General features: G+C 40.6%; 1 protein-coding gene across 4 annotated transcripts; it reads right to left on the reverse strand.

Annotated features, from left to right (window-relative positions):
• Positions 1 to 13,986: 13,986 nt before the first annotated feature.
• stx12 (syntaxin 12) lies at positions 13,987 to 43,731 on the reverse strand. 4 transcript variants are annotated; one of them, XM_038724856.1, is made up of 10 exons: positions 43,591 to 43,731; positions 40,896 to 41,030; positions 31,546 to 31,615; positions 25,060 to 25,159; positions 22,096 to 22,233; positions 21,906 to 21,949; positions 19,245 to 19,350; positions 19,042 to 19,114; positions 15,519 to 15,601; positions 13,987 to 15,432 (listed from the first exon to the last, which is right to left on the reverse strand). In XM_038724856.1, the coding sequence occupies exons 2-10, from the start codon at positions 40,993 to 40,995 to the stop codon at positions 15,340 to 15,342; spliced, it is 807 nt and encodes a 268-aa protein (XP_038580784.1). In that variant the 5' UTR covers positions 40,996 to 41,030; positions 43,591 to 43,731; the 3' UTR covers positions 13,987 to 15,339. The 4 variants fall into 4 exon arrangements, with proteins under 4 accessions (XP_038580784.1, XP_038580782.1, XP_038580783.1 ...); XM_038724854.1 differs by having other exon boundaries at positions 43,560 to 43,714; XM_038724855.1 differs by having other exon boundaries at positions 43,564 to 43,704.
• Positions 43,732 to 70,638: the final 26,907 nt, after the last annotated feature.

A 70,638-nucleotide genomic window follows, 5' to 3' on the forward strand; every position in this document is an offset into this window, starting at 1 on the left:
TTATATTTCCCTGCCTTGTTGTTTATGTGTACATACAGAGGAAGAATGTGAGAACAGCACACATTTCATCGTTACTGTGTGCTGTACCGCAGTTCATTGTCCATGCATGCAGCAAACTGAAAGCACTGTCTGTCGGAGCGTCTACGTGAAAAGAGAAGGAAGACATGGCTGGTAGTGTCTTCAGAGTTGTTAAACACCTCAGCGCACTGAAGGAAGCCATCTGACTGTGTGAGGGGCAAGATCGTTGATGTCTGCAGGCAGAGTAGGCCTAGAGCTCTCCTGTCTGACTGGTCCACCAATAGCAGAGAAGATGACCCCTTGAGACACAGCCCTCCTCATTTGCATAATGAGGCAGAAATGCATACAGAAATTTAAAAAGGACAGGCAAAAATAAATACCATGGGTGAAAATAAATAAGGTAGAAAAATACAAAGGAAAATAAAACAGACAAAAATATTAAACACACACATAAATAAATATTAAAAAAATTAGTAATAAATAAAGTTGAAGATTATAAGGGAGAATAAATAAATAAGGTAATTATAACAAAGGTGAATAAGTAAAGGCACTAATTAAAATATATACATTTATGTCTCCTTGTATAATTTAATTAATACCACATTTATTTATTAGGGCCCGAGCACGACCGTGCGAGGTCCCTATTGAATTGCTCGGATTATATATATATTTTTTTTTTTTTTTTTTTTTTTTTTTTTTTTTTTTTTTTTTTCTGCAAAGTAGGCCCAAATGACATGGCCTAAACATACTCGAAAACTCACCAAAATTTGCAAACATGTCAGAACCGGTGAAAAATTTCGTATTCTACAAGTTTCGCACATGGGCGTGGCAAAATGACTCGCTAGCGCCACCTTGAAAATTGGAAATGATTAGCCCCTCGTTCACGTTCAACCTACATGTACGAAATTTTCTGGGGACATGTATCGTATCAAGACGCACAAAAAAGCCTCAAGAACCCATAGCCTAAAGTCAACAGGAAGTCGGCCATTTTGAATTTTATGGCCATTTTTGGATGATTTACACACTTCGTACTTTAACGAACTCCTCCTAGGGATTTAGTCGGATCGACGTCAAATTTCTGCTGTGCCTTCTAAAGGCATTGACGATGAAAAGTTGTGCTATTTGCGAGTTTTCGTCAATGGGCGTGTCCGTGGCGTCGATGATTCGCAATGAAACAGGAAGTTGTTGTAACTTCAGTGTACATGCTCACATCTGGACCAAACTGTACATGTAGGATGAGAGTCCCGCCCTGAACACATGTACATGCCGACATTCACCCACAGTCATAGCGCCACCTGCTGGCAACAGAAAGTGACCTTTAACGAAGCAGCCCCCGCCGCACGTTTCACCTACGTGCACGAATTTTCTGTGGTACGTGTATCATGTCCAGACGCACAAAAAAGCCTCTTGGAGCCATAGCCTAAAATCAACAGGAAGTCGGCCATTTTGAATTTTACGTCAAATTTTGGATGATTTACACACTTCGTACTTTAACGAACTCCTCCTAGGGATTTAGTCCGACCGACCTCAAATTTGTGCTGTGCCTTCTAAAGGCATTGAAGATGAAAAGTTGTGCTATTTGCAAGTTTTCGTCAATGGGCGTGTCCGTGGCGTGGCGTCAAAGATCAGCTCTTCGCCATGACACGGAAGTTGTCGTAACTTCAGTGTACATGCTCACATCTGGACCAAACTGTACATGTAGGATGAGAGTCCCGCCCTGAACACATGTACATGCTGACATTCACAGACAGTCATAGCGCCACCTGCTGGCAACAGGAAGTGACTTTTAACGAAGCAGCCCCCGCCGCACGTTTTACCTACGTGCACGAATTTTCTGTGGTACGTGTATCTTGTCCAGACGCACAAAAAAGCCTCTTGGAGCGATGCCCTAAAATCAACAGGAAGTCGGCCATTTTGAATTTTACGTCAAATTTTGGATGATTTACACACTTCGTACTTTAACGAACTCCTCCTAGGGATTTAGTCCGACCGACCTCAAATTTGTGCTGTGCCTTCTAAAGGCATTGAAGATGAAAAGTTGTGCTATTTGCAAGTTTTCGTCAATGGGCGTGTCCGTGGCGTGGCGTCAAAGATCAGCTCTTCGCCATGACACGGAAGTTGTCGTAACTTCAGTGTACATGCTCACATCTGCACCAAACTGTACATGTAGGATGAGAGTCCCGCCCTGAACACATGTACATGCTGACATTCACCACAGTCATAGCGCCACCTGCTGGCAACAGGAAGTGACTTTTAACGAAGCAGCCCCCGCCGCACGTTTCACCTACGTGCACGAATTTTCTGTGGTACGTGTATCTTGTCCAGACGCACAAAAAAGCCTCTTGGAGCGATGCCCTAAAATCAACAGGAAGTCGGCCATTTTGAATTTTACGTCAAATTTTGGATGATTTACACACTTCGTACTTTAACGAACTCCTCCTAGGGATTTAGTCCGACCGACTTCAAATTTGTGCTGTGCCTTCTAAAGGCATTGAAGATGAAAAGTTGTGCTATTTGCGAGTTTTCGTCAATGGGTGTGTCCGTGGCGTGGCGTCAGAGATCAAGTCTTCGCCATGACACAGGAAGTTGTTGTAACTTCAGTGTACATGCTCACATCTGAACCAAACTTTACGTGCTTGATAACTCTCCCACCCCGTTATGGAGGACCGATCCTGACACAGTCAGAAATAAATACAGAAATAAATAAATGCTCAATAAATAAATAAGCATCCAATTAAATACACAAAAAAATAAAGTAAATAAATAAATGTAGGTAGTAATTAAATTATACAAGGAGACATAAAGTATATATTTTAATTAGTGCCTTTACTATTCACCTTTGTTATAATTACCTTATTTGTTTATTCAACTTTATTTATTACAAATTTTTTTAATGTATTTATTTATGTGTGTGTTTTAATATTTTTGTCTGTTTTATTCTTCCTTTGTATTTATTTACCTTATTTATTTTCACCCATGGTATTTATTTCTGCCTGTCTTTTTTAAATTTTTGTATGCATTTCTGCCTCATTATGCAAATGAGGAGGGGCTGTGTCTCAAGGGGTCATCTTCTCTGCTATTGGTGGACCAGTCAGACAGGAGAGCTCCTACTCTGCCTGCAGACATCAACGATCTTGCCCCTCACACAGTCAGATGGCTTCCTTCAGTGCGCTGAGGTGTTTAACAACTCTGAAGACAATACTACCAGCAATGTCTTCCTTCTCTTTTCACGTAGACGCTCCGACAGACGGTGCTTTCAGTTTGCTGCATGCATGGACACAGAACTGCGGTACAGCACACAGTAACGATGAAATGTGTGCTGTTCTCACATTCTTCCTCTGTATGTACACATAAACAACAAGACAGGGAAATATAAAAGGAATTTATTTTATTGTTTGGGTACATTATTGTTCAGTGTACATGCTCACATCTGAAACAAACTTTACGTGCTTGATAACTCTCCCACCCCGCAGACATCTACACGCCAACACCGATTTATATTCATAGCGGCAAGTGCTATGTAGCTCCACATAGGGGACACAGGAAGTGACATATAACACCTTCATGCGGCGTCATAACCGCGTAGCAAATTCACAGCCGCACCGGCAGAGCTCCAGAATATGCAACTCGGCCGGCTCACACGCGGACGCGCTTATAAGTGCGAGGGCCCGCCCAACGCTGCTTGCAGCTTTAATTTACTTTATTTTTGTGTGTATTTAATTGGATGCTTATTTATTTATTGAGCATTTATTTATTTCTGTATTTATTTCTGGCTGTGTCAGGATCGGTCCTCCATAACGGGGTGGGAGAGTTATCAAGCACGTAAAGTTTGGTTAAGATGTGAGCATGTACACTGAAGTTACAACAACTTCCTGTGTCATGGCGAAGACTTGATCTCTGACGCCACGCCACGGAAACACCCATTGACGAAAACTCGCAAATAGCACAACTTTTCATCTTCAATGCCTTTAGAAGGCACAGCACAAATTTGAAGTCGGTCGGACTAAATCCCTAGGAGGAGTTCGTTAAAGTACGAAGTGTGTAAATCATCCAAAATTTGACGTAAAATTCAAAATGGCCGACTTCCTGTTGATTTTTAGGGCATCGCTCCAAGAGGCTTTTTTGTGCGTCTGGACAAGATACACGTACCACAGAAAATTCGTGCACGTAGGTCAAACGTGCGGCGGGGGCTGCTTCGTTAAAAGTCACTTCCTGTTGCCAGCAGGTGGCGCTATGACTGTGGGTGAATGTCGGCATGTACATGTGTTCAGGGCGGGACTCTCATCCTACATGTACAGTTTGGTCCAGATGTGAGCATGTACACTGAAGTTACGACAACTTCCGTGTCATGGCGAAGAGCTGATCTTTGACGCCACGCCACGGACACGCCCATTGACGAAAACTTGCAAATAGCACAACTTTTCATCTTCAATGCCTTTAGAAGGCACAGCAAACATTTGAGGTCGATCGGACTAAATCCCTAGGAGGAGTTCGTTAAAGTACGAAGTGTGTAAATCATCCAAAATTTGACGTAAAATTCAAAATGGCCGACTTCCTGTTGGGTTTAGGCTATGGCTCCAAGAGACTTTTTTGTGCGTCTGGACAAGATACACGTACCACAGAAAATTCGTGCACGTAGGTGAAACGTGCGGCGGGGGCTGCTTCGTTAAAGGTCACTTTCTGTTGCCAGCAGGTGGCGCTATGACTGTGGGTGAATGTCGGCATGTACATGTGTTCAGGGCGGGACTCTCATCCTACATGTACAGTTTGGTCCAGATGTGAGCATGTACACTGAAGTTACAACAACTTCCTGTTTCATTGCGAATCATCGACGCCACGGACACGCCCATTGACGAAAACGCGCAAATAGCACAACTTTTCATCGTCAATGCCTTTAGAAGGCACAGCAGAAATTTGACGTCGATCCGACTAAATCCCTAGGAGGAGTTCGTTAAAGTACGAAGTGTGTAAAACATCCAAAAATGGCCGTAAAATTCAAAATGGCCGACTTCCTGTTGACTTTAGGCTATGGGTTCTTGAGGCTTTTTTGTGCGTCTTGATACGATACATGTCCCCAGAAAATTTCGTACATGTAGGTTGAACGTGAACGAGGGGCTAATCATTTCCAATTTTCTAGGTGGCGCTAGCGAGTCATTTTGCCACGCCCATGTGCGAAACTTGTAGAATACGAAATTTTTCACCGGTTCTGACATGTTTGCAAATTTTGGTGAGTTTTCGAGTATGTTTAGGCCATGTCATTTGGGCCTACTTTGCAGAAAAAAAAAAAAAAAAATAATAATAATAATCCGAGCAAATTCAATAGGGACCTCGCACGGTCGTGCTCGGGCCCTAATAATCCGAGCAAATTCAATAGGGACCTCACACGGTCGTGCTCGGGCCCTAAAAAAAAAAATCCGAGCAAATTCAATAGGGACCTCGCACGGTCGTGCTCGGGCCCTAAAAAGACTCCCAGACGCACCGCGATGCAAACGCGAAAGACCCCGACCCAACCAACATACTCCCAAAAATAAAAACATTTGCTTGCAGTTTAATGCATGCAGCCTGTGTTAGCTTATGAGCTTCTAGCTTTCCAACATATGTTGTGCTAATAAACTTGAGTGTAATCAGCAACGTAAAAAGAAAGCTAGATGCTGCCTGCTAATGAACTACCATAGGTTGTAAGGTAAGCAGTAAACTGCAAAGGAGAAAGTTTTACAGATGCTGCTAGTGCAACGGGAAGATTTATATCCACCATTAATGACATCAGATTGGAGTCTGTATATGTAATAATGTAAATGCACACAAATTAAACAAATGAAAATCAAACTTCATTGTCATTGCTGTCATCAATGCCTCTGTACCTGTGCTCCATAGGTACTTAGTGAGGATACAGCATCTCCTGGTGGCCCTGAAGACAGAGAGGCAACATGGATGCAGCCCGACTCAGGTGTTCCTGTTCTAGCTGGCCTGCAGGTCTGCTTACAGGGTTGTCTGCTGTGGGTATGATGTGCCTTTTCTGACCATCCACACGGTCATCCACAGGATGGCAGATGAGGTGGTGGCTGTCCTCTGATGGAAATTTGAACAGGTCCAGGTGGTCAGGGATGTTTTCATTCATCACTGTGCGTTTGCCAATGCAGCTGGGGCAATAGAGTGCTACCATATTAAAATAAAATGTCCTAGCTGCCCTGATGGTCATGACTACCAGAACAGAAAGCTATTCCTGTGAGTGGTGGTCCAGGCAGTTAATGACCGCCAGCGTCACTTCAGTGACAGTTGTGTCAGTTACCCAGGAAGCATGCATCATGCATGCATCTTGAAGAACAGCTGCATCTACACTAGGGGAACTTTCTCTCGACTATCGTTGTTACACTACAGGAACCCCCTTTTTCAGTAGAAGCACTTCAAGTACATCCACAGCTTATCCACAAGGTGATGAATCATTCAAGTTTTTTCTGTAGTGAATTAGTTTATTGAGATCCTAATATCTTAATCCAAGAAGTTAATGTCCAACAATTGCTATAGTCACATAAGATAACATAGTAGAACACTATTTGTTGTTTTGATTTGTCACATATAAACAAAGTTTTGTCTTGTTTTGCTGACTTCCAATTAGACCACTACTACTAACGGTGCATTATCACAAGTACAGGTTCCCCAATGGTGGTTCAATATAGTGTGTGGTATCTCTTTCTATTAAGTGAAATTATACACCAGGTTTAAGATACACCTAAGTAAACAGCTGGTAATTATCCTGAACAAAGTTGTTTAAACACACCAGCTCTAATTCTAGGCTACAAATGAAATGAATGAATATGAAAGTAATTATCACACACCATACCCATAGATGCAATTGTCTCAAATGGTCACTAGGTGTCAGGTGAAGACCATGATGGGGAAACTAAAAGTAAAATACAGCAGTAAAGCATTCTTAATTTCTTAGCTGATTACAATTTGTTTTAGTTAGTGATTATTATTCTCATCATTGCACACTACATTTAAAACCTGAAACAGTAACTTAGAACTCACTTAGGAAATATGGTGTAATGTTTGTATCAAACCATAAGATGTGTTTTTTTGAGTCAGCAAAAGTCTATGTGTAAAAATCTGATAATGTAGTACTGTTCAACATTCTCAAGTAGTAAATTTCAATACGTTAATTATCTCTACATTAATTATTATCAATGATCCAAGAAATATCTACTTGTGAGTGTTTTGCTCACATTCACAAGCATTTTGTGTCAAAGTTTTTCAGCTTTGTCTACATTGACTGGTGTTGTGCTGTGTGAAGTTTAAAAAGAAGTGAACTCATTAAGAAATATGTGTAGCCAAAAAACCCCAAATAAGCAGTTTTTAAAATGTATTGAGGAAATACATTCATCTACTGCCAATGCATAATTATTCCTCCAAGGTAGTGTCCCACACAAACAACCTCTGCAAATCAATGATAAAGATTACACAGTGGTTATTTAAAGTTTATGAAACGTCTGATCTTGATTCATGAAATCTCCATTGTCTCCCTTGATCTCTCATTCATTAAAAAACAGTTTGGACTTCCGGTCTGGCGGACTATGTGATGGCAGAAAATAGAACGACGAGCCACCGACCAAAATAATTAAAAGTTGCCTGATATAACTCAAGTTTCTATAAAAAGAGTATTTTAAGTAAGTGTAGATAATTTAAAATAATGGGAGTAGTACTGCCTGTAGTACTGGGAGATTTTATATAGAGCACTACAGAAATTTGGATTCCATCAAACTTTCATCACAAGTAAATAGCATTACAGGTATATACATTTTAGGACGACAACATAAAATTTCCCTGTTTGCGGATGACATTTTAATCTGTCACACCCTGAACCTGAACTCTTTTTTAGATGTACATACTAAACATTCAAAAGACTCAAACGCTTTGTTTTAATTATTGCCCTATCCAGAATATAAGCTCTAAAGATTCAACAAAGTTGTATGACTTAAACGTCAACCAACTGAATCAGAAAATATAGGAAGATATAAGGAGGTCAAATTTAATTCCAATTTTGAGTTTTGAGTCACGCATTGAATCTGTAAAAATGAACATATTATTTAGAATACTATACCTATTTCAGACTCTTTCCAGTTGAAACAAGAGATAAACATTTTAATGATTGGGACAAGCTACTATTGAGATTTATTTGGCAGGTGAGAAAACCAAGGATAAGGGAGAGCCTAGCACTTCCATGTTTAAAAGATTATTATATTTCGGCCCAATTGAGGATTTTGCTTTGTTGGTGCAACTCCAATTACCAGGCAAGATGGAAAGAATTTGAGGAAATTCCTATTCAGGCAAGGTTAGGAGATAAAAGATTGATTAGAAACTTCATGGAAACAAGCAATAAATGGATCAACTTAAGTCTGAAAATTTGGTTAGTATTTGTTGGTAAAAATGGCCTATTTGAAGAGATAAAGATCCTGAGATGGTGTTCGTACGACCTCGACTTTACTCCAAGTAAATCAGATATTAGTTATAAGAGATGGGCCAAACAAGGTCTCTCTTCATACTGCACATTTTTCAGTCAGAGGTCAGTGAACAGCTTTGAGGAATTGAAGAGACAACATGGTTTAACAATAGTGACATCTTTAGATTTCTTCAGGTAGGTCACCATTTTAGTAGTTCTATTCCTGAAAGCCAAAAAGTGTTTAAGAATGATTTGTTAAATGTATTTATTAGTGCCTATGGGGCTAACTCGGGGCTTAGAATAATCTAAAGACTTTACAAGGCACTACAAGGAATTAAGAAAACTAGTAGCACTTACATTAAACAAAAATGGGATAGGGAAACTAACAGCCGTATTACAGAGGAAATCTGGACAAAATATTGTAAATTTCAATGGGAGATATCAAACTCAACCTCTTGGAGAGTATTTGGCTGGAAGCTGGAAACAATATCTGCTGAGTCTCAGCAGATATTTTCTTTCACCTGTTCAGCAGTCTCATCACTCAGGTTCCTCCAGCTGCTGGAGAAAATGTGGCTCTCAGGAGGCAAATCTCCAATTGTAATGTTAAGAGCTACACAGAACTAGTGAAAATATTTGGGACTAAAGTTCCCTTTAATTGGGATGAACTACTCTTTGGGTTTCTACATTCAACATCTGCTAATAGTAAAACAAAATACCTGTTTGGTTTACTGAGTGTAGCTGGAAGCGCAGCTAGGAAAGCAAGAAATGGCTTGGATGACTGGTATGATATTATTCACAAGATCTTTGTGATGGAAAGAATCACTTTCTCTGTGAGGCTACAGAAAACTATTTGAGGAAATTTGGGGAAAGTGGAAAAGGTACATTGCCCCTAAACATAGTTCTTTTGTTCAATTCTTTGTCATCTTTTTTCTTAATATATATATTTTTTCTTCCTGTGTAAAGTGGAACACCCCTTCTTCTGTTCTGCTAATATATGTATATTCCATAAAAAAAGAAAAGTGAGATCACTGTATAACTTTTTAAGTAATGAAAACTGTGTATAGTATAGTTAGTATAGTACAATATGCAATTCTAAATCAAGACAAAATATAAAAAATAAATTAAAGCTGCAAGCAGCGTTGGGCGGGCCCTCGCACTTGTAAGCGCGTCCGCGTGTGAGCCGGCCGAGTTGCACATTCTGGAGCTCTGCCGGTGCGGCTGTGAATTTCCTACGCGGTTATGTCGCCGCATGAAGGTGCTATATGTCACTTCCTGTGTCCCCTATGTGGAGCTACATAGCACTTGCCGCTATGAATATAAATCGGTATTGACGTGTAGATGTCTGGGGGTCAGAGAGTTATCAAGCACGCAAAGTTTGGTTCAGATGTGAGCATGTACACTGAACAATAATGTACCCAAACAATAAAATAAATTCCTTTTATATTTCCCTGGCTTGTTGTTTATGTGTACATACAGAGGAAGAATGTGATAACAGCACACATTTCATCGTTACTGTGTGCTGTACCGCAGTTCTGTGTCCATGCATGCAGCAAACTGAAAGCACTGTCTGTCGGAGCGTCTACGTGAAAAGAGAAGGAAGACATGGCTGGTAGTGTCTTCAGAGTTGTTAAACACCTCAGCGCACTGAAGGAAGCCATCTGACTGTGTGAGGGGCAAGATCGTTGATGTCTGCAGGCAGAGTAGGCCTAGAGCTCTCCTGTCTGACTGGTCCACCAATAGCAGAGAAGATGACCCCTTGAGACACAGCCCCTCCTCATTTGCATAATGAGTCAGAAATGCATACAGAAATTTAAAAAGGACAGGCAGAAATAAATACCATGGGTGAAAATAAATAAGGTAGAAAAATACAAAGGAAGAATAAAACAGACAAAAATATTAAAACACACACATAAATAAATATATTAAAAAATTAGTAATAAATAAAGTTGAAGATTATAAGGGAGAATAAATAAATAAGGTAATTATAACAAAGGTGAATAAGTAAAGGCACTAATTAAAATATATACATTTATGTCTCCTTGTATAATTTAATTAATACCAACATTTATTTATTTACTTTATTTTTTTGTGTATTTAATTGGAAGCTTATTTATTTATTGAGCATTTATTTATTTCTGTATTTATTTCTGACTGTGTCAGGATCGGTCCTCCATAGCGGGGTGGGAGAGTTATCAAGCACGCAAAGTTTGGTTCAGATGTGAGCATGTACACTGAACAATAATGTACCCAAACAATAAAATAAATTCCTTTTATATTTCCCTGCCTTGTTGTTTATGTGTACATACAGAGGAAGAATGTGAGAACAGCACACATTTCATCGTTACTGTGTGTTAGAGCATGGGAGAACAGTGGATACTTTTAATACAGCCCACACCCCTAATACTGTGTAACTATAACAAGTAGAGAACAGAAGAAAAAGATGTTCTTTCTTTACAACTGTCTGCATAGCTTATTCATATTGTGTAATGAATGAAAATAAATAGGCCTACTAGGCTCCTCTCTACTTTGACATTTAAGATTAGCTTGTTTGATCCACCTTCATACACATGTGACATTACTGTACAACTTGAGAAAGGTGAGTTGTTTTCTGCTCCAGCCTGCCTAAAAGAAAAGCGTTTTGGGGATTAAATGGACTTTATTAGCTGCTGCAGTGCAGGATGAACTCAGAATAGACCCATTTCTCACCTTATTATTCTAAATCATGCAACGAAGAAGAAGAAATGCATAAGAAATCCTGGGACAAAATCTGTCCACAAATACTGTACAGCATGTAGTCTGATGAACAAGACTTGTGTTATAGCTGACTTGGGCAGTGAAATGTTTTTTTAATTCATGTGGTCATAGTTGTCCACAACTCAAATCAGAATATAAGAAGAAATGTTTTATACCACCTCAAGAAGGCTTCCTATCAGAAAGGTAGGAAGGTATTTCAAATGTACAACTGCAGTACTTAAATCTAAGTAAAGTAATTTCCCTGACATTTTTGTGTTACTTTACTTTTAATAGACCCATGTAAGAGGTTTTATACTTCCTGTGAGTATAATCCAATCAATCTTATTTTCATACTGTATATCCGTTGTGTAATTTGATAAATTGTTTTGTATGTCGTGCTCGCATCTCAGAGAAGACTCTGACTGCAACATGCGTCTTTGTAAAGAGAGAAACAGACAGAAAAAGTCTCTAACTCTGCCTGTCAGCTCGCTCTGCTCCGTTAAAACTGAATTTACCATACAGAATTGAATACGAGTGCACTCCAGATTTAGCTGCAGCCAGCTGACCGTGTGCTTCTCCCTATACCGCAGTTCTGTGTCCATGCATGCAGCAAACTGAAAGCACTGTCTGTCGGTGCTTCTACGTGAAAAGAGAAGGAAGACATTGCTGGTAGTATTGTCTTCAGAGTTGTTAAACACCTCAGCGCACTGAAGGAAGCCATCTGACTGTGTGAGGGGCAAGATCGTTGATGTCTGCAGGCAGAGTAGGAGCTCTCCTGTCTGACTGGTCCACCAATAGCAGAGAAGATGACCCCTTGAGACACAGCCCCTCCTCATTTGCATAATGAGGCAGAAATGCATACAAAATTTAAAAAAGACAGGCAGAAATAAATACCATGGGTGAAAATAAATAAGGTAAATAAATACAAAGGAAGAATAAAACAGACAAAAATATTAAAACACACACATAAATAAATACATTAAAAAAATTAGTAATAAATAAAGTTGAATAAACAAATAAGGTAATTATAACAAAGGTGAATAAGTAAAGGCACTAATTAAAATATATACATTTATGTCTCCTTGTATAATTTAATTACTACCTACATTTATTTATTTACTTAATTTTTTGTGTATTTAATTGGATGCTTATTTATTTATTGAGCATTTATTTATTTCTGTATTTATTTCTGACTGTGTCAGGATCGGTCCTCCATAGCGGGGTGGGAGAGTTATCAAGCACGTAAAGTTTGGTTCAGATGTGAGCATGTACACTGAAGTTACAACAACTTCCTGTGTCATGGCGAAGACTTGATCTCTGACGCCACGCCACGGACACACCCATTGACGAAAACTCGCAAATAGCACAACTTTTCATCTTCAATGCCTTTAGAAGGCACAGCACAAATTTGAAGTCGGTCGGACTAAATCCCTAGGAGGAGTTCGTTAAAGTACGAAGTGTGTAAATCATCCAAAATTTGACGTAAAATTCAAAATGGCTGACTTCCTGTTGATTTTAGGGCATCGCTCCAAGAGGCTTTTTTGTGCGTCTGGACAAGATACACGTACCACAGAAAATTCGTACACGTAGGTAAAACGTGCGGCGGGGGCTGCTTCGTTAAAAGTCACTTCCTGTTGCCAGCAGGTGGCGCTATGACTGTCTGTGAATGTCAGCATGTACATGTGTTCAGGGCGGGACTCTCATCCTACATGTACAGTTTGGTCCAGATGTGAGCATGTACACTGAAGTTACGACAACTTCCGTGTCATGGCGAAGAGTTGATCTTTGACGCCACGCCACGGACACGCCCATTGACGAAAACTTGCAAATAGCACAACTTTTCATCTTCAATGCCTTTAGAAGGCACAGCACAAATTTGAGGTCGGTCGGACTAAATCCCTAGGAGGAGTTCGTTAAAGTACGAAGTGTGTAAATCATCCAAAATTTGACGTAAAATTCAAAATGGCCGACTTCGTGTTGGGTTTAGGCTATGGCTCCAAGAGACTTTTTTGTGCGTCTGGACAAGATACACGTACCACAGAAAATTCGTGCACGTAGGTGAAACGTGCGGCGGGGGCTGCTTCGTTAAAGGTCACTTTCTATTGCCAGCAGGTGGCGCTATGACTGTGGGTGAATGTCGGCATGTACATGTGTTCAGGGCGGGACTCTCATCCTACATGTACAGTTTGGTCCAGATGTGAGCATGTACACTGAAGTTACAACAACTTCCTGTTTCATTGCGAATCATCGACGCCACGGACACGCCCATTGACGAAAACTCGCAAATAGCACAACTTTTCATCGTCAATGCCTTTAGAAGGCACAGCAGAAATTTGACGTCGATCCGACTAAATCCCTAGGAGGAGTTCGTTAAAGTACGAAGTGTGTAAATCATCCAAAAATGGCCATAAAATTCAAAATGGCCGACTTCCTGTTGACTTTAGGCTATGGGTTCTTGAGGCTTTTTTGTGCGTCTTGATACGATACATGTCCCCAGAAAATTTCGTACATGTAGGTTGAACGTGAACGAGGGGCTAATCATTTCCAATTTTCAAGGTGGCGCTAGCGAGTCATTTTGCCACGCCCATGTGCGAAACTTGTAGAATACGAAATTTTTCACCGGTTCTGACATGTTTGCAAATTTTGGTGAGTTTTCGAGTATGTTTAGGCCATGTCATTTGGGCCTACTTTGCAGAAAAAAAAAAAAAAATAATAATAATAATAATAATAATCCGAGCAGATTCAATAGGGACCTCGCACGGTCGTGCTCGGGCCCTAATAAAAAAACCCCACTGTTCTCCATATATCCTTTCCTTTAATTAGAAAGGTTTACATTTTTTAATCTGGAAATACACAATTTTTCATATCAAACATATTGTCTGAATATATAGTTCTTTCAAACTCACCAGAATTGTTATATTTCACAGCCTTGCCAACATACTGTAATATCAATCATGCGAACATTTGATTTCAGTTATGCTTTAATTATGTCACAAATTGGATCTTTACTTGTGTGACTAGTGTGTTGGCCCGTATACAGATTATTCTCAATATACATTTCCTAAATATGTATTTTCTTGTCTGTCTGTGTGTGTAAGAGCAATCTGCTTGTCACTCAGTCCTAACTCACCAAGGACAGCTCTCTGATGTTATTTGTGAACTGAAACCAAGTCTTAACAAAACATTTATGCAGTGTTTCTTGACCCATTTTTTATTGATGATGCATGTTTCCAGATCTTAGCATTTACTTTGGCGAGTTTAACATCATCATAACTGATGAAATTATGGGTAAAATCATAAAAAATAAAATGCAAATTGTAATAAACCTTAGTTTACCTTTAAGAACAAAATTTTACTCTGAGCACGCAGAAGTGTTTATTACATTTATTATGGATACTGGGAGTCATAGAAATTAATTTAAAAATGTTTTGGTTTGACACTGGATTCATTTCTGAGATTAATTATTCATCTTCCACAATGTTCTTAGCAGAATATAATGCAGCACAATATTTACAGACAAAATTTGATTCATATGGGTAATCTGTTCATTTTACAATATGTATTTTACAACCACGGCTGCCATCATCACCAAAAGTTAAATAGGTCCCATGTAATGTTACTGTGAAGGTCAGGAGCCACAGCGGGTCCTGTGGCACTACACACACATTACATCAGAACATGCCACAACAACAGGCAACAAAAAAATATTTACAGCCCCTAAAAACCACAAATTTGCACAATCTCCTCCCTCCCCCCACCATACCTGTTCTCAAATAATTGCCAATAACATTTTAACATTTGAAATACTGTAACATCTAGTGTTAGTGCAGTAAATAAGAGAAGAAATGAGTGTATAAAGCAAATTAAGGAATCTCATCTCTTAAATAACTCCCCTACTCTACCTCAGTCCTCCATCCTCTCCTTCATCTCAGTTTAAAAAAGGACTTTTTTCAGCTATTTTTCAAAAATAAGCTTGATCAGTTCAGATGAAATGTTTTCCACATTGACTATCCCTCTGCATAGATCTCCTCTGCTGACCTTGGTGAAGTGATCAGCCTCTTCTTGTTCTTCTCATGATTCCAAGCAGGTACTTGCAGATGGGAAGGGGCAGAGTAAAATATAGTAGTGACACATCGGTTGTGGGCGTCTACTCACTTAGCAGCTTGCCAAATAATGATGCCAAGTATGACAAGCACAATGGAACAAACCATAGCAAGGATACACATCTTCTTCCGGGACTTTTGCTGTGATAAAGAAAGTAGAGACAGGAGGGTTATTGGCAGGGACTTCACTGAATGACAGTACTTAAAAGTAACTGCTGAAGACTCACCTGGTAGTAGGCGGCTCTCTGGAGTTGCTCTGTTCCTCGTTCTACATGAACTTCAGCATTCTCCACATTTGCCTCAATGCTGTCTGCAGGGTAGAACATACAGCAAGGTAAGCTGGGAACTTATGAAGTCACATGATTCTTCCAGTATAAATGGTTCAGGTTTGTAGTATCCAAAATATCAACAGCATCTCTTAACTTCTGCTCTCTCTCTTTTTACTTTTCACTTTCAGTGAGCAGAAAAAAGGAAAAGAAAATAACATGACAAAGACATGTCTTATCCACTGCTCCATCACCACCCCTACCTATTATAGGAGACAACAGACGGCAGAGCCCCTCATCACATCCCAGCGTCCTACCAACAAGTTATTTGTTTTCCTAAACTTAACCAAACCTCGACCATAGCTGTAGCACATCAGCAAAATGTCATATAAATCACATTTTATTTCTGTTACTGACGGGAACCAGGAAAAGAGATCATATCTCTCCTGTTTTAGCTTCTCTGCACTGGCTCCCTGGAAAATCCAGATTAGAATTTAAAATCTTTCTGCTCACCTACAAAGCTCTTAATGGTCAGGCACCATCTTATCTTAAAGAGCTCACAGTAGCTTACTACCCCACCAGAGCACTCACAGAATGCAGGTTACATGTGGTTCCTACAGCCTCAAGGCAGAATGGGAGAGAGTCATAGCCCCAAAATGATTAACAAAAGGCCCTGATTGGCACAAACCAGCTGGGCAGGTATGGCTGAATATTGATTTGTGTGTATTAGCTGGCTCTGAAAACTGGGGGAGTGTTTGTTTACATCACAAGCACAGAAGCTTTGGACTGCTGGGAGGAAAGGATTTTCAGGACCAGGGTGGGGGACCCAGGGTGGGGGATCCAGTGAGGAACGCTTTCGGGGAGTAGCGCTGGAATGAGCATCAGAACTGGAGACGGGGCGAGTAGGCAACTCAGTAGCCTCCTAGTGAAAATGACTGGATCTGGAACCGGACACAGCCTCCAGACTGCACCTTTCATACAGTACCGAGGGGGCTTACAGCAGCTGCTAACAGGACTCTGACTCCGGGTTGGCCAAGATGGAGGTGGCCTTTCTGACCAGTTACAAGCAGAATTAGAAGGCACTCCAGGACGTGATATTTAGATAATAATGGATTTGAATGCAAAAGTAAGAACTGATAACTGTATGACGATAATGAGTATGACCATGGGAAGGGAGGACTGTGGCATCAACCACTCCGTTTCTAACATAACAAAAGTTAGGAAAGTCAGACGCAGAAATTACTTTTAACATGGGGGCGATGAAGAAACATTTAGAAAAAAATCAATGTTCAGTGACTGCTACTAACAGAAACACGCTCCTTTTCAGGGGACAAAACGTGAACAGGATTTGTTGTTTCTTGCTGCTGTCTAGCGTTCCGAGATGATTTTGCTTCATGTGTTTGTGCACAGCATTTTTAGTGCTGTGTTAAGCAGTAAATTTCCAATTTGCAGAGCTGAGAGCACCATGTTGTTGGGTCTCTATCCAAAATACTCCCAGATATTAGCTGGTCGGAGGCAAGGTTTTTCACAATTAAAATTTGCAATTAATCACATTGTTATGCGTGAAATTGAAAAACGAATTCTAAAGTAGTGTATTGCGCAATTTTTATTTAAATATACAAAAGTGTAATAGCATGTGGTTTGCAAACACTTTAAACAAATAAGGTGCTTTTTACCAGCAGTATTCCCTTTACACAGTAGCAATGAAATATTACTTGTAAATCTCAACTTAAACATTAATGTAATCAAATCAGATATCAAAACAAAGCTATTTTCCACTGTGTAGCGGGGCAGTGAGTGTGTTCACTCGCACAGACTTCACTCTGTTAAAAACTTGAAATGACGTTACAAGTCGCGGTGGATATTTTACAAGCACAGACCAGGTAGAGTTAAAGCAACATTGAACACAGGGTGCAGATGTTGGTTTCGGCAATAACGTGTTAACGTGCCCAGCCCTACAATTAATATTTAGATAGTTAGAAGCCTTTGCCTGGTTTCTGCAAACATCTTATAGCTTAACAAATGTTCCTGTGCAATTAATTAAAACAGAACAAACAGCATCTTTATAAATTTACTTAAACTACAAAAACTGTAACAAAAAATGCTTCAGCCAAAATGAGTCATTGATAAACTGAAGTAGCCGCTTTTTGTTCTGGAAAGCTCAGGCAGGTTCTATGGGCTTTAGGGGGTAGAGAGACATTGAGATTTCAAAATAATTAATTCCATTCTGTTAGTATATTGTTAATATTACTTATAGTTACTATATTCATTATAATGTCATTAATTTAGTAGGTTGTTTTCATTTATTAAATCCTTGTGCAAGAAGCACAGTCTACATTGGTCTCCGATTTATAAATGGTAACTAACATGTCAATTATCATAACCTTAATGCAGAACATTTTGGGGCTACTCTTAGTTCTAGCCTTTACTCACACATCGTCAATTTTTACAGTTCGCACGTCATCTATTTTTATTCATTTGTGAATGAAATATGCCGTTCTTTTTCTTCTGCTTTTATTGGCAGGTGCTGTTGACTTCCCGTCAATGTTACAGTTAATGTTTTACACACTGCCACCAGCTTTACCAGAGGAGAGAGTTGCAAACACTCTAATAATTAATGTGCCATATTCTCTGCTGCTATTTATTCACTAGTCCTTTTTGGTTCACCTTAATTTTTAATAATGTAAATATTGTACATACCCACACTCCTTTATATTTTTCTGATTTTTATATTTATACTCTTATATTTATATACTCTATCTACCTTTTATTACCATTTCTATTCCTCATGCCATGACAATTGTGACAAAGTATTTTTGATTCTGAAATACGGCCAGCAGGTTTCCCAAGGAAAACGGGAGGGTTGACATTGGAGGAGTAGAGAGAGGAGTGGGGTAATGTTACGATCTTCTCTGTCCACAGCAGCGTTTTAGATGCCTATCAGAGCTGATCTCCTCCTTTTGAGAGAGAGCGAGAGAGCGCATCAGGAAACTCGCACTGAAGGATCAGTCTCTCTCTGCCTTATGCGCTCTAGCGGGCATGTGTGTGAGATGACCACGACAGTTTCACATGATCGCTCCTGCTTGTTGCTACATGTCTGATTGCTGCACAACGCTGTAAATGATTAACTGGCGCATCAATCGTTTCCTGTCTGAAAAGGACTTTGGTGCTAGCTAGCTTTGAAAACTGCTCAGACCGCTGACTGACAATTTTAGCTGCGGGTTAAAAATTTGTCTGGCGAGTATTGCATCATCTGATTGATCTTTTTAGAGATCACCGATCAAACTAGTTAAAGCAATTATCGGCCCATTACGATCGGTGACTGATCGATCGGCACACTCTTATTTTTAACCATTTCTAAATTGGATTCGGTCTCGATGCTGCTGCTTTGTGGGTTTGAACGGAAAATAACAGGACTGGCTGTTTTAATGTGCAGGTTTCAGGTCCACAGAACCCTAATAACAACCACCCGAGTGCTACTCACCAATCATTTCTCCCTGATCGTGGATCATCACGGCCAGGTCCTTGAAGATCTGGTTTACATCCATGATGTCAGACTGAAACGGAAAAATCAGGCATCAGCTGTGGCAGGTGTGTGTGGTCCAAGGACAGCAGTCATGGTGGGAGGCTAATGGTGTTCCACTGTGTCCTGGTATGTATTATTAGAAATAGTAAGTAATAGCTGACCTCCAGCTGTCTGATGTTGGTTTCTCTCTCTTTGATGAGCTCCAGGTCCTCCTCTGTGATGGCCACCTCCTCTGTCTGGGTGGTCATCTGACCCCAGTCCTCTTGGCTTTACACAAACAGCAACAAATAAAAATGTAACACAGTCTTTTATGGTTAAAACAGAATACCGATCACAGCTCCAAAATACTGTGTCCACAAACTAAACTAAACTTCCTGCTGTTTACACTGTTTTCAGTCTTGTTTTCTCTTGCTTTTGCACTTTGTGCTGTATCATGATGTACTTTGAAAAACAATTTTTGTTTTTACTACATAATCGGCTTGGGCGGCATCAAGGTATTATGATATATTTTGATACTATCAAAACCACAGACACTCCCTTTCTATTAAAATGATATTTCAATGACGTATTGTAGGCTAGTGCACAGCACACGCCACCAGATATCAATCTACTGCTGGAACAAGCCATTGAGCTGAGAAAAGCTGAATTTACACTGCATGGTAAGGTTTAACTCTACTTGCCTTTTTCTCTACTTAATTTTTCACTGCGGAAAGTACTTTGTATAGTACACCCTCATCTTAGGCAGGCAGTGTGCATGAAACAGCCTTATATCATCTTTAACGTGACAAAGCAATAACCCCCTTCACTTTTATGCTCATTTTCAAGTTCAAAATCCTGTTTAGTTGTTGTACCATGTACAATACAACAATTAAACCATGTAACAGGTTTACAAAAAACACCATATTTTTGGTCATACTGCACATTGCTGCAGCTCCTCTTTTCACCCAGTGTTGAAGGCTTTCTTTAGCTATGGAGTGATGCATCTTGTCTCTAAATGATCTTTGTTGTGAGTTGCACATGCGCAGTTCCTAGTTAAGGACTACTAGCCAATCAGAAGCAGAGAAGGGTGGGTCAGCGAGAAGCAGGGCAACAGCTTTGATTCTGCTGTAGGCTATATGTTGCCGACCAGATTGGCAACATGGACTGGAGCAAGAGTTTCAGAGTGCTGGTTAATTTGTAACAAAAGTATCTTTCATCCATAAAGTTTTAACTGAGCTCTGTCTCTACATCACAGAAACAACTTTATGTCCATTGACTGCCTGGAGGGTAGCTAGTGAGAGGAGGTGTGTGCTACAGCTCAGTGTTTTTCCACTGATGTTTTTTATATCTGTGTCGTCACAGGGATGAAAGGGAAATGGCTGGACTACAAACAACCTGTTTTCAGGCAGTTCAGAGCAGTGCTTTCTGTGGGAGATGGGAACTCCCTTTGGGATGGACTTTCACTTTGTAAGCCTATTACATGTACAAAAAAGGTATATAACTCAATAAAGGAGAGGGAAATGGCCAAAAAGCATAATACCACCTCTTTATAAATGCCAGATTTGTCTCTAGAAGGATTATTCTTGTTTACACAAATACCGTATTACCTGGAGAAATCTGAAGATGGTAAAATAGATACCGCCAAAGCCTACTACATAAACACAAAGAGAATGTTTTGCAAAAGTCACTAATTATTGTTTTTACACTTTCACATGCAATATGCAACATTGCTGTGTTTTATCTGTTTAAGTGATGGCCTTTGAAAGATTTAAAATAGAAATAAAGTGGAATACAATCCACATTGTAAATGAAAAACTGTTAAAAGGACAATGATTTAGCTTTTAGTCTTAATAACTGAAAGACTTTTTCATTGACATTCATTTCCCATGCCACATTAGAGTCAAATCACAACACAGAAACAAAGTGAAGGTGTACTGCATTACAATGTAGAGCAGCAGAGAGCAGCATATGCCAATGCTAAATGGAAAGCTCTGTCATTAGTTTTCATGAAGAGGTGCAATGGAGCCTTTTCTATTGGAGATGGAAACACACTGTCCATGCAAAAAAAATAAAAAAATACAGCAACTACCCAAACTTTGATTTGTGTTTATTTTGTCACTTTAAATGCATTTTTGACTGTCAAACACAGGTAGGCCTATCTACTGGCGACAAGTTTCATGTTGACTGTATATATAAACTAAAGGACTGCTTCGCTGGCACTAACAGGATTTGTGAGGGCAATGTCTACTGTAATAGGAAATAGTATTCTTTGGGGTTATTTCATGTTCTCAAAAGACAATATGGTGTTTCTCCATTGCTGGTACCAGCTCAACTTGCTTCAACTCTACTCGACTCGCTGTTGGCCCACCGTCCCATGTTTTCCATTGCAGATACAGTACTTCCTCAACGTAGCTGGTCATCATAGCAACGCTGGATGAAACTGCCGCAACACACCTTTCAACGTGACACACCAGCTGTCTCTTGATTTCAGTAAAACATTTCAACATTACTCAATGTAAAGACAGAATAGCAGTCTGCTATGTTGGCTGCAGTGGTCCGTGTGACCAGACAACTTTTTCCCACTGGAAAACCAAAAAAGGCGAGTAGAGGCGAGACGAGGCGAGCTGGTACCATGAGGTAGAAATTAGATGCATTAGATGCTTTTTACAGATGTGCACTAGTGATGAAATTAAAAAGATTACAGCATTAAAGGCTATATCTTCTTGTCTGTATTTATTCATTATTAATCTATGGGTCACCATTATACACCTTGTGTATACCAAGTTCCATATTGCTTAAATTGCCAGACTAGAAGAAACCTTGAATGAATGACAGTCACTTACTTATCAAAAGACACAAGCTTTTCATCCCGAGAACTGTCTTCAGTCTGCAGGAGAAGGAAAAACCCACTATTGCCAAAGTCAAGTCAGCAAAGCACAGGTTGTCAAAACATGACTCGCATGAATCTGAAGTTTCATCACTATTCTGTTATTTGCCATTCTGTGGTGCGAAACAACCACTGACTCTACTTACTGATAGGCGAGATCCAGCTCTTGCTCTGGCTACAGACTCCTTCTCCTTCTCTGCTGCACGCCGCTGGATTCCTTGGAAGTTGTTGAGAGCTGCTGAGAAATCATTCATCAGTCTGTCCCTCTGGATCTTTTGCTGCCTCTGGAGACCACAGAGCAAAGGGAGACAGGTGGTAAGAGACCGGTTATGCTGGCCCCAAACAATAAGATAACTGGGAGGATTGTGGAGCCAATTTTCCCCTCCTGACAGTTGCTGGGGTGCTGCCAATCTGAGGCTGGCCTGAACAGATTATCTGCCCAAATGATGGTCAAATCATAAATATCAAACATGTTTAATATTTACATTTCGACACCGGGGAGACTTGGATCATTTCCGGTACTGTGAAAGGAACAGCGATGGAATATTGATCAGAAACCCGCAACAGCCAGAGAGACCAGGGTGACTATCTGCTCGCGCTATCAACTGTAAATCATGTTGATTTCCTCTTCTCAGCCTCGAGTTATACAGTTTGATTCTATTTTTTGAGCAACAAGTTGACGATGACAGACTGCCTCCGTGATTGGTAGTCTGTGGTATCCCACGTTTTAAAAATGAATTAAGATTTGAAAATCCTGTAGTGTGCACAAGACATTAGAAAAACAAGGAGGAAATTCATAAAGATAAAGAGTGTCACATTTAGAATTTTTACCATGCCAAAACACTTTTTCAATTTACCATAACAATTAAATCAGACTTTTGGAGAAGCTGTGATTTGGTGAATTGAAACAGACATATTTTTAGATTTGCCAGCTCTAAAAGCTTCTATTAGTTAGTTATAAACTTAATGAAATATTCCACATTAAACAAGCAGCTGTTTGTTGTAAGTTTTACAGCTGACCTGAGCCTTGCATTTCTGCTGAAATATGGCAGAATCCAGTCTTCTGGCAGAGGGCAAGTTAACCTAATTATTATTGTATTAGTTTCTCCTTTGTGGCATTTATTTTTCTGTGAGCTACGTTTTGAGTTTGCTGGCATGTTGTCTCAACCGTATCCTAAACTGGGCGCTTCCTCTTTTTTTTGGGAAGTTGTTTTTTGTTGTACCTTTTTGACTCCTTTGGTCACTCCAAATTGTAAATAAATGCCAAACTATACCGATAAATCCGTCTCCTTAATTCCTTCAACCTGGAATACTATTAATTATACTGCGTGCATAATTATAGGCAAATTGCATTATTTTTAGAGTCCGACCGATTTATCGACTGGCCAGTATTATCGGCCAATATGAGCTAATTGCATTTAACTCAGCATCAGCGTTTTTAAATGCCAATATTTGACTATTAAAAAAGAAACTGAGACAGATCCTTCACTCGTGTCATGAGCGTTGCATAGTTTCCCCAACAAAGGGCACTCTGCAGCTCCTCTGCTAACAACACTGCTGCACTACAAAAACCACAGAAAAAAAATATATATATCAGCTGACCAGAGTCTACTGGAGCATGTAGAAAAAATACAGAGTGTAGCTGTGTTACCAGTGAGTTGGTCATTTGTTACCTTAATTACATGACTTTAATAATAATGAAAGTAGGCCCAATAATTTCTCCTCTCCTGAAAACATTCACAACTTGCTAAACCTCCTATTTTTCCATTGCCCTCTCCTGGTTTCCTCCCGGCTCACAGTATTGTGTTTAATGTTACAGTAGTTTGGTGGTGGAGGCTACTCTGCTGACAGACATGATTATAGATTTTTTTCTGATACAGTGTGGCAGTTCTAGTGAACAGTCCTCATTTCTCCATTTGAAATTTTGAACTCCGAAATTCTGACTTCCCATGTCCAATGGAACAGGATGAACTTTTGAATGTTCTACCTTAGATTTGTTAAGTGATCCACTGTTTGGCGTCAAGTGTTCTTACCATAAATAAAAGTTCAAAACACAGTTAATGGTGCATTAACTGTGTTTTAAAAAAATAAAAATAAAATAAAAAATAAGGTCATGAATTTTGGTTCTTTTATGAGTCTATTATAGGTCTTCTGAAAATGTGACCAAATCTACTGGGTCAAAAATATACATACAGCATTGTTAATATTTGGTTAAATGTCCCTTTGTCATTTTACCTCAATTAGGCGCTTTTGGTAGCCATCCCCATGCTTCTGGCAAGCTTCTGGTTGAATTTTTGACCACTCTTCTTAATAGATTTGGTGCAGTTGAGCTAACTTTGACACAGACACAATTTAGTCTTCCCTCCTATTTTGTGTCTTTGTTTGGGGTAGTAACCTCTTTAAATGTGATTGTGGCACCTTTTCACCTCAATGATGAATTAATTTTAATTCACTTATAATATCTCCTGTGTTTCAACAGGTTTTCTGCTCATGTTCAAAACTTTCAGCACATTCAGAATCTCTCCCACATATTCGCTAAGCTTGGGTGCACCGGATTACTATCATGCTATTACCATGTATGCTGTTGTCGCATCAGCTGGTTGGAGTTGATTAACTCCGCAAGTCGACGTTATCAGTTATAGATTTGCTTTCCACATACAGTCTATGGTTTTTCACTGGGTAAGAAAATTTATGAGTGGTGTGACAGCATGTGGGAAATGTCAAGTTAGTCAATCTCATGAGACAGCTTTTAACCTGACGAGATGTTGCCATGTTTTAACCTCAGGAGATCTCGTAGCACGAGATAAACCATACACATTTAAAAACTGGAAGTTATCAATAAAAGGAATTTTACAAATGCACAGAATCAGAAGATAACAGTAAATGTTTTGAGCTCCACACAAACACAGTACATAAAGGTTTTATTACTGGACCTAGGCAGATATCAGGACTACATAATTGAGGTACGGTTGAGAAGTGCAGATGTATTAAAGTAAATATCTAACTGTAAATGGTTAACTGAATTCGCTGTGCTGACTGCCAGACAATTTCTCACCTTCCACACTCAGTGTATACTAGTGATGTATTAACGAATGCAGACTGACACTTACTTGCTCTGAGGGTGATGAAGGCAAAGGTATTGATCCCAACTCTTTCAGGTGCTTGTTGGTTTCTTTTGCCAGTTGGTTGGTATAGTGTTGTATCTGCTGCCTGTGGAAACAGAACCGATTAGAATAACAAAAGACTGCTAGCCAATCTGATGAGAGAGTTGCTCTACAAGCAACCAAGATCACCCATCACCCTGCACAATAAATTACACCTTTCTAGTACATATGACAGTACAGTGTTCTAGTAAATATGAAATTTAAGCAACAACCTAAAACTGTTTTGACATACCCAGGGCTCAACAATAAGGACTGTCCCATTGCCCAAGGCAAGTAAAATCCCACTAAATCTAGCAACTCATTTGTCTGTTCAGGCAATGAGGCAAATAAAATTGACCACATGGTTTTGGTGTAGTATTCTATGTCTATCTATATCGTAATTTATGGGTCTCATGCATGGGCAAAATGGCTCGCTAGCACCCCTTGTAAAGAAGCTGCTGGCCAAAATTTCACCTACGTGAATGAAATTTCTGTGATGACACCCAACAGAAAGCTGGTCATTTTGGATTTTAGGCGATTTACACACTTCATACTTTAACAAACTTCTCTTAGGCAATTAGTCCGATCAACTTCAAATTTTCGCTGTGCAGTCTAAACCCATTGATGATTAAAAGTTGAACAAACGGTGAGTTCTTGTCCACGAACATGCCCATGGTGTGGCATCCAAAATTGACGATTCGCCACAGAACAGGAAGTTTTTATAACTTCAGTGTACATGCTCACATCTGTACCAAATCTGACGTGTATGTTAACAGTCTCGCCCTGAACTTCGTGACTGTCCGAAGGAGGAATAGTCGTAAGCATTCAAAGTCCACGGGGCACCATCAACCTGTTCACGTTTCTAACAGATTTTCCCCACTCAGCGACACACCCGCTGAGAAACCAACTCTGATCATTGGCAGCTCCATTTTGAGAAACGTGAAGTTAGCGAAGCCAGCGGCCATAGTTAAGTTCATCCCTGGGGCCAGAGCGGGCGACATTGAGTCTTATTTGAAACTGCTGGCTAAGGATAAACGTAAATACAGTAAGATTGTTCTTCACGTCGGCGGTAATGACTCCCGGTTACGCCAATCGGAGGTCACTAAGATTAATGTTGAGTCGGTGTGTACATATGCAAAAACCAGGTCGGACACCGTAGTTTTCTCTGGACCCCTGGCAAATCTGACCAGTGATGACATGTATAGCCACATGTCGTCATTCCGCCGCTGGTTGTCGAGGTGGTGTCCAGCAAACGATGTGGGCTTTGTAGATCATTGGCAGACTTTCTGGGGAAGACCTGGTCTGATCCGGAGAGACGGCATCCATCCCACTTGGGAAGGAGCAGCTCTCATTTCTAGAAATCTGGCCAAGTTTATTAGTGGACCAAATCCATGACAACCCAGAGTTGAGACCAGGAGGCAGAGTCGCAGTTTAACACACTTCTCTGCCCTTCTTTTTCAGCAGTTACCCACCCAAAACCCTACGCAGAGTCGCAGTCTAACACACTTCTCTGCTCCTCCATTTCAGGAGTTACTTAGTGAAAATCCTATAGTGACGGTGTCTATCCCCCGACCATTGAAATTATTTAAAAAGGTAAACAGAAGAGGAGCTGTGCATAAAAACCCCATAAAAATTAAAACCACAAGAGCAATAGTGCAAACGAATAGGAGAGTTAAATGTGGACTCTTAAACATCAGATCTCTCCCTTCTAAAGGTGTACTAGTAAATGAACTAATATCAGATTATGATATTGATTTATTTTGTCTTACTGAAACCTGGCTGGGTGATGGAGAATATGTTAGCCTAAATGAATCCACCCCTCCCAGTCATATTAATACTCACATTCCTCGAGGCACAGGCCGAGGAGGTGGAGTTGCAGCTATCTTCGACTCTAGCCTATTAATCAGCTCTAAATCTAAACCAAACTATAACTCATTTGAAAGTCTTGTTCTTAGTCTTTCGCACCCAAGTTGGAAATCACTGCAACCAATTCTCTTCGTTATAGTGTACCGAGCACCTGGCCCGTATTCTGAATTCTTATCTGAATTTGCAGAGTTTTTGTCAACTTTAGTCCTTAAAACGGACAAAGTTATTATTGTAGGGGATTTTAATATTCATGTGGACGTTGAGAATGACAGCTTTAGTACTGCGTTTATCTCTCTGGTAGATTCCATTGGCTTCTCTCAGAGTGTTCATGAACCGACTCACTGTTTTAACCACACCCTCGACCTTGTTTTGGTGTATGGTATTGAAATTGAACATTTAGTGGTGTTCCCATAGAATCCCTCTTTATCCGACCACTGTTTGATAACTTTTGAGTTTGTATTGCTGAACTACACGCCATTGGGCAAAAATTTCTATACAAGATGTCTGTCTGATAGTGCTGTAGCTAAATTTAAGGATGTGATTCCATCAGCTCTAAATACATTATCTAGTCACAAAGTAACGGAGGACTCCTATGCTAATTTCAGTCCCTCCCAAATCGATCATCTTGTTGATAGTGCTGCAGGCTCGCTGCGAATGACACTCGACTCTGTAGCCCCTCTAAAAAAGAAAATACTAAAACAAAGACAGTTAGCTCCATGGTATAATACTGAAACTCGCAAATTAAAGCAAATATCGCGGAAACTTGAGAGGAATTGGCGTTCCACCAAAGTGGAAAATTCTCGTTTTATTTGGCAAGATGGTCTTAAAACTTATAGGAAGGCCCTCCGTAATGCTAGAGCAGCGTACTACTCGTCATTGATAGAGGAAAATAGGAACAACCCCAAGTTTCTTTTCAGCACTGTAGCCAGGCTGACAGAGAGTCACAGCTCTATTGAGCCAAGTATTCCCATAGCTCTCAGTAGTTACGATTTCATGAGCTGCTTTAATGATAAAATTCTAGCTATTAGAGACAAAATTCACCAAGACCTGCTCTCAACTGGCACCAACTTATCTCTTAACTCAGGAACCTTAGAAACAGCTGTAGAACCAGATATGTTTAGACTGTTTTGCTTCACTCAATCTTTATCAACTAACTTCAATAATTTCTTCATCTAAACCATCAACCTGCCTCTTAGACCCCATCCCGACTAGGTTGCTTAAAGATGTTTTACCCTTAGTCAGCACCTCTATACTAGATATGATCAATCTATCTCTATCAACAGGCTATGTACCACAGTACTTTAAAGTAGCTGTAATTAAACCTCTTCTGAAAAAGCCCAAACTTGATCCGGATGTTTTAGCCAACTATAGACCTATAATCTAACCTTCCATTTCTCTCTAAGGTTCTGGAGAAAGCAGTTGCTAAACAGCTGTGTGACTTTCTACAGAGCAATAGTTTATTTGAGGATTTTCAGTCAGGATTTAGAGCTCATCATAGCACAGAGACAGCACTGGTGAAAATTACTAACGACCTCCTTATTGCATCAGACAAAGGACTTGTATCTGTACTGGTTTTATTAGATCTTAGTGCTGCATTTGATACCATTGACCATCAGATCCTATTGCAGAGACTGGAATATTTCATTGGCATTAAAGGAACCGCTCTAAGCTGGTTTAAGTCCTATTTATCAGATCGATTTCAGTTTGTACATGTTAACGATGAGTCCTCCCATACATGCCAAAGTTAGTCATGGAGTTCCTCAAGGATCTGTCCTCGGACCAATCCTCTTCACTTTATATATGCTTCCCTTAGGCAATATTATCAGGAAACATTCCATAAGCTTTCATTGTTATGCTTACAATTCATTTGATGCAAACCTATTCAAGATACAGTGTTTCACATATGTTTATTTATTTGCGATGGCCCGCCACAATATTAACGCTGACTGCCACATATTGATTTTTGTTTCTTTTTCAATAGGCCTATTTAATGCACTGCCTGTAGAGCTGCCATTTTTGCGCAGCACATCCTCTCGCTCGTCCCTCCATCTCTCTCTCACTCTCCTTCATGAACACAGCTGCACAAATCAGTCCAACACAACGCTGTCAATGCCGGACTTTAAAAAGGTTATTAGCAAGCATGTAAGGAAGTCTAGCTAATAAGGAGAGCTAAGTTAATGTTAGAATACAGCTGGAATTTTGAGGCCAACACGCTGTATAGCTGGTAGTCAATATTGACTGCACGCACGGGCTAATGTTAGTGTATTCATTATAATTTCAGATAGTAATATAGGCTAATAAACTGGTTCCTAAACTTTATTAGCTCAAGAGAAAGAACTCCGTGGAGGTTGGGTACATTGAACATGAGTGGGCAATGTTCAAAGCCTCTATTGCTGAAGTCTCAGCGGGAAGCTGTGGTCTCAAGGTGCCTCAAGGGGCGGTAACCCTCGAACACCGTGGTGGACACTGGTGGTCAGTGAAGCCGTCCGACTGAAGGAGGCCTTCCGGGATTTGTTCTCTTGGATGACTCTGGAGGCGGTTGCAAGGCACCGACAGGCCCGAAGGGCTTCTGGAGAACTGTCCACCACCTTAGGAGTGGGAAGCGGGGAACCGTCCAAGCTGTGTTACAGTAAGGATGGGACCCTGTAGACCTCAACTGGGGAGGTAATTGGGCGGTGGAAGGAACACTTTGAGGAACTCCTAAATCCAACTGGCACGCCCTCTCTAGTAGAGGCAGAGCTGGAGGCTGATGGGGGTTTCTCGTCAATTTCCCTGGAGAAAGTCACTGAGGAAGCCGCAGGGATTGATTAGATCTGCCCAGAAATGCTAAAAGCTTTGGGTGTGGAGGGGCTGTCTTGGATGACACGTCTCTAACATTGCGTGGAAGTCGGGTACAGTGCCCAAGGAGTAGCAGACTGGGGTGGTGGTTCCCATGTTCAAAAAGGGGGATCAGAGAGTGTGTGCCAATTACAGGGATATCGCACTTCTCAGCCTCCCCGGTAAAGTCTACTCCAAGGTACTGGAACGGAGGGTTTGGCCGATAGTCGAACCACGGATCGAAGAGGAACTAATGCGGTTTTCGTCCTGGTCCGAGTACTCGGCACTAGGTCCGACTCTTTCCAGGTGAGGGTTGGCCTTCACCAGGGCTGCGCTTTGTCACCAATCCTGTTTGTGATATTCATGGACAGGATATCGAGGCGTAGACGTGGCGAGGAGGGGTTGCAGTTCGGTGGGCTTGGGATCTCATCACTGCTTTTTGCGGATGATGTGGTCCTGATGGCATCATCAGCAGAGTGTGAAGCGGTTGGGATGAGGATTAGCGCAGTAATCAGTAGGAAACCGGTGGAGTGGCAACTCCAGGTAGGGAATGAGTCCTTACCCCAAGTGAAGGAGTTTAAGAACCTCGGGGTCTTGTTCATGAGTGAGGGGAGATTGGCTGGAGAATCGGAGCAGTGGGGGCGGTATTGCACTCGCTTTACTGCACCGTTGTGATGAAAAAGAGCTGAGCCGTAATCTCTCTACCGGTCAATTTTCGTTCCTATTGTCATGAAGGCTGGGTCATCACCGAAAGAACGAGATCGCGGGTACAAGCGGCCGAAATGGGTTTCCTCAAGCGGGTGGCTGGTGTCTCCCTTAGAGATAGGGTGAGAAGCTTGGCCATCCGCGAGTAGCTCAGAGTCGAGCCGCTGCTCCTTTGCGTCGAAAGGAGCCAGTTGAGATTGGGCATCTGGTAAGGATGCCTCCTGGACGCCTCCCTAGGGAGGGTGCCAGGGGTAGTTCGGGGTTCAGTATCTTGCCCAAGGACACTTGCACGGTAGTAATCTTTATTCTTTACCATTGACGACAACGTTGCCCTGCACGATTGCTCTAAAAGTTGCTCTATGTATCATCAGCTTAAGTCAATGTAGAATTGTTTGCGGTTAAAAGCTTTTTGCTGGTGGCACAAAGTTTACAACGGACGACAAAGTTCTTTGCATCTTAGATTGTGACACAATAATGGCAACAACGTTACTCACAGCTGTCGAAAATACCTCTCCTCCCCGTTCTCCTGTCTTACTTTTTGGCTAATAGCTGATAAGGTCTGGTGGCGCTGAGCTGCAGCGCGGTCGCGCATTCAAGTCAGGAATGGTGCGTTCGAGTAGGGCAGCCTTAATGTGATTAGTAACTGTAATAACATTACTGTTTTGGAAATAGCAATCCGTCACACTACACACTTTACCGGGAAGATTCATATTACAGTATTACTGCCCAACACGTTACGTACCACTGATGCGCGAGAGTGACTGTGTTACACACTGCGCAGGTGTGGAATGGGCAGCTGAACGCAAAGAACATTCTTGTTGATACTTGGAAAGGAAGAAAACTTTACACACGTCAGCCTGTAGATGTTCTCAAATCATTTCCATTTCACTTGGCCAGCTCCTATACATCACATCCTTGAATCATAGAGGCACATGTCATTTGGGACAGTTAAACAGAGATATTGGAGTGCAACAGATCATGGTGACCAAAAAGCCAAAAGAGTGTGTGTGTTTAGAAGAGAGAACAAATAATATGGGAGTTTCTGGAGAAAAGGTTAAAACATACAGACGATCCTGGAGTTCACTGGTGTCCTGTCTGGTCCCCAGCTGGTTCACCATGCTCTTGATCTGAGCAGCTGTCATGAGAACAAGACAAAGTCATAAGTCTCAATCTTGTAATGGAAAAAACTTATAAAAACACATAAAAATATGGCTAAAAATATCTTATTTAAACCTTAGCGATACGACTTCACAAAAGGATTGATCTTATTAGAATAAAAATGAATAGATAATTATGCTTTTGATAAGTCTCATTAGATCAGACTAGTAAAAACATTATATTGAACTTTTCAGAAAACTCTAATTAGTGCATTACAGCTTGTGGAATGTGGACTTTTTTTGAACAAGGTATGGATACACAACCCACGCCACATTTTATGTAAACACTATCCACAACTTGGAGGAGTAACTAGAATAAATAAATATATCAGTTTAATATTCTAACATTAAATATAATGTGGCAATGGCGCAGAGGATAAGACACATGCCTTTGGTGTGAGAGCCGCGGGTTCAACTCCCTCTGTGACACATTGATCCTGAGCGAGACACTTAACCCCTAGTTGCTCCAGAGGACGTGCGACCTCAGACATATCTAGCAATTGTAAGTCGCTTTGAATAAAAGCGTCAGCCAAATGTAATGTAATAAAAAGTAATATTAATTACATTGATGAATCAACCCAGCCCCATCTCAAATGCAGCACTGAACCCAGCAAGACTTGTCTAAGCAGGCTGACTGAATATTACACACACACACACACACACACACACACACACACACACACACACAGCATTACAGGCTAGACAATGGCATACATGCTACAATCACAGCAGCTCAGGTTTTAGTTGTTTTTTACTCAAATATCATCATATACTGTGTATCCCAGCGAAAGGTAGGCATGAAGGTATGAAAAAAAAATAATAAAAAAAAGACAAAAAGATACCGCCCAAGTAGAGGGCTGCATTGGGATTGGGACCCCATCACAAATCGTGCGGGAGCGGGCCGTTTTTTACTCTGCTGCGGGTGGGAGTGGGCAGTTAAAAAAAGTTGTTGGGGAGTGAGGTTTACTCACTGCACAGCCATGCTGGTTTCTGTCACAAGGGCTTATACAATACAAGACCAAAGCAAGCTACTGACAAAAATGAATGCAATAATTTATGTTTGTTATTTTGACGTTTTAACATAGCCCAAATATTTGTGTCCTGATTTTCACTCTGCATGTCACAATGTTTGTGGGTGCGGGCGGTAATGGTCAAAAAATGAGCGGGATCGGCATCAAGAAAACAGTCCCGCGCAGGGCTAGGCCTGTCACAATAACTACTTCCGTTGAATCAGGGGTCGGCAACCCACGGCTCTTTCATCCTTATACTGCGGCTCCGAGTGGCTTGGGAAAATAAATTACAAAGAAAAAAAAAAAATCTAAGTATTTAATTGAAGTGTATTTTATTTGTGTTAGTTCTTTTTTCGCCTTTGGAGTCCTGTCCATCTTCGGATCCACATATGTACAGTGGGTACGGAAAGTATTCAGACCCCTTTAAATTTTTCACTCTTTGTTTCATTGCAGCCATTTTCCAAAAATCTAAAAAGTTCATTTTATTTCTCAGTAATGTACACTCAGCACCCCATCTTGACAGAAAAAAACAGAAATGTAGAAATTTTTGCAAATTTATTAAAAAAGAAAAACTGAAATATCACATGGTCATAAGTATTCAGACCCTTTGCTCAGTATTTAGTAGAAGCACCCTTTTGATCTAATACAGCCATGAGTTGTTTTGGGAAAGATGCAACAAGTTTTTCACATCTGGATTTGGGTATCCTCTGCCATTCCTCCTTGCAGATCCTCTCCAGTTCTGTCAGGTTGGATGGTAAACGTTGGTGGACAGCCATTTTCAGGTCTCTCCAGAGATGCTGGGCCATTCAAGAACAGCCACGGAGTTGTTGTGAAGCCACTCCTTCGTTATTTTAGCGGTGTGCTTAGGGTCATTGTCTTGTTGGAAGGTAAACCTTCCAAGGCCAAAAAGTTCTATCTTGGTCTCATCAGACCAGAGGATCTTATTTATCACCATCTTGGAGTCCTTCAGGTGTTTTTTAGCAAACTCCGTGCGGGCTTTCATGTGTCTTGCACTGAGGAGAGGCTTCCGTCGGGGCCACTCTGCCATAAAGCCCCAACTGGTGGATTGCTGCAGTGATGGTTGACTTACTACAACTTTCTCCCATCTCCCGACTGCATCTCTGGAGCTCAGCCACAGTGACCTTTGGGTTCTTCTTTACCTCTCTCACCAAGGCTCTTCTCCCCCGATAGCTCAGTTTGGCCGGACGGCCAGCTCTAGGAAGGGTTCTGGTCGTCCCAAACGTCTTCCATTTGAGGATTATGGAGGCCACTGTGCTCTTAGGAACCTTAAGTGCAGCAGAATTTTTTTTAACCTTGGCCAGATCTGTGCCTTGCCACAATTCTGTCTCTGAGCTCTTCAGGCAGTTCCTTTGACCTCATGATTCTCATTTGCTCTGACATGCACTGTGAGCTGTAAGGTCTTATATAGACAGGTGTGTGGCTTTCCCAATCAAGTCCAATCAGTATAATCAAACACAGCTGGACTCAAATGAAGGTGTAGAACCATCTCAAGGATGATCAGAAGAAATAGACAGCACCTGAGTTAAATAGGAGTGTCACGGCAAAGGGTCTGAATACTTATGACCATGTGATATTTCAGTTTTTCTTTTTTAATAAATTTGCAAAAATTTCTACATTTCTGTTTTTTTCTGTCAAGATGGGGTGCTGAGTGTACATTACTGAGAAATAAAATGAACTTTTTAGATTTTTGGAAAATGGCTGCAATGAAACAAAGAGTGAAAAATTTAAAGGGGTCTGAATACTTTCCGTACCCACTGTATGTGAGCAGCTATTCTCTACCATGAACTACATTAAAAACAAACACCGCTCACGCCTCACAGATGACAGCTTACAGTCCTGCGTAAAGATGAAAGTGACTTCGTACAGCCCCGATTTGCAGACGCTGTGCGCAGAGGTTCAGGAGCAGAAGTCCCATTAACCAGGTAAAATAAATATTTATGCAGATATTTTGCAAATATTTATTTTTTTATTGTTTAGTGACACAGTGCTTTTTTTCTCAATTTATTTTTTAAATTCAGGTCAAGGCTCCGCTACATGCTCTGAAAGCCCAAAGGCGATACTATAAGGATGACGGCTCACGGCGTTTTTTGCTTTTGTTTGCTACATGGATATTTTAAGTTCAGCTTTTTAATTTATTTGACAGAGACATTCAGACATTGTTATTATTTTTTCAAGAATTCAAAATGTTCAAAGCACTAATAAGTGTGTGGCTGGGGTGAACCCCTAAGCATGAAAGGGAAGTTGTTGTTTTTTGTTTTTTTTTAAATAAATGCAGGTTTTTTTCATTTTAGATGTCAAAAAGTATTTGCGGCTCCCAGTGTTTTCTTTTCCGTGGAAACCGAGTTCAAATGGCTCTTTCGGTGTTAAAGGTTGCGTTGAATGATATCTTTTCCCATATTGTCATCATTTTTAGACCATTTTATGACACTGATACAACAATAATAGCATAATAATGGAAGTAGAACAGTTGTGACTTAGCTTAGCAACTTTTGCATCTGTATAAAGCTGATGATACACGGAGGAACTTTTAGAGCAATCGTGCTGGTAATGAGTAAAGATTATTACCGTAATCCCCCTCCCTCACCACCCGCCCTGCACCGCTGCTATCCGTTCAAAACATCGGACTTGCCTCCAGCAAGATTGCCTAGCAACATTGCTCAAAAAGTTGCCCTGTGTATCATCAGCTTAAGACTTTTGCCAGACTTGTTTTTCCATTACCAGTACCAGCTCTACTTGCCTCTACTCGCCTCTATTTGGCCCTGCTCCGTTTTCCATTGCAGATAGTACCCCTCAATGTAGCTGGTCGTCATAGCGACGCCACACACAACTGCCAAGATGTAATTTTCAATGCGAGACACACACCAGCAACCCACACACAGCCGTCTCTTGATTTAAGTTAAAATGTTTCAACATTCCTCAGAATGTAAAGACAGATAAGCGGTATGAAAACCTTATAGCTGTGTTTTCTTCTGCTGTTGTTGCTGCAGCAGTGAAAGTGGGACCTGAGGGTTCTGTGAGCGGGCGGCTGGCCGGCCTCGGAAGCCCCTCCTGTGGATTGCCGCAGGCTTCCCACGCCGCCACTTGCAGAGCTCCTCAACTTTCAAGCACATTTTTGTTCCGCCATCACTTTTTGTAAAACTGTCAATATTCGAAATGTACACAGTTGATTTCTCACCTCAAAACTTCTCAGAAGTGGATTTAGTGATGAAATAACGTATGAAAATTGTAAAATATAAAACTTTGTGTTGCTGGCCTCTGTCAGGCGTGCGCAATGATGATGCAGTGAATAGTGACAATTCTCTCGTCACGTCACATTTCAGTATCTCCTCAGCTCGCTTGAGGTACAGGTACAACTTTTTCACAATGGAAACCCCCCCCCCAAAAAAACGCGAGTCAAGGCGAGCTGGTACCGTGCAGTGGAAAAGGGGCTTTTTACTCGCTCTGAGCGATGGCAGTACCAGCCGAGCAGCAGAGGTAGTTGAGCAGAGCGCTAGAGCTGGGGCATAAGGTCTGACTAACGGCTGAAGGTAGGTGGGGGCAGTTCTACTGACAGTCTTGTAGGCCAGTACCATTGTCTTAAATACAGTCCCATCCAAAAGTATTGGAACGGTAAGGCAAATTCCTTTGTTTTTGTTGTTCACTGAAGACATTTGGGTTTAAGATCAAAAGATGAGTATGAGACAAGAGTTCAGAATTTCAGCTCTCATTTCGTGGTATTCACATCTAGATGTGATTACTGGGTAAGAAGGTGAGGACTCTGTCCCCTTAACCAATTTCTAATTCTTCCTCTGGAGCCTTGCTTTTTCAGTTTTTTCCTTCTTCCCCCTCCTTCAAAGGGCAACTGTTGAAGATGGTCACAACGCCCAAGCTGTTTACATTATTACTTAAGAGAGAAAAAACTCCCATGAGCAGGGATGAAACGATTACCGGTTTAACGGTAAACCATGGTAAAATTCCCGACGGTTATAATTACCGTACACATTTTAATTACCATGATAACGGAGTACAGTTTCTATTATTATCTCATGGCAAACACCGTCTCCCACTGTCTCCCACTGTCTCCCAGACTCAGGCGCGCATGCGCAGAATGCAACGTGGGTTTGTTTGGGTCAATGACAACATGGTGGATTTTTCAGTCACTCTGAAGTCTGGTCGTCTTTTAGTTTTTATGAGAGTGGTGAGGGAAACTTGATTGAAGAAAATAACCTTAAAAGTGAATGCAGGGTGAGTTAACTTTTAGCTTTGGTTTGTCTCTCAGACTTGCTAACAGCGTGTAAACTGAAGCCCTCAGTGCTGCCGCTGTTGTAAAAATGCTACACGTTGTTCTGCTGCTGTGTGCATCATGTCTCGGCAGAGTCTATTCGTCCACTGCACATGATAACACGTTAAGCTGTTTAGTCAACCAACCAGCATATCTAGAAATGCTACAGACTGCTCTGTATTTATGTCAGTTTTTGGGCTCATTGCAGTAACTATCACTGTCTTCTAAAGACTTATTTGTTTTCATGTAATTGTCCACGGGATCATTGTATTACCTATATAATATCTTGATAATGCACACTTAGATGATTTTCATTTGTTTACAAAAGCTATTTGCTGTTATTTTTTATGCAAACAAAATGGCAATTGTATTTGTAGTTTTCAATATTAAAACTTGTTGAAATGGTTTCAGTGTGTGTATCAAGACATTTTAATATTTTCTGGCACATTTTTACAATACCGTGATAATACTGATAACAGTGATAATTTTGGTCACTATAATCGTGATATGAAATTTTCATACCGTTTCATCCCTACCCAGGAGTAGGTAATAATGGGTGCAATCCAAACTTCGTTATTGTCCGGGTTGACGGCACTCCAGGTATTACTGATCAAACTGCCAGGATGGCACAGACAGTGTAGAAAATCATGGCGATTAAGTGCAAAACGCTTAAAAACTAGGGCTGGCCCGAATGTCCTTTTTTGAGCTTTGAAGCTTTGATAGTAATTAACAGTGATTAATTGAAGCTTCGCCCCTGCGTGGGGGATGGGATACAGCGGTTGTGTGGTTAAACGTCTGTTGATAAGCTGGCTGGCTATATATTTGATAGGAGCAGAGCAGCAAAAGAAGTATAAATGCCCAAGAGGTTCTGGCAATGACATGAGTGAGGGAGAACCAGATGGGGGAAAGATAAAAACGGTTCGTAAGTCACAGTCTGTGTGTCTGTGTGAGCTAGTTAATATTACCAACACTTTGTTTTTAATTGTGTTATGTCTAGGCTAGTAGACCCTAGTACAGGCCTAAGAGAATGGGTTAGATAAAAAAGAAATATTTACTGGGGGGTTGAAGGGACGGGAGATTGAGGGGAAAAAGCGGAAGATTAGCTGTGTACGAACCGGGTTGGTGGCTGCTGTGCAGTGCAGGTTGGAACCGTGCAGAGTAAGAGACTGAACTGAGCAGGTCCAGAGCAGAATACAGGAATATAGCCTATTAGACGGACGAGTGTCCAAGGAGAGCAGATGGGATCAGTATGGTGACTAAAACACCACCTTATGCAAAAATCACTTAACTTTCATTATGTCCCACTACATGTTCTTCTTCAATCGGCCTAATATAATGATTTAAATGCGTACATTATGTTATTAGTTTGTTGTAGTCTATAGTTTAGGTTACTGATTCATTCTAAAATGTAGGCTATTTGAATTTTCAAGATCTGTAATGTAATTAAGCAATTGTAATATGAATAAACCCCATAACTGCCACACTGCCGTTCTAACAATTCAGTTTAAAGTGCTACCACACAGCTGAGGGCTTCATTTTGTGTTCCCTTGGACGTAAACTGGAGCATTACGTTCACTGCTGTGAGGGATGTCAGGTATGCAAAAAATTCAAATCTCAAACTTAATTAAAGCTGCAAACCGCGTTGGGCGGGCCCTTGCACGTGTAGCACGTCAGGGCGTGAGGCGGCCACATTCATATTCTGGAGCTCTACCGATGCAGTGGATTTGCTACACACTTCGGACGCTGCACAAAGGTGTTATATGTCACTTCCTGTGTCCCCTTTGTGGCGCTACATAGTACTTGGCACTATGAATATAAATTAATATTGGTGTGTAGATGTGTTCGGGGCGGGACAGTTATCAAATACGTAAATTTTTATGCAGATGTGAGCATGTACACTAAAGTTACAACAACTTCCTGTGTCACGACTTGATCTTTGACGCTATGAACACGCCCATTGACGAATACTCACAGATAGCACAACTTTTCATCGTCAATGTCTTTAGAAGAAATTTCAAGTCGTTCGGACTAAATGCCTAGGAGGAGTTCGTTAAAGTACGGCGTGTGTAAATCATCCAAAAATGGCCGTAAAATTCAAAATGGCCGACTTCCTGTTGAGTTTAGGCTATGGGTTCTTGAGGCTTTTTTGTGCAACTGTCCCCAGAAAATTTCGTGCATGTAGGTTGAACGTGGACGAGGGGCTAATTTTTTCCAATTTTCTAGGCGGCGCTAGCGAGTCATTTTGCCACGCCCATGCGCGAAACCCATAATACACAAAATCTTTTGCCACTGCAAAATTTGGTGAGTTTGAGTAGGTTTAGGTCCCCAAAATTGAGTTTACTTTGCAGAAAAACACCCCCAAAAAAAACCATAAATAAATCTCTTCAGTTTCAATAGGGACCTCGCATGGTTCGTGCACGGGCCCTAATAATAACAATAATAATAACAACAACAACAACAACAACTGTGACCTTCACTGTAGGGATCGACCAATATGTTTTTCTGGGCCGATCCCGATCCAGATTATTAGTAACCAATTAGACCAATGACTGAAAATTTTGAATATCACACCAACACAAAACTTTGTTAAAAATAACAAAATTAAAGTTAATCTTTATAAATAGTAAATTAAATGAATTAGAGATCCATCCCAGAGATAATCAAACTTTGTCTTTACCTGCTGCCATTCATTTATTTGATTGATACTATTTATTGGTTCTGTTCTTTATCTATACTCTTATTGGTTTTTCATTACCAAATAATTGCCTTTTAAAAAATATATTTTTAAAAGTATACATTCAGGACAGTAATCAAATTTAATATTTTTTTATAACTAACTGTTTTCAGAGCGGCAACAAAACTAAAGTTTACAGCAGCAAAGTCACTTATAAAATCAGTATCTCACTGGAAACAAATGGAACATGAAAAATAAATTATATTCCTGACATTAAAATACTGAGTGAAGTTTAGAATAAAGAGCACCGACATCAGTTAATCAGTCCTTTATCTTGTCCTCCTCCCTCTGCTGCTGCTGGTAGACAGGAGCTGGTCTGTCTCAACAAGCAGCTATTTGCAAGGATTTGCTAAATTTTAAAAGGTACATAGCATCTAAGCTAAACAGGCTACAGAAAGAGATTTCGTTTTAGCTTGTTTATAACAAACTAGCTATTAGCTGAGCTAGCACGTGTGCTTGCGTAAAACCAAAACAGAGCTGCGACAAAGCACATTAAAATATCGCTTCATACACTTTCCTGCTTATTGTACTGATCCAGTAACAACCTTTTACTAGTACTACTACTGCTGGTTTTGCTGCACTTACAGTAACGAGTGTAGTTATGGTCAAGTTTTGTAATCTACACTGCTCACTTAGCTCTGTGTGTGTTAGCGGAGCTTTGCTGACAGGAGGGGAGGGGCTGCAGCGTCATGGCTGCTTCAACACTGTACTGAGTGTTGATAGGCTTTTACTCTCGACTTGTAACCAATCAGCAAGTACTGTGGGCAGGACATTGCTCGAGCCCACAGAGTGGCGACTACAGATAGAGAGAGGTGGCTGCATAGGAGCCAGAGTAGCACATTTTTAAATTCATTAATTATATCGGCTATCTGATTTTAAAATCCCGAAGCAGATTATTTGAAAAATGCTTAATAATCGACCACAATAATCAGCCAGGTCGATTATTGGTCGACCTACTACACTGCACTGACAACTTGCTCACTCCCTTTCATTGTCACTTTCTGCCACTTGCTCTCCCACACTCACTATGCGCACACACATTATAAATGTGTGTGCCTTTAAAAGACATGTATTTCTATAGCCCTCTGTAATAACCACTTCATGAACTTTTTTAATAATACAATTCTAATTATTAGAGACAAAACTCCTTATGAAGGAAGGAAGGACAAGTGAGCATAGAAATCATTAAAATAAAATCTGCTGATATAGCAGAGAAGAATTGGAGCACTTACTGTTCTGTGTGATTTTCTGGATGTTGGAGCTGCATGTCTGTATGAGGGTGTTGAAGTCCCGGGGGACAGGGCGGTAGGTCTCTGCTTTGTCGTATGACATGTCTGCCAGAGCGTACCTTAGGCGTTGAGCTTTAGCTGCAGACAGAGAAAAAATATTTTCTATGATATGAATAGGCAAGACAATGACAATGGTAATGGTAATGTGGGCCCAATATTGATCATTTGTAAAATGATCAAAACAACTGATTTAAACTAGTGTAACAGATATCCTGATACAGGAAACTGTGGAGAAGTGGTTTTCAGTTACTTTACAAATGTACTTTTTACATTATGGCAGACTAGCTTACTCACTCCATGTCACATTGTCCGCCTACAGTTCCAGAATAATGAACATTTAATTGTTTTATTGACAGGAGAGATTAAGCGTATCTATCTTAGTCCGAATCACTGTTAGAACAACGCGCGACTTACTGTAGTAAAAGCATGTTAGACATTTTAGGTAATGCCTCAAGACTATCTTAAAGGCACTTTCAAATTAGTTAAAACTTTACTTCATTTAATCTTCAAATTCTTCTTTCAAAAAGAAAAACAGTTCTCACCTTTCCTCTAACTGGCCATTGTCAACATCTCTCACTGTTCTGCCAATGAAATTTGCAGCCTTTTTGTTTTATAGAATATGGGATTATTTTCTTATCTTTATTCAACAGCGTCATCTTTCAATTTCAGAGCATGACTTCTTGATTTCACGTATGTTTTCCCTCTAAACCTTGCTCTCAAAACAGCCCTACTTCTGCTCTTACACTATGTTGTAAGATATGTTGTTGCTTCCAGATTTCCTGCCTCCAGCTTCAGCCGTTCTCCTCACACTTGTGAAATATTTGCTGTCAGATTTCTGCTGTTCTCTGTTTTTTTTTATCAATAATCCTGTAAAAATCCCCCAACCAAAAGAATGCCAGGTGTAGTGTCGCCTTGTTGCAGGCACGTTCGCTTTACTCCTTAGAGCATCCCAGACAGGTGGTTCCTGTATAACTGGGGTCATCTGCCCCTTCCCTCCACTGCTTTATTAAATACTTCCCTTGCTTTCTTTACTATAATAGCTGCATACTGTATAAGAGTAGTTGTATAGTACAATGACCTCTGATCATAGCGCTGGAGTACAAAACAACATCACCTTTGTGAGTCAGTAATCGCCAAAGTCAAGTACCTTCTTCACTTCCTTCAAACTGAACTGATAAAGTCATATTCCCAGTATCTGAACGTGAAATCATAAATTCATGCGCTCAAACTGAAAGACAGAAAAATAATCCTTTTGGTTTTTGCTTGAATCTGCCTACAATTGTGATTTTGAACTATGCAAGTATGTTAACTTTTGTTTATAAATGGGTGGTCAATGTGTTTTTTGAACGAATATAAGGAAACACTGAGCTCTCAGATTTATCTTGTTCCCAGGGTATGGCACTGTTGAGTCTTGATTTGTAAATATTAACTGATAATTTGTTTTATGCCCTGACAACTCATGTAAATCACATTTTTAAATTATTCTTTAAAAAGATAGCCTACATGGTATCAAGTGTGTGATATAACCGCCATATTTTTGGGGGCAATGTAACATTACCACACTAAGGCCATTTGGTCAGAGTTTAGTAACGTAACATTACCCTATTTCAAATTTTATAAAAATAACTTCTGACATAGAGGGTTTGCCCGACCGGTGGACAATCATCTCCTAGTCTGCCTACCCAGTCAGTTAGCGTGACAGCAAGACAGCAGGATTTCTCTCTGGATTGCTTTCAATAGCAAATTTCCAAATCAAATGTACTGTTGCAGCTTGCTATGGAAAGCGATGGTGCTGACCCTTATATGACAGCTATTATACAGTACTTTGGAATCAAAGATTATGTTAAGGAAGGAAGGCTATAAAAAAAAATAGCACAGCTCAACATCACAATTGCAGGCAGACAGATTCAGGAAAAACAAAAGGGCTGCAATGCTACGACTAGAACATAAGAAACACATTGTGGCAAATGACTAAGCTAAGTTACCGTTACAAGCTGTAAAATAATAATAATAATAATAATAATAATAAAATAATAAGCAGCGAAATCTCCCTTTTTTTAGATTTTCACAAATAACGTTAGTAACTTAACTTACATGTTTCACAAATTTGAAAGTGGGCTTCAGCGTTGATGCCTTGAAAAAAAATGTCTTGCACGGTTTCACAACAGTAAAAGGTGTAATAAACGGTGGACCGTCACTCAGTAGTATAAGTTAAGTTTAGTTTCACTTATCGTTAACTGCCGAATCGGAAGCTAACTTCAGCGTCACACTGTTAGCTTGCTAATGGTGAATCATTCAAGCTTATCTAATTGCAAGACAAGTGTTATTGTTCGTTTGGCTTGTAATGTTAAATATTTAGTCAGTTCACATTAGCTCTATTGATCGCCCTCCGTTTATCTGCCCAAAGTTATCGAAGGCTGTAGAGAAGTACACTCAGCTATTAGCTTTCAAACGTTAGCTAACCGACGCTAAGTCAGCATTCAGTTGTTTGGGATAAACAGGCTATCTTGAGACAGCTAAGCGTTTTCTTCGCCAAGTTACGACTTAGAAACAACAACATATTTTCAACAAGAGTTAAGTGTTTAATATGAACAAACGATGTAATACTTGCGTATTTGGCTGTTTAAAATGAACACACTGGCGTAATATTCTTCGTCTGCCGTCAAGATTCTGCCCTTCCTGATCTTCTTCTTCTTCTTCTTCTTCTTCTTCTTCTTCTTCTATAATTTTGGCAGTGTATACGCTGTTAAGCGTATTACTGCCCTCCACAGGTCAGAGTTAGTTCTTTATTCTCACATAAAATCCTGTATCATGTAGAAACTATGGAAGCCCGTTTCTGCCACATGGATGAAAAAAAAAAGATCCAGTATCTCAAAATAATGAGAAACTTTCTCAAAATATTGACTTAGTATCTCAAAATAATGAGAAACATTCTCAAAATATTGACTTACTATCTCAAAATAATGAGAAACATTCTCAAAATATTGACTTAGTATCTTAAAATAATGAGTTAGTATCTCAAAAGTTTGACTTAGCATCTCAAAATAATGAGTTAGTATCTCAATATAATGAGTTAGTATCTCAATATAATGAGTTAGTATCTCAAAATATTGACTTATTATCTCAAAATAATGACTTAGTATCTCAATATAATGAGTTAGTATCTCAATATAATGAGTTAGTATCTCAATTTAATGAGTTAGTACCTCAAAATATTGAGAAAAATCAGAATTTGCATAGGGCCTCTGTGCTGCTTTCTCACATGCGCCAAAGCAACAGAAGCAAGTGGGTGAGACAAAGCTTAATAGACCCAAATGGATACCATAATTGAAAACTACTTTAGACGTGGATTTACAAATCGTGAAATTTTAGTGGTTTTGGAGGAATCCCATGATATTAAACTAAGCCTCCGGACCCTAGAGAGAAAGCTGCAAAAGAACCAGCTTTGGCGGAGAAAAAATAAGATAGATGAAGTTGAAGTGGCATCCTTTATTGACCAACAACTACAAACGTCCGGCAAACAGCATGGCTACAGATGGATGCACCAGAAATGGTGGCTGGATGGCCGGGATAATTACCGACAGAGAAACTGTGCATCAACTGATGCGACTGATGGTCGAGAATGGGGTAGATTTGCGTGCTCGCAACCGTTTGAGATGGCGTATGTATGTCAGTCGTGAGCCAAACTATGTATGGCATGTAGATGGGTATGACAAATTAAAGCCTTATGGCATATGTATCAGTGGTTGCATAGATGGCTTCTCAAGGAAAATGATATGGCTAGAAGCATACAAAACCAACAATGACCCTCGTATTATTGCAGGTTATTTTATAGATGCTGTGACCAAAAACAATGGATGTCCACAAAAAGTCAACAGAAGAGAGTGGGTGATCAGGTTAGATCATGGTACTGAGAATACCCATGTTGCAGTAATGCAGAAGTTTCTGCTCAACATTGAGGATGAGAATGGTACACAGTGTGTCGCTTTAGGTCCAAGTACTGGCAATCAAAGGATTGAACGTTGGTGGTGCACCTTGAGGACAGAATGCACCCAGTTTTGGATGAACCATTTTGACCAGCTGAGAGCAGATGGCCATTTTGTTGACAGCTTCATTGAAAAATCACTGATAAGGTTTTGCTTCCAAAAGACAATACAGGTACAGAATCCTAAATATCTATTGCTTGTCAACACAGAACTGTGAGAGATACGGCACACAAATTACTTTCTAACAAACGTTTTCACTCTTTTTCTGTCGGTGGTATAGGAGGAGCTTGATGCAGTTGTAACTGCCGGGAATGATCATCAAATAAGAACAACCCACAATCCTCGGTCTCCTCACGGTCGCCCTTCCATAATGTATGCAGTTCCCAACCTTTATGGGGCTCAGAATTTCTTGCAGCCAGCTGATAAAGTGAAGGTAGAAATATGTTGCGAGGACAGTTGTTTTAAGGACTATCCTTGTGATGAGGATGTGTTTCACTTATGTATGGAACTTATGGCTGAGCACAACCTGGCAATGTCTGATGATGTGTATGAAATTACTGACCTTTATTTAAGACTTCGTCAAATGATTATAGATGGGCTGGAGGAATAAAGTATGTGCTTTGAGAAAAAGCTAAATAGGCCTACCACAGTAGCCTATATTTTTTTGAAAAGTGCTCTCCAAGTAAAGATTATTATTATTATTATTATTATTATTATTATTATATAAATATGCCCTGAATTGTTTATTTCACAACATCTGAAATATAAGCATTTATTGTGGGTACAAAAGTGACACTTCTTTAAATTAAATGAAAATTAGAATTATAGGATCTTTTCGTAGCCCTCTGTCTATATAGCCTTATACAACCCAACAAAGTATCTTACTTTCAATTGCTTCAATTGTTTTTTGCCTTCCACATCTCCTGTATGTAGAGATGCATCTGTAATAGTGTGCACCATATACACAGTAACAGTACAGTACTGCATTGTTCAATATGTTGTCAATGAAAGAACATGACAACGCAGTATGTGGTAACGTTGTAATGGTAACAGGTACAGCAACAATATGGTAAAATGGTAATTTCTCATGCAAACAAAAAAAGGCATACAGTCATCAATTTCACTTGGAGGAATTGTGAGTTTTTTTGTAATGATTCTAAAACATATTCCTATGTTTCCCTTTTGCTCTTATGTGTAACAAATAAGATTATTTTGTACCTAACAACAAATGTATGCTACTGTATACGCTAATGAGAAAATTATGTTGCAGTAGGTTTTGTGTGTAAACTGATATGTCTGATGATTTTGCCTAGAAATACCAAGACAAAATGGTTGTTCTGAGTGACTTACCCTGAGAGTTGAACATTCAAAAACATATAACATAACATTGTATAAAAACAAATGTTACAACAGAACTTGTGTCAAGCATAAAGCAGGTTAGTTTACATTGGTCTGGTTTCAAACAGTTAATGCAAAGCGGATCGTTAACTCCTGAAAAATACACTATAATTCACTGCAGTAGCCAAGCAGCAAGTACTACCACAGTGGAGATGTGCACTTTTCATAACGTGTTGTGTACATTCTTCCAGAGCAAGATAACACTGTAGAAATTGTAGAATCACTCTTTCTTCTACTTATGAACATTATTAGATCTTTACACCTTGACTAAGCTTACTTTTGGCATGTATACTTCAAAAAATCTTACAATGGTCAGTCTGCCATTTACAGCGTGATTAGATCTTAACCTTGAGTGACATTAACTAATACCAGCAAATATGTTACTTTGATAGTATTAACTTTACATAACAATTGCTTAGCTCAAAAACAAACGCTAAACACATTGTTTTCATAGACCTTGATAGACAAGATTCTGTGCCAACAAAAGTTATTTAAATGTACATCGTTGCCCTCCTTGGTCTCAATAGGGTGATACTATTATGTCCTATGGTGTTATCCTTAACAAATCTAGGTATCAACTACACATACATTGCCATTACTGTGTAGAGCTATCTGTTTCAATCTTTTGCAAGGTTTGACATGAGGATGCTTTGTCACTGACATTATACAGGGAAATAAAACGATTAATATTGTGAAACTGAAATTGTGTGTGAAAAGCAATAAACACACACATACTCCCTGAACTAGATTAAATGATGTCCATTACCCACACATTAGACTCCAGCACCTTGCTCATCTCAGAACTGAAGTCAGGATAGCTGTCATAATGGACTGACAGCTCCAGCACACAGTCACATGTGTGGGCCACAGGTCTTCTCTGAAAACTTTGAGTCTGGGTAAAGGCAAAAATTATATTCTTCCCCAGGCAGAGATCTGATCCTGTACTGAACCTGAGGAACAAACACAGATGCTGCGAATCAGCATTCCTCAAGTATGTGGTGAGATACTTTTGAATGTCCTTCTGGTGGATGTTCATTGTTTTCAGAAAAGTCTCCTATAAAAACATTGCTACTCTCAAAAACATCATCACTCACACCCTCTGAAGAATATAGTGAAAATTCAAAATTGTCATCACTTGTAGTGTTCCCAAGAAATATCACATCAGGGCTGACTGTTTCAAATGTAGCAGGTGGCTGTGCTGTAGCAACACTGAGAGGAGAAGTGGAAGGCTGATTCTGAGAGGTTTCTTGTCTCTCCAAAGATGGAGCCAAACCTGCGCTGTGACTGTGTGGACTGTCTTTTTTTCTTTGTGTGGTTAAATAAAACCTAAGAAGAGCAAGTTTTGTGTCAGTGTACAATTGTCCAACTGTGATTACATCGTCAACTGTTACCTCTTGATAATCTTTGAGATCTAACTCAAAATCTGTTATGTGTCCCTGAATATTTCTCCCATCTGGAAAAAACAGGCTAATTGCTTCCTGTATCAAATCTTTTTTCTGATCATCCTTTGAGATGTTGATTTTTCGTGTCCCCCCTCCTCGTTTAGCTCTCACTTGCTTGAAAGCCTCTTTTTCACTATCATAATGCATCCATCCAATTTCTATTTTTCTCACTGTCTTCAGAGCATTTTTTTTTCTGAGTTGGTTGGGCATGCTCCTCTTGGTCTGGGCTGCTCGCTGCTTTATCACAAGGTTTTCTTTTGGCCAATTTTTTCTTCAGGCGCTCAAAAAGCTTCAATTTTCGAGTGTTGTTGTGGCTGTTTTCCTTCCGCCTACAAAATCCCAACACTGCTAGGCAATCACCATATGATGGTAAATAAGTCTTTCATCAGTTGTATGGTACTGGCATCAATCTGGAATGGAATTATTTAAAAAAGAGCAATCCTGGTTGGATAACCATATAATTGTTGATACCATACAATTATCTAGATTTAATGAAACAACAATAAAAAAGAAAGTGTATGTTTTGAAGAAAAGACTGAAAATGTCTCCATGAAAAGTACATTTTTTTGACTAAAATATTTTGCTTTTGCACTTAAGTACCTTTTCATGCTCCAGTGTCTTTATTGTCTACTCAGAAACATTTCTCTATCTCAAAAAGTCACTAAGATCATCCATCCTGTGAGCATGTGTTACAAGAAAAGTTATTGTAGGCTATCATTAATCATATATACACAACAAGATGCTACTGGTGAGCTATGATTTTGCAAGAAAGTAGGCATTGTAACTTTGCATTTCAACTGTCCTAATACTCCGGTAGGTCCAAATTTGAAATGCTCTAGTTCTTTTATTTCAAATATGTGACACCACGTGAGAAATTTGAAATGCACTGACACATATATGTTATGTACTGTATGTGTAGGCTGTATAGAATCCAAGTTACTAATTATTGTTTTGATTTCTGAGGCACTTGCGGTAACCGTTACACAAATCACAAATCTTGCCCCAGTTTTAGCCTTCGGCTTCTTGAATGGACATTAGCATAACCAATGGCATAGGTTTCAGGACACACTGTTGCTATAACTGCACTACAACCACGGAATTTTATTGTACGAAAAGCTTCTCCATCAGTTCATGAAATCCCTGCAGCATCTGAAGCCAGCAGGACTGATCTAATTTGCAGCCGCGGAGAAGTTGCGCGCTAGAGTGCAGTGCCATAACGCACGACCTTTAACTGTTTCCCTACATTTAATTGTCTAATCAACAACAGGCTGCTACAGTATAACCAGATAGACCTCTACACACGTCAGACTGGTCGGTTATAACTTTTTTAAAGCAAAAGTAGCGTCTCGTGTTTTATCCTTGAAACACATTGCAGTACAAACGTAATTTATTCATTACTTAACCATAAAGTGAAATACATTACAATGATTGCTAAAATAGTGTTTTATAGCCCGACATAATCACACAAATGGTTTCATCCAATCAAAGTCTTTTCATTTATATCGTTACGGGCCTACCTGATGGAAAAAATCTGACTCCATCTGTCTACTTCGGTTTGGATACTGATTTGGTTTTGTGTTCATGTCATGACACTCTGAATGATCTAGACATTTTCTGAGGTAACGTTAAAGCTGGATGAGCTGTTGTTGGTTGTTTCCATGTTTACTTTGGTACAGCTGTTTCAGAGCATGAGACTAGTGATGTGACTGACTGAGACAATATTTAATAATCACCACATCCGCTGATCTATGTTCACTTTCACCCAGCCCTTCTGCACGTTGCACTTCTGCACATAGCCTACACGAACCAAACTAATAACTGCAAAAGGAGATGATGCTCACACAGTCCATGCTTTTAAGACCTTACACGCTTGCGCTTGGTATTTATTATTAAAATGTCAACTGAGGATACTTTTACACCCTTGTAGAACCCATGTTAATTTACAAATAGTTGGTAATCTCCAATCTATCATCTCTTATGTTAATGTGGATAATATCAATATGAATCAGAATTGCCCTACAAAAGTTTGTAGGCTATTTCAATAAAATTAATTCACAAACCCAGTATGGTTAACATGAGCTAAATCTAATGTAACGTTAGATGTAACTTAGCTTGCATCTAAAACTGATTAGTCACACATGGTGCATGCTATCATTAAAATTAATCTGGATAATATTTTGTAGGCCTATAACATCACAATTAGCATTATTTTACAACATTTTGCCATTTGTACAAGTACATGATACCTTTATGAAGCTCACATTAGCTTGGTGTGGAGAGCACAACAAATGTTGCATCAGTGTTCCAAAACCATGATTGACTAGCTCTTATTCCAACAGCAACAGATTGCTAGCTAGTGCACCAGGACTTAGCCTAAGCACTAAGCCTAAATCAAAATATTGAGAAAGTTTCTCATTATTTTGAGATTACTAAGTCAATATTTTGAGATACTAACTCATTATTTTTTTCATCTATGTGGCAGAAATGGGCTTCCATTAGAAACTGCAGAACTGCCTTGGTGATCAATTTGTGTTTTTCACTGTGTCCATACAAAGTTGCAACAGAAAAACCCTCAACTCCAAGTCCTGTTAATCTAACAAAGAATAGGGTAGAGTGGGGTAAGGCCAACCATCATCACCCCGCTACCAATGTAACCAACGCCACACATCAGCCAAATAATGCGCTGCACAGGGGAGATGCCCCCCCGCAGCCAGGGAGACCACAGACCCCCACCTAGGGATACACCGTGACACACACCGCATGTTCACCACCAGACAGAAACCCACCGCAAGCAATTGACTGCATAAGACCCATTCTGAACATCCTTTGTCCAGTATAGTGTGTTCTATGGAGAGTTTTATACTGTATGAGTTGTAGATTGGGATTTGTAGTCATTCTAAAGGTATTTAAACATATCTGTATCCAGAAGTTTTGGTCTGGACTTACTGCCTTGCATTACATGCTCTAGATGTCTTGAAATGAATGAAATGAAGGAGGAACATCAGCAGGAGTTAGCTCTTTTAGCATTTAGTTTTACAGCTACAACTGTAAATTAAAGCTGCAAGCAGCGTTGGGCGGGCCCTCGCACTTGTAAGCGCGTCCGCGCGTGAGCCGGCCGAGTTGCATATTCTGGAGCTCTGCCGGTGCGGCTGTGAATTTGCTACGCGGTTCCGACGCTGCATGAAGGTGTTATATGTCACTTCCTGTGTCCCCTATGTGGAGCTACATAGCACTTGCCGCTATGAATATAAATTGGTATTGACGTGTAGATGTCTGCGGGGTGGGAGAGTTATCAAGCACGTAAAGTTTGTTTCAGATGTGAGCATGTACACTGAACAATAATGTACCCAAACAATAAAATAAATTCCTTTTATATTTCCCTGCCTTGTTGTTTATGTGTACATACAGAGGAAGAATGTGAGAACAGCACACATTTCATCGTTACTGTGTGTTAGAGCATGGGAGAACAGTGGATACTTTTAATACAGCCCACACCCCTAATACTGTGTAACTATAACAAGTAGAGAACAGAAGAAAAAGATGTTCTTTCTTTACAACTGTCTGCATAGCTTATTCATATTGTGTAATGAATGAAAATAAATAGGCCTACTAGGCTCCTCTCTACTTTGACATTTAAGATTAGCTGGTTTGATCCACCTTCATACACATGTGACATTACTGTACAACTTGAGAAAGGTGAGTTGTTTTCTGCTCCAGCCTGCCTAAAAGAAAAGCGTTTTTGGGATTAAATGGACTTTATTAGCTCCTGCAGTGCAGGATGAACTCAGAATAGACCCATTTCTCACCTTATTATTCTAAATCATGCAACAAAGAAGAAGAAATGCATAATAAATCCTGGGACAAAATCTGTCCACAAATACTGTACAGCATGTAGTCTAATGGACATGACTTGTGTTATAGCTGACTTGGGCAGTGAAATGTTTAATTTTTTTAATTCATGTGGTCATAGTTGTCCACAACTCAAATCAGAATATAAGAAGAAATGTTTTATACCACCTCAAGAAGGCTTCCTATCACAAAGTTAGGAAGGTATTTCAAATGTACAACTGCAGTACTTAATTCTAAGTAAAGTAATTTCCCTGACATTACTGTGTTACGCATGTAACAGGTTTTATACTTCCTGTGAGTATAATCCAATCAGTCTTATTTTCATACTGTATATCCGTTGTGTAATTTGATAAATTGTGTTGTATGTGGTGCTCGCATCGGGTACTACTGAGACTTCATTGCCCTCTTCAGAGAAGACTCTGACATGCGTCTTTGTAAAGAGAGAAACGGACAGAAAAAGTCTCTAACTCTGCCTGTCAGCTCGCTCTGCTCCGTTAAAACTGAATTTACCATACAGAATTGAATACGAGTGCACTCCAGATTTAGCTGCAGCCAGCTGACCGTGTGCTTCTCCCTATACCGCAGTTCTGTGTCCATGCATGCAGCAAACTGAAAGCACTGTCTGTCGGTGCTTCTACGTGAAAAGAGAAGGAAGAAATTGCTGGTAGTATTGTCTTCAGAGTTGTTAAACACCTCAGCGCACTGAAGGAAGCCATCTGACTGTGTGAGGGGCAAGATCGTTGATGTCTGCAGGCAGAGTAGGAGCTCTCCTGTCTGACTGGTCCACCAATAGCAGAGAAGATGACCCCTTGAGACACAGCCCCTCCTCATTTGCATAATGAGGCAGAAATGCATACAAAAATTTAAGACAGGCAGAAATAAATACCATGGGTGAAAATAAATAAGGTAAATAAATACAAAGGAAGAATAAAACAGACAAAAATATTAAAACACACATAAATAAATACATTTAAAAAATTAGTAATAAATAAAGTTGAATAAACAAATAAGGTAATTATAACAAAGGTGAATAAGTAAAGGCACTAATTAAAATATACATTTATGTCTCCTTGTATAATTTAATTACTACCTACATTTATTTATTTACTTAATTTTTTTGTGTATTTAATTGGATGCTTATTTATTTATTGAGCATTTATTTATTTCTGTATTTATTTCTGACTGTGTCAGGATCGGTCCTCCATAGCGGGGTGGGAGAGTTATCAAGCACGTAAAGTTTGGTTCAGATGTGAGCATGTACACTGAAGTTACAACAACTTCCTGTGTCATGGCGAAGACTTGATCTCTGACGCCACGCCACGGACACACCCATTGACGAAAACTCGCAAATAGCACAACTTTTCATCTTCAATGCCTTTAGAAGGCACAGCACAAATTTGAAGTCGGTCGGACTAAATCCCTAGGAGGAGTTCGTTAAAGTACGAAGTGTGTAAATCATCCAAAATTTGACGTAAAATTCAAAATGGCCGACTTCCTGTTGATTTTAGGGCATCGCTCCAAGAGGCTTTTTTGTGCGTCTGGATAAGATACACGTACCACAGAAAATTCGTGCACGTAGGTAAAAGGTGCGGCGGGGGCTGCTTCGTTAAAAGTCACTTCCTGTTGCCAGCAGGTGGCGCTATGACTGTCTGTGAATGTCAGCATGTACATGTGTTCAGGGCGGGACTCTCATCCTACATGTACAGTTTGGTCCAGATGTGAGCATGTACACTGAAGTTACGACAACTTCCGTGTCATGGCGAAGAGCTGATCTTTGACGCCACGCCACGGACACGCCCATTGACGAAAACTTGCAAATAGCACAACTTTTCATCTTCAATGCCTTTAGAAGGCACAGCACAAATTTGAGGTCGGTCGGACTAAATCCCTAGGAGGAGTTCGTTAAAGTACGAAGTGTGTAAATCATCCAAAATTTGACGTTAAATTCAAAATGGCCGACTTCCTGTTGATTTTAGGCTATGGCTCCAAGAGGCTTTTTTGTGCGTCTGGACAAGATACACGTACCACAGAAAATTCGTGCACATAGGTGAAACGTGCGGCGGGGGCTGCTTCGTTAAAGGTCACTTTCTGTTGCCAGCAGGTGGCGCTATGACTGTGGGTGAATGTCGGCATGTACATGTGTTCAGGGCGGGACTCTCATCCTACATGTACAGTTTGGTCCAGATGTGAGCATGTACACTGAAGTTACAACAACTTCCTGTTTCATTGCGAATCATCGACGCCACGGACACGCCCATTGACGACAACTCGCAAATAGCACAACTTTTCATCGTCAATGCCTTTAGAAGGCACAGCAGAAATTTGACGTCGATCCGACTAAATCCCTAGGAGGAGTTCGTTAAAGTACGAAGTATGTAAATCATCCAAAAATGGCCATAAAATTCAAAATGGCCGACTTCCTGTTGACTTTAGGCTATGGGTTCTTGAGGCTTTTTTGTGCGTCTTGATACGATACATGTCCCCAGAAAATTTCGTACATGTAGGTTGAACGTGAACGAGGGGCTAATCATTTCCAATTTTCTAGGTGGCGCTAGCGAGTCATTTTGCCACGCCCATGTGCGAAACTTGTAGAATACGAAATTTTTCACCGGTTCTGACATGTTTGCAAATTTTGGTGAGTTTTCGAGTATGTTTAGGCCATGTCATTTGGGCCTACTTTGCAGAAAAAAAAAAAAAAAAAAAAAAAAAAAAAAAATTAAAGCTGCAAGCAGCGTTGGGCGGGCCCTCGCACTTGTAAGCGCGTCCGCGCGTGAGCCGGCCGAGTTGCACATTCTGGAGCTCTGCCGGTGCGGCTGTGAATTTCCTACGCGGTTCCGACGCCGCATGAATGTGCTATATGTCACTTCCTGTGTCCCCTATGTGGAGCTACATAGCACTTGCCGCTATGAATATAAATCGGTATTGACGTGTAGATGTCTGCGGGGTGGGAGAGTTATCAAGCACGTAAAGTTTGTTTCAGATGTGACATGTACACTGAACAATAATGTACCCAAACAATAAAATAAATTCCTTTTATATTTCCCTGCCTTGTTGTTTATGTGTACATACAGAGGAAGAATGTGAGAACAGCACACATTTCATCGTTACTGTGTGTTAGAGCATGGGAGAACAGTGGATACTTTTAATACAGCCCACACCCCTAATACTGTGTAACTATAACAAGTAGAGAACAGAAGAAAAAGATGTTCTTTCTTTACAACTGTCTGCATAGCTTATTCATATTGTGTAATGAATGAAAATAAATAGGCCTACTAGGCTCCTCTCTACTTTGACATTTAAGATTAGCTTGTTTGATCCACCTTCATACACATGTGACATTACTGTACAACTTGAGAAAGGTGAGTTGTTTTCTGCTCCAGCCTGCCTAAAAGAAAAGCGTTTTGGGATTAAATGGACTTTATTAGCTGCTGCAGTGCAGGATGAACTCAGAATAGACCCATTTCTCACCTTATTATTCTAAATCATGCAACGAAGAAGAAGAAATGCATAAGAAATCCTGGGACAAAATCTGTCCACAAATACTGTACAGCATGTAGTCTGATGATCAAGACTTGTGTTATAGCTGACTTGGGCAGTGAAATGTTTTTTTTTTAATTCATGTGGTCATAGTTGTCCACAACTCAAATCAGAATATAAGAAGAAATGTTTTATACCACCTCAAGAAGGCTTCCTATCAGAAAGGTAGGAAGGTATTTCAAATGTACAACTGCAGTACTTAAATCTAAGTAAAGTAATTTCCCTGACATTTTTGTGTTACTTTACTTTTAATAGACCCATGTAAGAGGTTTTATACTTCCTGTGAGTATAATCCAATCAATCTTATTTTCATACTGTATATCCGTTGTGTAATTTGATAAATTGTGTTGTATGTCGTGCTCGCATCTCAGAGAAGACTCTGACTGCAACATGCGTCTTTGTAAAGAGAGAAACAGACAGAAAAAGTCTCTAACTCTGCCTGTCAGCTCGCTCTGCTCCGTTAAAACTGAATTTACCATACAGAATTGAATACGAGTGCACTCCAGATTTAGCTGCAGCCAGCTGACCGTGTGCTTCTCCCTATACCGCAGTTCTGTGTCCATGCATGCAGCAAACTGAAAGCACTGTCTGTCGGAGCGTCTACGTGAAAAGAGAAGGAAGACATTGCTGGTAGTATTGTCTTCAGAGTTGTTAAACACCTCAGCGCACTGAAGGAAGCCATCTGACTGTGTGAGGGGCAAGATCGTTGATGTCTGCAGGCAGAGTAGGAGCTCTCCTGTCTGACTGGTCCACCAATAGCAGAGAAGATGACCCCTTGAGACACAGCCCCTCCTCATTTGCATAATGAGGCAGAAATGCATACAAAATTTAAAAAAGACAGGCAGAAATAAATACCATGGGTGAAAATAAATAAGGTAAATAAATACAAAGGAAGAATAAAACAGACAAAAATATTAAACACACACATAAATAAATAATTAAAAAATTAGTAATAAATAAAGTTGAATAAACAAATAAGGTAATTATAACAAAGGTGAATAAGTAAAGGCACTAATTAAAATATATACATTTATGTCTCCTTGTATAATTTAATTACTACCTACATTTATTTATTTACTTTATTTTTTTGTGTATTTAATTGGATGCTTATTTATTTATTGAGCATTTATTTATTTCTGTATTTATTTCTGACTGTGTCAGGATCGGTCCTCCATAGCGGGGTGGGAGAGTTATCAAGCACGTAAAGTTTGGTTCAGATGTGAGCATGTACACTGAAGTTACAACAACTTCCTGTGTCATGGCGAAGACTTGATCTCTGACGCCACGCCACGGACACACCCATTGACGAAAACTCGCAAATAGCACAACTTTTCATCTTCAATGCCTTTAGAAGGCACAGCACAAATTTGAAGTCGGTCGGACTAAATCCCTAGGAGGAGTTCGTTAAAGTACGAAGTGTGTAAATCATCCAAAATTTGACGTAAAATTCAAAATGGCCGACTTCCTGTTGATTTTAGGGCATCGCTCCAAGAGGCTTTTTTGTGCGTCTGGACAAGATACACGTACCACAGAAAATTCGTGCACGTAGGTAAAACGTGCGGCGGGGGCTGCTTCGTTAAAAGTCACTTCCTGTTGCCAGCAGGTGGCGCTATGACTGTCTGTGAATGTCAGCATGTACATGTGTTCAGGGCGGGACTCTCATCCTACATGTACAGTTTGGTCCAGATGTGAGCATGTACACTGAAGTTACGACAACTTCCGTGTCATGGCGAAGAGTTGATCTTTGACGCCACGCCACGGACACGCCCATTGACGAAAACTTGCAAATAGCACAACTTTTCATCTTCAATGCCTTTAGAAGGCACAGCACAAATTTGAGGTCGGTCGGACTAAATCCCTAGGAGGAGTTCGTTAAAGTACGAAGTGTGTAAATCATCCAAAATTTGACGTAAAATTCAAAATGGCCGACTTCCTGTTGATTTTAGGCATCGCTCCAAGAGGCTTTTTTGTGCGTCTGGACAAGATACACGTACCACAGAAAATTCGTGCACGTAGGTAAACGTGCGGCGGGGGCTGCTTCGTTAAAAGTCACTTCCTGTTGCCAGCAGGTGGCGCTATGACTGTGGGTGAATGTCAGCATGTACATGTGTTCAGGGCGGGACTCTCATCCTACATGTACAGTTTGGTCCAGATGTGAGCATGTACACTGAAGTTACGACAACTTCCGTGTCATGGCGAAGAGCTGATCTTTGACGCCACGCCACGGACACGCCCATTGACGAAAACTTGCAAATAGCACAACTTTTCATCTTCAATGCCTTTAGAAGGCACAGCACAAATTTGAGGTCGGTCGGACTAAATCCCTAGGAGGAGTTCGTTAAAGTACGAAGTGTGTAAATCATCCAAAATTTGACGTAAAATTCAAAATGGCCGACTTCCTGTTTTTTAGGCTATGGCTCCAAGAGGCTTTTTTGTGCGTCTGGACAAGATACACGTACCACAGAAAATTCGTGCACGTAGGTGAAACGTGCGGCGGGGGCTGCTTCGTTAAAGGTCACTTTCTGTTGCCAGCAGGTGGCGCTATGACTGTGGGTGAATGTCGGCATGTACATGTGTTCAGGGCGGGACTCTCATCCTACATGTACAGTTTGGTCCAGATGTGAGCATGTACACTGAAGTTACAACAACTTCCTGTTTCATTGCGAATCATCGACGCCACGGACACGCCCATTGACGAAAACGCGCAAATAGCACAACTTTTCATCGTCAATGCCTTTAGAAGGCACAGCAGAAATTTGACGTCGATCCGACTAAATCCCTAGGAGGAGTTCGTTAAAGTACGAAGTTGTAAATCATCCAAAAATGGCCATAAAATTCAAAATGGCCGACTTCCTGTTGACTTTAGGCTATGGGTTCTTGAGGCTTTTTTGTGCGTCTTGATACGATACATGTCCCCAGAAAATTTCGTACATGTAGGTTGAACGTGAACGAGGGGCTAATCATTTCCAATTTTCTAGGTGGCGCTAGCGAGTCATTTTGCCACGCCCATGTGCGAAACTTGTAGAATACGAAATTTTTCACCGGTTCTGACATGTTTGCAAATTTTGGTGAGTTTTCGAGTATGTTTAGGCCATGTCATTTGGGCCTACTTTGCAGAAAAAAAAAAAAAAAAAAAAAAAAAAAAAAATAATCCGAGCAATTCAATAGGGACCTCGCACGGTCGTGCTCGGGCCCTAATTAAAGCTGCAAGCAGCGTTGGCGGGCCCTCGCACTTGTAGCGCGTCCGCGTGTGAGCCGGCCGAGTTGCATATTCTGGAGCTCTGCCGGTGCGGCTGTGAATTTTACGCGGTTCCGACGCCGCATGAAGGTGTATATGTCACTTCCTGTGTCCCCTATGTGGAGCTACATAGCACTTGCCGCTATGAATATAAATCGGTATTGGCGTGTAGATGTCTGCGGGGTGGGAGAGTTATCAAGCACGTAAAGTTTGTTTCAGATGTGAGCATGTACACTGAACAATAATGTACCCAAAATAAAATAAATTCCTTTTATATTTCCCTGCCTTGTTGTTTATGTGTACATACAGAGGAAGAATGTGAGAACAGCACACATTTCATCGTTACTGTGTGCTGTACCGCAGTTCTGTGTCCATGCATGCAGCAAACTGAAAGCACTGTCTGTCGGAGCGTCTACGTGAAAAGAGAAGGAAGACATTGCTGGTAGTTTGTCTTCAGAGTTGTTAAACACCTCAGCGCACTGAAGGAAGCCATCTGACTGTGTGAGGGGCAAGATCGTTGATGTCTGCAGGCAGAGTAGGAGCTCTCCTGTCTGACTGGTCCACCAATAGCAGAGAAGATGACCCCTTGAGACACAGCCCCTCCTCATTTGCATAATGAGGCAGAAATGCATACAAAATTTAAAAAAGACAGGCAGAAATAAATACCATGGGTGAAATAAATAAGGTAAAAATACAAAGGAAGAATAAAACAGACAAAAATATTAAAACACACATAAATAAATACATTAAAAAAATTAGTAATAAATAAAGTTGAATAAACAAATAAGGTAATTATAACAAAGGTGAATAGTAAAGGCACTAATTAAAATATATACATTTATGTCTCCTTGTATAATTTAATTACTACCTACATTTATTTATTTACTTTATTTTTTTGTGTATTTAATTGGATGCTTATTTATTTATTGAGCATTTATTTATTTCTGTATTTATTTCTGACTGTGTCAGGATCGGTCCTCCATACGGGGTGGGAGAGTTATCAAGCACGTAAAGTTTGGTTCAGATGTGAGCATGTACACTGAAGTTACAACAACTTCCTGTGTCATGGCGAAGACTTGATCTCTGACGCCACGCCACGGACACACCCATTGACGAAAACTCGCAAATAGCACAACTTTTCATCTTCAATGCCTTTAGAAGGCACAGCACAAATTTGAAGTCGGTCGGACTAAATCCCTAGGAGGAGTTCGTTAAAGTACGAAGTGTGTAAATCATCCAAAATTTGACGTAAAATTCAAAATGGCCTACTTCCTGTTGATTTTAGGGCATCGCTCCAAGAGGCTTTTTTGTGCGTCTGGACAAGATACACGTACCACAGAAAATTCGTGCACGTAGGTAAACGTGCGGCGGGGGCTGCTTCGTTAAAAGTCACTTCCTGTTGCCAGCAGGTGGCGCTATGACTGTCTGTGAATGTCAGCATGTACATGTGTTCAGGGCGGGACTCTCATCCTACATGTACAGTTTGGTCAGATGTGAGCATGTACACTGAAGTTACGACAACTTCCGTGTCATGGCGAAGAGTTGATCTTTGACGCCACGCCACGGACACGCCCATTGACGAAAACTTGCAAATAGCACAACTTTTCATCTTCAATGCCTTTAGAAGGCACAGCAAAATTTGAGGTCGGTCGGACTAAATCCCTAGGAGGAGTTCGTTAAAGTACGAAGTGTGTAAATCATCCAAAATTTGACGTAAAATTCAAAATGGCCGACTTCCTGTTGGTTTAGGCTATGGCTCCAAGAGACTTTTTTGTGCGTCTGGACAAGATACACGTACCACAGAAAATTCGTGCACGTAGGTGAAACGTGCGGCGGGGCTGCTTCGTTAAAGGTCACTTTCTGTTGCCAGCAGGTGGCGCTATGACTGTGGGTGAATGTCGGCATGTACATGTGTTCAGGGCGGGACTCTCATCCTACATGTACAGTTTGGTCCGATGTGAGCATGTACACTGAAGTTACAACAACTTCCTGTTTCATTGCGAATCATCGACGCCACGGACACGCCCATTGACGAAAACGCGCAAATAGCACAACTTTTCATCGTCAATGCCTTTAGAAGGCACAGCAGAAATTTGACGTCGATCCGACTAAATCCCTAGGAGGAGTTCGTTAAAGTACGAAGTGTGTAAATCATCCAAAATGGCCGTAAATTCAAAATGGCCGACTTCCTGTTGACTTTAGGCTATGGGTTCTTGAGGCTTTTTTGTGCGTCTTGATATATACATGTCCCCAGAAAATTTCGTACATGTAGGTTGAACGTGAACGAGGGGCTAATTTTCCAATTTTCTAGGTGGCGCTAGCGAGTCATTTTGCCACGCCCATGTGCGAAACTTGTAGAATACGAAATTTTTCACCGGTTCTGACATGTTTGCAAATTTTGGTGAGTTTTCGAGTATGTTTAGGCCATGTCATTGGCCTACTTTGCAGAAAAAAAAAAAAAAAAAATTAAAGCTGCAAGCAGCGTTGGGCGGCCCTCGCACTTGTAAGCGCGTCCGCTCGTGAGCCGGCCGAGTTGCATATTCTGGAGCTCTGCCGTGCGGCTGTGAATTTCCTACGCGGTTCCGACGCCGCATGAATGTCTATATGTCACTTCCTGTGTCCCCTATGTGGCTACATAGCACTTGCCGCTATGAATATCGGTATTGGTGTAGATGTCTGCGGGGTGGGAGAGTTATCAAGCACGTAAAGTTTGTTTCAGATGTGAGCATGTACACTGAACAATAATGTACCCAAACAATAAAATAAATTCCTTTTATATTTCCCTGCCTTGTTGTTTATGTGTACATACAGAGGAAGAATGTGAGAACAGCACACATTTCATCGTTACTGTGTGTTAGAGCATGGAGAACAGTGGATACTTTTAATACAGCCCACACCCCTAATACTGTGTAACTATAACAAGTAGAGAACAGAAGAAAAAGATGTTCTTTCTTTACAACTGTCTGCATAGCTTATTCATATTGTGTAATGAATGAAAATAAATAGGCCTACTAGGCTCCTCTACTTTGACATTTAAGATTAGCTTGTTTGATCCACCTTCATACACATGTGACATTACTGTACAACTTGAGAAAGGTGAGTTGTTTTCTGCTCCAGCCTGCCTAAAAGAAAAGCGTTTTTGGGGATTAAATGGACTTTATTAGCTGCTGCAGTGCAGGATGAACTCAGAATAGACCCATTTCTCACCTTATTATTCTAAATCATGCAACGAAGAAGAAGAAATGCATAAAATCCTGGGACAAAATCTGTCCACAATACTGTACAGCATGTAGTCATGAACAAGACTTGTGTTTAGCTGACTTGGGCAGTGAAATGTTTAATTTTTTAATTCATGTGGTCATAGTTGTCCACAACTCAAATCAGAATATAAGAAATGTTTTATACCACCTCAAGAAGGCTTCCTATCAGAAAGGTAGGAAGGTATTTCAAATGTACAACTGCAGTCTTAAATCTAAGTAAAGTAATTTCCCTGACATTTTGTGTTACTTTACTTTTAATAGACCATGTAACAGGTTTTATACTTCCTGTGAGTATAATCCAATCAATCTTATTTTCATACTGTATATCCGTTGTGTAATTTGATAAATTGTGTTTGTTGTATGTCAGAGAAGACTCTGACTGCAACATGCGTCTTTGTAAGAGAGAAACGGACAGAAAAAGTCTCTAACTCTGCCTGTCAGCTCGCTCTGCTCCGTTAAAACTGAATTTACCATACAGAATTGAATACGAGTGCACTCCAGATTTAGCTGCAGCCAGCTGACCGTGTGCTTCTCCCTATACCGCAGTTCTGTGTCCATGCATGCAGCAAACTGAAAGCACTGTCTGTCGGAGCGTCTACGTGAAAAGAGAAGGAAGACATTGCTGGTAGTATTGTCTTCAGAGTTGTTAAACACCTCAGCGCACTGAAGGAAGCCATCTGACTGTGTGAGGGGCAAGATCGTTGATGTCTGCAGGCAGAGTAGGAGCTCTCCTGTCTGACTGGTCCACCAATAGCAGAGAAGATGACCCCTTGAGACACAGCCCCTCCTCATTTGCATAATGAGGCAGAAATTTAAAAAGACAGGCAGAAATAAATACCATGGGTGAAAATAAATAAGGTAAAAATACAAAGGAAGAATAAACAGACAAAAATATTAAAACACACACATAAATAAATACATTAAAAATTAGTAATAAATAAGTTGAAGATTAAAAGATAATAATAAGGTATTATAACAAAGGTGAATAAGTAAAGGCACTAATTAAAATATACATTTATGTCTCCTTGTATAATTTAATTACTCCACATTTATTTATTTACTTTATTTTTTTGTGTATTTAATTGGATGCTTATTTATTTTTGAGCATTTATTTATTTCTGTATTTATTTCTGACTGTGTCAGGATCGGTCCTCCATAGGGGTGGGAGAGTTATCAAGCACGTAAAGTTTGGTTCAGATGTGAGCATGTACACTGAAGTTACAACAACTTCCTGTGTCATGGCGAAGACTTGATCTCTGACGCCACGCCACGGACACCCCATTGACGAAAACTCGCAAATAGCACAACTTTTCATCTTCAATGCCTTTAGAAGGCACAGCACAAATTTGAGTCGGTCGGACTAAATCCCTAGGAGGAGTTCGTTAAAGTACGAAGTGTGTAAATCATCCAAATTTGACGTAAAATTCAAAATGGCCGACTTCCTGTTGGTTTAGGGCATCGCTCCAAGAGGCTTTTTTGTGCGTCTGGACAAGATACACGTACCACAGAAAATTCGTGCACGTAGGTGAAACGTGCGGCGGGGCTGCTTCGTTAAAAGTCACTTCCTGTTGCCAGCAGGTGGCGCTATGACTGTGTGAATGTCAGCATGTACATGTGTTCAGGGCGGGACTCTCATCCTACATGTACAGTTTGGTCCAGATGTGAGCATGTACACTGAAGTTACGACAACTTCCGTGTCATGGCGAAGATTGATCTTTGACGCCACGCCACGGACACGCCCATTGACGAAAACTTGCAAATAGCACAACTTTTCATCTTCAATGCCTTTAGAAGGCACAGCAAATTTGAGGTCGGTCGGACTAAATCCCTAGGAGGAGTTCGTTAAAGTACGAAGTGTGTAAATCATCCAAAATTTGACGTAAAATTCAAAATGGCCGACTTCCTGTTGGGTTTAGGCTATGGCTCCAAGAGGCTTTTTTGTGCGTCTGGACAAGATACACGTACCACGAAAATTCGTGCACGTAGTGAAACGTGCGGCGGGGGCTGCTTCGTTAAAGTCACTTCCTGTTGCCAGCAGGTGGCGCTATGACTGTGGGTGAATGTCAGCATGTACATGTTTCAGGGCGGGACTCTCATCCTACATGTACAGTTTGGTCCAGATGTGAGCATGTACACTGAAGTTACAACAACTTCCTGTCATGGCGAATGATCTTACGCCACGCCACGGACACGCCCATTGACGAAAACTCGCAAATAGCACAACTTTTCATCTTCAATGCCTTTAGAAGGCACAGCACAAATTTGAGGTCGGTCGACTAAATCCCTAGGAGTTCGTTAAAGTACGAAGTGTGTACATCCAAAATTTGACGTAAAATTCAAAATGGCCGACTTCCTGTTGTTTTAGGCATGCTCCAAGAGCTTTTTTGTGCGTCTGACAAGATACACGTACCACAGAAATTCGTGCACGTATGTAAACGTGCGGCGGGGGCTGCTTCGTTAAAAGTCACTTCCTGTTGCCAGCAGGTGGCGCTATGACTGTGTGAATGTCGGCATGTACATGTGTTCAGGGCGGGACTCTCATCCTACATGTACAGTTTGGTCCAGATGTGAGCATGTACACTGAAGTTACGACAACTTCCGTGTCATGGCGAAGAGCTGATCTTTGACGCCACGCCACGGACACGCCCATTGACGAAAACTTGCAAATAGCACAACTTTTCATCTCAATGCCTTTAGAAGGCACAGCAAAATTTGAGTCGGTCGGACTAAATCCCTAGGAGGATTCGTTAAAGTACGAAGTGTGTAAATCATCCAAATTTGACGTAAAATTCAAAATGGCCGACTTCCTGTTGATTTAGGCTATGGCTCCAAGAGACTTTTTTGCGTCTGGACAAGATACACGTACCACAGAAAATTCGTGCACGTAGGTGAAACGTGCGGCGGGGGCTGCTTCGTTAAAGTCACTTCCTGTTGCCAGCAGGTGGCGCTATGACTGTGTGAATGTCAGCATGTACATGTTTCAGGGCGGACTCTCATCCTACATGTACAGTTTGGTCCAGATGTGAGCATGTACACTGAAGTTACAACAACTTCCTGTGTCATGGCGAAGACTTGATCTCTGACGCCACGCCACGGACACACCCATTGACGAAAACTCGCAAATAGCACAACTTTTCATCTTCAATGCCTTTAGAAGGCACAGCACAAATTTGAAGTCGGTCGGACTAAATCCCTAGGAGGAGTTCGTTAAAGTACGAAGTGTGTAAATCATCCAAAATTTGACGTAAAATTCAAAATGGCCGACTTCCTGTTGATTTTAGGGCATCGCTCCAAGAGGCTTTTTTGTGCGTCTGGACAAGATACACGTACCACAGAAAATTCGTGCACGTAGGTAAAACGTGCGGCGGGGGCTGCTTCGTTAAAAGTCACTTCCTGTTGCCAGCAGGTGGCGCTATGACTGTCTGTGAATGTCAGCATGTACATGTGTTCAGGGCGGGACTCTCATCCTACATGTACAGTTTGGTCCAGATGTGAGCATGTACACTGAAGTTACGACAACTTCCGTGTCATGGCGAAGAGTGATCTTTGACGCCACGCCACGGACACGCCCATTGACGAAAACTTGCAAATAGCACAACTTTTCATCTTCAATGCCTTTAGAAGGCACAGCACAAATTTGAGGTCGGTCGGACTAAATCCCTAGGAGGAGTTCGTTAAAGTACGAAGTGTGTAAATCATCCAAAATTTGACGTAAAATTCAAAATGGCCGACTTCCTGTTGATTTTAGGGCATCGCTCCAAGAGGCTTTTTTGTGCGTCTGGACAAGATACACGTACCACAGAAAATTCGTGCACGTAGGTAAACGTGCGGCGGGGGCTGCTTCGTTAAAAGTCACTTCCTGTTGCCAGCAGGTGGCGCTATGACTGTTGAATGTCAGCATGTACATGTGTTCAGGGCGGGACTCTCATCCTACATGTACAGTTTGGTCCAGATGTGAGCATGTACACTGAAGTTACGACAACTTCCGTGTCATGGCGAAGAGCTGATCTTTGACGCCACGCCACGGACACGCCCATTGACGAAAACTTGCAAATAGCACAACTTTTCATCTTCAATGCCTTTAGAAGGCACAGCACAAATTTGAGGTCGGTCGGACTAAATCCCTAGGAGGAGTTCGTTAAAGTACGAAGTGTGTAAATCATCCAAAATTTGACGTAAAATTCAAAATGGCCGACTTCCTGTTGGTTTAGGCTATGGCTCCAAGAGGCTTTTTTGTGCGTCTGGACAACACGTACCACAGAAAATTCGTGCACGTAGGTGAAACGTGCGGCGGGGGCTGCTTCGTTAAAGGTCACTTTCTGTTGCCAGCAGGTGGCGCTATGACTGTGGGTGAATGTCGGCATGTACATGTGTTCAGGGCGGGACTCTCATCCTACATGTACAGTTTGGTCCAGATGTGAGCATGTACACTGAAGTTACAACAACTTCCTGTTTCATTGCGAATCATCGACGCCACGGACACGCCCATTGACGAAAACGCGCAAATAGCACAACTTTTCATCGTCAATGCCTTTAGAAGGCACAGCAGAAATTTGACGTCGATCCGACTAAATCCCTAGGAGGAGTTCGTTAAAGTACGAAGTGTGTAAATCATCCAAAAATGGCCATAAAATTCAAAATGGCCGACTTCCTGTTGACTTTAGGCTATGGGTTCTTGAGGCTTTTTTGCGTCTTGATACGATACATGTCCCCAGAAAATTTCGTACATGTAGGTTGAACGTGAACGAGGGGCTAATCATTTCCAATTTTCTAGGTGGCGCTAGCGAGTCATTTTGCCACGCCCATGTGCGAAACTTGTAGAATACGAAATTTTTCACCGGTTCTGACATGTTTGCAAATTTTGGTGAGTTTTCGAGTATGTTTAGGCCATGTCATTTGGGCCTACTTTGCAGAAAAAAAAAAAAAAAAAAAAAAAAAAAAATAAAGCAATCAATAGGGACCTCGCACTCGTGCTCGGGCCCTAATAAGCTGCAAGCAGCGTTGGGCGGCCCTCGCACTTGTAAGCGCGTCCGGCGTGAGCCGGCCGAGTTGCACATTCTGGAGCTCTGCCGTGCGGCTGTGAATTTCCTACGCGGTTCCGACGCCGCATGAAGTGCTATATGTCACTTCCTGTGTCCCCTATGTGGAGCTACATAGCACTTGCCGCTATGAATATAAATCGGTATTGACGTGTAGATGTCTGCGGGTGGGAGAGTTATCAAGCACGTAAAGTTTGTTTCAGATGTGAGCATGTACACTGAACAATAATGTACCCAAACAATAAAATAAATTCCTTTTATATTTCCCTGCCTTGTTTTTATGTGTACATACAGAGGAAGAATGTGAGAACAGCACACATTTCATCGTTACTGTGTGTTAGAGCATGGGAGAACAGTGGATACTTTTAATACAGCCCACACCCCTAATACTGTGTAACTATAACAAGTAGAGAAAGAAGAAAAAGATGTTCTTTCTTTACAACTGTCTGCATAGCTTATTCATATTGTGTAATGAATGAAAATAAATAGGCCTACTAGGCTCCTCTCTACTTTGACATTTAAGATTAGCTTGTTTGATCCACCTTCATACACATGTGACATTACTGTACAACTTGAGAAAGGTGAGTTGTTTTCTGCTCCAGCCTGCCTAAAAGAAAAGCGTTTTTGGGATTAAATGGACTTTATTAGCTGCTGCAGTGCAGGATGAACTCAGAATAGACCCATTTCTCACCTTATTATTCTAAATCATGCAACGAAGAAGAAGAAATGCATAATAAATCCTGGGACAAAATCTGTCCACAAATACTGTACAGCATGTAGTCTGATGAACAAGACTTGTGTTATAGCTGACTTGGGCATGAAATGTTTAATTTTTTTAATTCATGTGGTCATAGTTGTCCACAACTCAAATCAGAATATAAGAAGAATGTTTTATACCACCTCAAGAAGGCTTCCTATCAGAAAGGTAGGAAGGTATTTCAAATGTACAACTGCAGTACTTAATCTAAGTAAAGTAATTTCCTGACATTGTGTTACGCATGTAGGTTTTATACTTCCTGTGAGTATAATCCAATCAATCTTATTTTCATACTGTATATCCGTTGTGTAATTTGATAAATTGTGTTGTATGTCGTGCTCGCATCTGAGACAGAGAGAGACTCTGACTGCAACATGCGTCTTTGTAAAGAGAGAAACGACAGAAAAAGTCTCTAACTCTGCCTGTCAGCTCGCTCTGCTCCGTTAAAACTGAATTTACCATACAGAATTGAATACGAGTGCACTCCAGATTTAGCTGCAGCCAGCTGACCGTGTGCTTCTCCCTATACCGCAGTTCTGTGTCCATGCATGCAGCAAACTGAAAGCACTGTCTGTCGGAGCGTCTACGTGAAAAGAGAAGGAAGACATTGCTGGTAGTATTGTCTTCAGAGTTGTTAAACACCTCAGCGCACTGAAGGAAGCCATCTGACTGTGTGAGGGGCAAGATCGTTGATGTCTGCAGGCAGAGTAGGAGCTCTCCTGTCTGACTGGTCCACCAATAGCAGAGAAGATGACCCCTTGAGACACAGCCCCTCCTCATTTGCATAATGAGGCAGAAATGCATACAAAAATTTAAAAAGACAGGCAGAAATAAATACCATGGGTGAAAATAAATAAGGTAAATAAATACAAAGGAAGAATAAAACAGACAAAAATATTAAAACACACACATAAATAAATACATTAAAAAAATTAGTAATAAATAAAGTTGAATAAACAAATAAGGTAATTATAACAAAGGTGAATAAGTAAAGGCACTAATTAAATATAACATTTATGTCTCCTTGTATAATTTAATTACTACCTACATTTATTTATTTACTTTATTTTTTTGTGTATTTAATTGGATGCTTATTTATTTATTGAGCATTTATTTATTTCTGTATTTATTTCTGACTGTGTCAGGATCGGTCCTCCATAGCGGGTGGGAGAGTTATCAAGCACGTAAAGTTTGGTTCAGATGTGAGCATGTACACTGAAGTTACAACAACTTCCTGTGTCATGGCGAAGACTTGATCTCTGACGCCACGCCACGGACACACCCATTGACGAAAACTCGCAAATAGCACAACTTTTCATCTTCAATGCCTTTAGAAGGCACAGCACAAATTTGAAGTCGGTCGGACTAAATCCCTAGGAGGAGTTCGTTAAAGTACGAAGTGTGTAAATCATCCAAAATTTGACGTAAAATTCAAAATGGCCGACTTCCTGTTGATTTTAGGGCATCGCTCCAAGAGGCTTTTTTGTGCGTCTGGACAAGATACACGTACCACAGAAAATTCGTGCACGTAGGTAAAACGTGCGGCGGGGGCTGCTTCGTTAAAAGTCACTTCCTGTTGCCAGCAGGTGGCGCTATGACTGTGTGAATGTCAGCATGTACATGTGTTCAGGGCGGGACTCTCATCCTACATGTACAGTTTGGTCCAGATGTGAGCATGTACACTGAAGTTACGACAACTTCCGTGTCATGGCGAAGAGTGATCTTTGACGCCACGCCACGGACACGCCCATTGACGAAAACTTGCAAATAGCACAACTTTCATCTTCAATGCCTTTAGAAGGCACAGCACAAATTTGAGGTCGGTCGGACTAAATCCCTAGGAGGAGTTCGTTAAAGTACGAAGTGTGTAAATCATCCAAAATTTGACGTAAAATTCAAAATGGCCGACTTCCTGTTGGTTTTAGGCATGCTCCAAGAGGCTTTTTTGTGCGTCTGGACAAGATACACGTACCACAGAAAATTCGTGCACGTAGGTAAACGTGCGGCGGGGGCTGCTTCGTTAAAAGTCACTTCCTGTTGCCAGCAGGTGGCGCTATGACTGTGTGAATGTCAGCATGTACATGTGTTCAGGGCGGGACTCTCATCCTACATGTACAGTTTGGTCCAGATGTGAGCATGTACACTGAAGTTACGACAACTTCCGTGTCATGGCGAAGAGTGATCTTTGACGCCACGCCACGGACACGCCCATTGACGAAAACTTGCAAATAGCACAACTTTCATCTTCAATGCCTTTAGAAGGCACAGCACAAATTTGAGGTCGGTCGGACTAAATCCCTAGGAGGAGTTCGTTAAAGTACGAAGTGTGTAAATCATCCAAAATTTGACGTAAAATTCAAAATGGCCGACTTCCTGTTGATTTAGGCTATGGCTCCAAGAGCTTTTTTGTGCGTCTGGACAAGATACACGTACCACAGAAAATTCGTGCACGTAGGTGAAACGTGCGGCGGGGGCTGCTTCGTTAAAGGTCACTTTCTGTTGCCAGCAGGTGGCGCTATGACTGTGGGTGAATGTCGGCATGTACATGTGTTCAGGGCGGGACTCTCATCCTACATGTACAGTTTGGTCCAGATGTGAGCATGTACACTGAAGTTACAACAACTTCCTGTTTCATTGCGAATCATCGACGCCACGGACACGCCCATTGACGAAAATCGCAAATAGCACAACTTTTCATCGTCAATGCCTTTAGAAGGCACAGCAGAAATTTGACGTCGATCCGACTAAATCCCTAGGAGGAGTTCGTTAAAGTACGAAGTGTGTAAATCATCCAAAAATGGCCATAAAATTCAAAATGGCCGACTTCCTGTTGACTTTAGGCTATGGGTTCTTGAGGCTTTTTGTGCGTCTTGACGATACATGTCCCCAGAAAATTTCGTATGTAGGTTGAACGTGAACGAGGGGCTAATTTTCCAATTTTCTAGGTGGCGCTAGCGAGTCATTTTGCCACGCCCATGTGCGAAACTTGTAGAATACGAAATTTTTCACCGGTTCTGACATGTTTGCAAATTTTGGTGAGTTTTCGAGTATGTTTAGGCCATGTCATTTGGGCCTACTTTGCAGAAAAAAAAAAAAAAAAAAAAAAAAAAAAAAAAAAAAAAAAAAAAATAATCCGAGCAAATTCAATGGGACCTCACACGGTCGTGCTCGGCGCCTAAT

This window comes from Micropterus salmoides, unplaced genomic scaffold (assembly GCF_014851395.1).
Source record: "Micropterus salmoides isolate LMB-PRFRI ecotype aquatic unplaced genomic scaffold, ASM1485139v1 Ms_hic_scaffold_17, whole genome shotgun sequence".
Taxonomy (NCBI): domain Eukaryota; kingdom Metazoa; phylum Chordata; class Actinopteri; order Centrarchiformes; family Centrarchidae; genus Micropterus; species Micropterus salmoides.

Excerpts from the sequence above, each read along its gene's own strand:
- stx12 (XM_038724856.1), bottom strand. The coding sequence starts at position 40,995 with ATGTCATACGACAAAGCAGAGACCTACCGCCCTGTCCCCCGGGACTTC. Across the intron at positions 31,616-40,895 it reads CCAGAAAATCACACAGAACA|CTGCTCAGATCAAGAGCATG; the intron begins GTAAGTGCTCCA and ends TTCTCATGACAG. Across the intron at positions 22,234-25,059 it reads CTTCATCACCCTCAGAGCAA|AGGCAGCAAAAGATCCAGAG; the intron begins GTAAGTGTCAGT and ends TGTGGTCTCCAG.